General features: G+C 37.8%; 1 long non-coding RNA gene across 1 annotated transcript; it reads right to left on the bottom strand.

Moving 5' to 3' along the window:
• Positions 1–751: 751 nt before the first annotated feature.
• LOC309642034 lies at positions 752–45,016 on the bottom strand. Its single transcript, XR_014252921.1, has 3 exons — positions 41,970–45,016; positions 19,578–19,630; positions 752–5,430 (listed from the first exon to the last, which is right to left on the bottom strand). It is a non-coding gene; the product is annotated as an uncharacterized lncRNA (long non-coding RNA).
• Between the last annotated feature and the right edge of the window lie 27,073 nt (positions 45,017–72,089).

Raw genomic sequence — 72,089 nt, forward strand, 5'->3', positions numbered from 1 at the left:
TGGGAGCTATGTTTAAGTGAGCGTTTTTCACACTTAAAAAAAAAAAAAAATCGCAACCCACAATAAGAACCATATTTAAATAACACACACATTTTGGGAAACAGTACTTACTATTGCTATATGATATACCCTAATATTTTCAGTTCTGTTCCATTTTTTAACAACCCACTAAACGTGCACATATACATTTTATCTCCCCCAACTTAATTTGATTGAAGAATATTTCTTATTTTTCTTGCTGTAAAAGTTAGAGGCTTTGGTCACCAGGTGACTGAATGTTCAAGTTTGCCAGAGCTCCCCGCGCCATCTTGCTCCCACCCCTCTATCAAGATAAAGGAATTTAAATAAAAGGGCAAGACCACAGGGGCTAAGAGGAGAAAATAGCAGCAGCATTCTGAAAGCTGGACAGTAGACGGGCAAACGATAACAGATTTAACTGAAGCCTTTCCCTGGGAAAAGAAAGCCTAAAGGTTTCCGGCTGCAGAATCTCAGAAAGACTCGGGAGATGGAGGTCCCAGCTCCCCCTGAAAGAAGCTGCGTTTACCAAGAGGGCGTGACTTTTCCAGGCGGTAATTTTCTACGCGGGTCGGGGGAGGGGCGTGGAGTGGATCAGACTTTGGATACACGGAGATGTTCAAAGAAGCTCCCTGCCTCGCCCTCCACTTCTGGCTCCCGCGGTCAGTGTCCACGTTGCCTGGGGCTAAGCTCCCTGTGGGCTCGCGGTCAGTGTCCACGTTGCCTGGGGCTAAGCTCCCTGTGGGCTCCGTGGCGCTCCGTCCCTCCTCAGCTTTGCGCCTTCCTCCACGCATTCTGTCTACCGCTTCCTCTGCTGGGCTCCCTCAGCAACCCCCTCCAGCCACTCTCTGTCTCTCAGAAACAGCTAGACAGCCCTGTTAGCTAATGGCTTTTCTTTTTCCGCTTGGTGCTTTAGAAGAAAAGCCTTTGTTATTATTATCAGCTTTTCCTTCAACGAGGGTTTATAAAGGAGATCAGGTAAGATCATGCACTCATACTGAATAGGAACTCGCAGATAAATTTTTGGCTGGTTAATATCTGTGCATCCACATGAATATAGATAATGCAATATAGATAATATGCAAGTTACACAGCACAAGAGTAACCCACTCCCTGACCTGGGACAACGCCAGTGCCAGTGACGCTCCCTGATGCCCCTCCTCAATTGCATCTCCCTCCTTCATCCCAGAGGTAATCGCTCTCCTAGACTGTGTGCTTACTGTGCTTTTGCTTTCTTTTATGGCTTTATCACATCTGTATATCTTATTTTGCTAGTTTTATGAACATTGGATTGCATATAATCTCTTGAGACTATTTTTCATTTACCATTTTGTTTCTAAAATCGTCTCTTTTGATGTGAATACTTGTATTCTTTTATTTTCACTGCCCTGTAGTGTGAATATGCTGCCATTTATTATTCATTTCCCTGATAGTGGGTCATTCCAACTGTTTCTTTTTTGTCTTTTTTCTCTTTTCTTTATGTTTTTATTCATGAACAATGCTTCTATGCATATTTTTCTACATGCTTTCTGATACAGATAAGCAAGAATTTCTCTGGCTTAGGAATGGAATTACCGAGTTGTAAGATATGCCCATGTCCAGCTTTACAAGATAATGCTAAATTGTTTTCCAAAGATCTTTTGCCACTTTACACTTCTAAAAACAATGAGTTCTCATTTTTGCACATTCTTGATAAAAATTTGCATTGTGAGACTTTAAAATTTTTTCCTATTCTCCTGGGAATAAAATGATTTCCCATTGTGGTATTAATTTTTTAACATTACATTCTGCATTGTGTATTGTATAATACAGAAAAGCACACAGAACATAAGAGTACAGATAAATGTTCACAAAATGAACCCGCAGATCAAGAAACAGAGTATTACAAGCACCCCAGTGACCCCCCTCCCTATGTTCCTTTCGACTCACTCTGCCTCTAAAGAACCACTATCCCAACTTCTAACAGCATTGACTAATTTATGTATGTACATCTTTGTGTGTGTCTGGCTGCATGCCTCAGTGTTATGATTTTTGAGATTCGTGCATACTGTGCATATGGTCTTAATTTTGAATTCCAGGCAAGGTCACTGTAACTCTACCCTGTCCTCTCTTTTTGTTTTTGTTCTATGACTCAACACATGTGGGACACAGAGGTGTAGAATTGCTGCCCTAAGCAGCTTAAAGATCTAAGTTCTGTTGTCCTGTCCAGAGGGAAAACACAGAGTGGGAGAGGAGAGATGGATCAAAAGACGTTAGAGGCCAGAAAGACAACAGACCAGAGTAAGAAGGAACAGGGCAAAAAGTCCTAGAATAACTTCTATCAATGGTCAGGGAGCCTCTGAGTCTCCTGGCCATGTTGGTGGTCAGCTTGCTCTAAGTAGACTTTAGTAGACTTATACTCATTCACTATGTGAGGTGCTGAGGATTGAATGGTACACAGACCTTGCCCTCAAGAAACTCAGAATGGGAAAGAGAACTGATACATAGACAAACAAGTAATTGCAATATAGTGATAGGAACTATGCTGGGAAGGGTAGCACCTAGAGGGAATTATGAAAGAGATGACCCTGCTTGAGAGGGAGGGGCTCAGGAAAGAGCCCTTTTGTTTTATCCAACAAAGAGCACTTTGCCTTAGTTTTTAAAGGATAAGCAGGAGTTTGCTAGGTAAACAGCAGTATACATACAGAAGAGTTTCCAGACACAGAAAATAATGTGCAAAGGAATGAGGTCTGAGGAAGCACAGTTTAATTATGGGACCTGAAAGTCTGTCACTAAATACACAGCAGAGTATGTATGTAGGCACTGAATGTTGAAGACTTAGGAAGAATTTTGATCATGAAGCCCCTTGTATGCCATGGTAAGAATTTAGGACTTATCTACTAAACAACTAAAGTATTTTGTATAGGGAAAAACAACATTGGATCAGTGTTTTGGAGGGAGTGAGGAGAACTGATTGGTGAGTAGAAGATTGGCCAGAGGGTAACTCTAGTCCCATTTGTAGAAAATTTCTTGCTTACTCCATTCTTGCTCTGTTCTATTGCCCACCTGCTTCAGACTCTTTACCTGAGTGTCCTTCCCATTGGGTGCTTTCACTTGACAGTAGAAAGTGGCTTCTATGATGTGGGGAATGGAGATGAAGGAAAGAGAATGAATTCAGTTGAAAGCCTCGATGGGAAGGTCAGGCCTAGGATGTAGATTGGACAGCTGAAGAGGCGTGGAGTTCTCAAGGGTGGCAAAGTGGTGAAGAAACTCTTCATTTAAGGATGAGTCAGCACCGTGGGCACTGAGGTCAACTCAGTGGTAGAACTGAGTTGAAGAGGAAATACTGTGAGTTTGGTGCGAGAACCCTTGATGAATGTAAGGGATTGATCAGCAGGAAATTGACAGTGGCATGACAGCAGACATAACCTATAAGCACAGGCTTGAAGGAAGATGGCTTTCTGCAGAAAGGGGGAGAAAAAGGATCTGGAAGTGACACTGGGTGGCTAAGAGAATGACAGCATTGTTCTGAGTCCCATGGCCATGGTGTATGGGAGGATGGCTTGTCTCCATAGAAGGTTCAAGAAGAGTAGTTTCATTGTGGGAAAGCCAGGTCCCATGAAGGGAAAGAGAGAAGAAAAATGGAAGGAGATATTTTTAAAAAACAACTATTTATTCTTTTTCTTCATTATGATGGTTAATTTTGTGTGTCAACTTGGAGAGTGTTTTTGGTTGAGACTAACATTTAAATCGGTTAACTATGAATAAGAAAATTGCCCTCCATAATGGGAGTGGGCCTCATCCAATCAGTTAAAAGCTTGAATAGAACAAAAAGACCAGCCTCCCCAAGCAAGAGTGAATTCTCCAGCAGAAACCTTTGGATGTCCTGAACCACTGGCTCTCCTGGGTCTCCTGCCTGTCAGCCCAGACTACAGATTTTGGACTGGTCAGCCTCCATCATTGCATGAGCCAATTCCTTATAATAAATCTCTATCTACACATCCTATTGGTTCTCCTTCTCTGGGGAACTCTGACTAATACATTTATCTGTCAGATTTTTCCTGTAGAGTATTTCACACAACATCAATCTATGGAGAGATTGGGGATTTAGGAGAGTTTGTTTACAAAGCAGCAAAGGTTCCAGAGGGCAGAAGGCAAAAATTTTAGAGGGAAAACAACTGTGGGTGGTCAATTAAGTCTTTGGAATAAGTGACAATGCATGGAAACTAGGAAGTTTGTGTGATGAGAAGCCCCATGATATCTAACTAAATTACTGATCTTCACACTAGAAATTGCAAACCCCAGGAGAGCTTGGAAAAATTCCAAAGCTGTGTAATAGAGATGCTGCTTGCAGCCTCTTCTGATGCATGTCAGGAAGCAACTCCTGTCTGCCTCTTTAGGTCACTTCCAGAAGCCACGGGGCTGAGACCTACTCTCTCAGCACAGGGACTGTGGTGCATCAGGGTCTAAGTCTTCAAAGACCTTTGACTCCTCCTTTTCTTCTCTAACAGCTAGTTCAGATGTGTTCATCTCTGTGGCATTCTGGAAGAGAAGGTTCTTCTTCACGCTTCCTAAACATAACACTCCAGTGCTGTGCATCCCTGCTTAAATCTCTCAGGGAGAGGAAGCCACCTTGTGGTGTCCATATTTTACAGCCACAGGAGACAACGGTCCCTTTCCTCAGTTGGCCTGCAGCAAGGCTGTGTCTACCATCTCCTCTTCCATCAGAACTCAGCTACCTGGAAAAATGTGGCTCACTGTGACCATCCGCCGGCACACTGGTGATTAGATGACCTGTCTTTAGGATGCCTAAAGGACTCTGCTAACCCCTGATTTTTCCTGCATAGTCTATCACAGTGTCTGAAACTTCCACCATTAGTGATCACTTTTCAGTGACGGCAAGAGAAACTCCTTCTTGATCTCTATTCCCCAAGCCTATAGTATCAGGAGGGGAGCCATGAATTAGGGATGATGTTTGACTACACCTAATTATCTTCTTTTCTCCTTAGGCCCATTCAGAGAAAAGTCAAACTTATTATTTGCCTCAATTGCTCTGTTTTCTTTTTGATAAAAAGTTTAGTAATGCATAGTAATAAAGATGATGTTTTATCTAGGTGTCTCCGGTATTAACAAGTTGTCTATTATTCACATTCTTATAACGATATATTTTATCAATAATACTTCTCAAATATGCAAGTGTATAGTACCATCAGCAATATTATATAAAACCTTCTCTGTACAAGGATAATGCAGTTCATACATTCCAACGGGACTTACTTTTTTTTTTTTTTTTGGGACTTACGTTTTAAGAAGCCTTCTATGAACACCTTCCCATGTGCACATGCCATTGCTCATCTCATCATCATTATCACCTCAGTGCCCTTCCTGTTGCTTTGATGGTGGGCCATCATCTTCAGGGCCAAGAAGTGCAGGTTACTATTAAAATGTAAAAGATGAATAATCAAGTCATTATCAATTACTAAAACCTTAGAAGTAATTAGGTTTATCAAATTTTATCAGGAAGCAGTCAGGAGTTGAGGGACTAGGACCCAAGAATGGTGAGTACACTTTGCTGAGGAATGCAATAAAAGCAGAGCGAAAAGACTGCATGCCTGGAGTTCTTCCAGTGGGGATGGATGCGGCGATGCCTCACAGGAAGGCCTCTCCGGAGCCAGAGCTACATGAACACCCAAGTGTAAGTGGGGTTTCCGTTTGGCTAGCGGGCCACTTGCACTGGAAGAGGTGGAGCTAGACCTGGAGCTGGGAAAAATGAGAGTCATCTTCTTCCCTGTTCTGCCTGGAACCAGAAGCTTCATTAACTTAAATGAAGTCTTGCTGTCTGGGGTAGGGAAGAAGACAGCAAGAAGAGTCAATATAGGCACTATGGTTGAACACAGAAAATATGCACTGTTTTTAAAGGTTTGAGTTGGAGGTTTCTGAGACAGAGTAGAATAGAAATTGAGAAATAAAAATAAAGTGGTAGAAAGGAAGAAGACAGACATAATAATGCTAATGGCTAAGGGTACTGTGAATGGGGGCCCGGGCGGTGTGGGAGAGAGAGAGAGAGAGATTCATCACCACAGGCCTAAAGAGTTCAGATAAAATCCCAGCAGCTCAGAAGCTTCTCAGGTATATACACAAAATGGAAGTCTTAGAAAAGATACATTTATCTGAATGGAAGACCAGAATTGACATGGTGGTCATTTAACTAAATGAAAGCACTGCAGGGTATTTTGTGGTGTATCAGCCCAGCAAGAAAATCAACAGTGATCTATTTGATGTTTTCTTTTCTGACTCATCTAGTTCTCTGATAAGACACCTCTTCATGGAAAACATAATCTCATGGCTAAGAGTGCATCTCAAAAACATTTTCCTAACTTCATATAATTCCTAAGTGAATTTCCCCAATCTATACACATAAAGAATAAGAGGTATGGGAATAAACTACTTTGATCTGCTGCATTTAATGGTGATTCAATTGATTCTACCATCGCTTACTTAGTGGATGTATTTCTTTGGTTTTATGTACCCCCAGCACCATCCCTTTTAGCACTAATAAAAATTTTAGAATAGTTCAGGAAGGTATTCTATTCCTTGTAATTTGGAGCCATGAACACTAATTACAGCTATTATATTGCATATATTATTTTCATGCAATGATACAAATAATTATCTTTTATAGAACATTCCTTTAGGGAAGCTCAAGACTTAGACAGCCAAAGCACTGAATTAGCTGAATTAAACATGCATGCAAAGATCTAACCAAAAGGAGAATCTGGAAGGGTTTATACTAGAAAAGGATTAACCCTCAACCCCACTCCACAAAAAGTGTGGTAAATGTGCCCATCAAAAGTTGGCATAACCAGTTTAATGCAGTCGGGAAATATCTTAGACTTAGCATCATAGAGAATCCATAAACTAGAGGGAAAAATAACTTAGAAAGTTAGAAAGAAGTTGGGAGGTGATCTGGCACAGCTGCCTGGCTTTATGAAGACAAGGTATTAATATTTATACTTGGCAGATGAGGAGACTGAGGTCTGAGCCCACCCAGCTAGTTAATGGCCAAGAATGAATTCAATCCTATGTTCTCATCTTTGGTACGTGCTATCTAGAGTTAATAAAAAATTTTTTAAGTTTATGATATTTTAGAAAAGCAGAGCCAAAACCTCAATATATTAAATGAGAGAGTTCAGAAGGGAGATTCAGGGGAAAAAAATACTTACTCTTATCCAAAGCATAACATAGGAATGTATGGCTATATGACCTAGCATAGGAGGCCTTGGGGAAAGAAAAGTTTTCTTCAATTATGGTGTAGGAAGAGGAGGTAGAAAATATTTTAAAAATCAGCTTTTCATGATCTGTGTTCATCTTTCAAATTTTTCTTCTATATTATTTCACCTAACCACAAATACTTTCACAGAAGCACAATAGAACTCTTCACTAAGAGATCAAATAATTTGGCATTGCTTTTCTCTATTACAACCACATTGCCACTGAAAGTTTCCCTAGGCTGTCGAGAGAAATTATGTTTCCCTCTTTCCATATGGCACAAATATATTTAATTCACATTCTACTATTTATTATATGTTTTAAGATATAATTGATGTTCAATAGGATGAAAGAATTATGAACAAAATGACATTCTCTTTCCTGTTATACTGTGATAGAAAGATCAGATTTCTTATTTGCTTAAAAAATTTTTAATATATTAATCAAAATAGATGGGATAATTTTCTTCTTTGTTTTAGGATGAATTTCATATTTCACTTTTCCTTTGGGAAGCTTGGAAACTGAAATATGCTTTGGAGTAAACTTCGTAAGACTTACTATGGAGAGGACAAATTAAATTAATGTATAAGACTTTTAATAAATTAATTTTTATTGAAATATAGTTGATTCACAATATTATATTAGTGTCAGGTGTACAGCATAGTGATTCAGTATTTTTGCAGATTATACTCCATTATAAGTTACTACAAGATAATGGCTACCATTCCCTGTGCTATACAGTATATCCTTGTTGCTTATCTATTGTATACATAGTAATTTGTATCTGTCAACCACATACCCCTAATTTGTCCCTCCCCACCTCCCTCTCCCCTTTTGTAATCACAAGTTTGTTTTCCATATTTGTGAATCTGTTTCTATTTTACACACACATTCATTTGTATTATTAGATTCCACATATAAGTGATATCATATAATATTGGTCTTTGTCTATTTCACTAAGCATAATATTTTCTAGGTCCATCCACATTGCTGCAAATGGCAGAATTACATGCTTTTTATGATTGAGTAATACTCCATGTTTTACATATACTACATCTTCTTAATACCATCATCTCTTGATGGGCACTTGGGCTCCTTCCATGTCTTGGCTATTGTAAATAGTGCTGCTATGAACATTGGGGTACGTGTATCTTTTTGAATTAGTGTTTTTGTTTTTTCTGAATATACACCCAGGAGTTGAATTACTGGGTCATATGGTAGTTCTATTTTTAGTTTTTTGAGGAACGTTCATACTGTTTTCCATAGTGGCTGCACTAATTTACACTCCCACCAACAGTGTGCAAGTGTTCCCTTTTCTCCACACCTTTCCAACATTTGTTATTTGTGGTCTTTTTGATGACAGCCATTATGACAGGAGTGAGGTTATACCTCATTGTTGTTTTGACTTGCAGATAAAGTACAAATCTTTTATCTTCACAACTAAAAAGGTTTGAACTGACCAAATATTATAAGACTAAGAAGACATGGAATGATCTTCTGGACAAAAAGAATCAAAATTATAGGACTTGAAGCAACTACAAAGATGATCTCCTTTCCCTTACATAGAATTACAACTGAATATGAGGCTTTTTGATTTAAACGCAGGAAAATATATGCTACTCTGAGAAAATTTTCTTGCATTTCTAGTTGGAAATGAAGCACCTAAGCAATTTTTAAGCAGTTGAAGGAAATAAAAAGTGCTCATCAATGGAAATTTTAGTGGACTAATAGAGTATCTCCATGAATAATTTACATATGCTGCCTATTCAAGATATCTTTGAACCAAGATGATGCACTAGGTAAAAATTTTCTTCTCCTCAAATGACTCTAATTATTTTAGATTGAATAAGTCTTGCTTCATGATAGAACATTAAAGAAAACCAGAATCTGATTCTCAACAAAATCTCAGACATCAGTTAATACAGCTTGCATTATTACATTATTTACATTTAAATTCACAAAGCATTTCTTTGAATTTTTATGTCATTTCGTTTCAAGGCATCGCTCTTCTTGATAATCTTATCTTGGTAAGGTACAAAGTGTATCATTTCATCCATTGCGTAGGTACAGAGAGTTTAGGCAATTTGCTATAACTAATTCTAGATTATAATGTTCTCTTCTTCCTAACACATCATGTCTTTCTAATAAGGAGGGTTTTTCAAACTGGGGACATGAAGGTCATAGGTTAATCTAATACACACATATAAATAAAAATATACATTCTGGATCTTTTGGGTGACTACTTTATAACTGAACACTCTGATAAAGTTTCAGGGCTCAAAATTACCTTGGTGTTTTCATTTATGCTGAGAGAAGGTCAAAAGATTTTAAGGCTTGTTGTAGGAAAAAGGCTTGTGATAGTTGAATCAGAGGCAAGCATACAGAGTCATCACAAGGTCAGAACTGCCAGCGCTATTGCGATGTTCAAGTTCCTGCATTATAGGAATCTGTATCACATGCATTTTAGGAGCTGATGTACTGGGCAGCTTATAATTAACAGCAAGTAGGGTAGTAAATAAACGATGAGCAAATATTCTCATTGTGATTTCAGTAACAACTGGATCAAATATCAGTGTAATGCAGATTTTAATAACACAACAAAGCTAATTTAAATTGAACTAAAAGGATTTATATAATTTAATTGAGAATAAATTAAAATCGGCATTTGAGGAATGAAGGTTGGCAGGGTAATATATGTGAAGTGATATTATTCTGAGCTAGCCAACAATGACATTTTTAAAGACAATTTTGTCCATTCTACTTTTGTGAACAAGTATCTCTGTATTGGTATCATGAAGTTAAAATACAAATATGGATCGAATCTAGAAATGGCCAAGACAGACAATCTTTCTGTTATTAACTTCAACATTGTTGATTTGTTTTCAGCAAACTACATTTATTACATTGAATTAATCTTTGAAAGTTGATGCACTGAATGAGTAGAGCTCTTGAGAAGCAAATCAACTATATTTTGTCTTCCATTGTTCCTTAAAGTATATTTGGTGGGGATGAACATTCCCTTCTGTGAGATGATGCATGAGACCAGGGCTAGCCCCATAGCATATTATAGTCCATCCACTCACTCAAAATAATAAAAAACCATCTGGCCACTTTAAAGTGCAAACACAGTCTTAATTTTGTATTTACAGGGGGCTTCCGTGGCTTCTTTTAAGTTCAAGAGGAATTTCTTCTGTTTTGTCAAGAAAGGGCAGTTTCTTTAATAAATGGTGACTACTTTGTGGGAGAGGGAATCTCTCTTCTGCTGGTTCTTTAATACTATTTTGTTTCAGTAGGGTCCTTATCTTTGCCTGCTTTCTTCCTCTCTTCACAAAGCCTACAAGGACCACCACTTGAAGATCCTCCCTTTTCCCTAGGAGTGGAACCTTCCCAAGGGTGCCCTCTGTCATCCTAAACACTTTTAGCCCCTTTCCTTTACCCTCCCCACCTCCCACCCCCACCCCAGTGGCCAGAGCTCTGATCTACCAGACCACACACCAACGCAGGGTAATTCTCCTTGAGGGAAGGACTCTCCCTCTGGGTGTGTCCTCATTGGTGTTACCCATGTTCCAGCATGACTGGAACCCCAAACCTGCTGCAGTGGCTTCTACATTCTGCAATCCCTACAATCTTATTCCAGCTGTGAGCTCTAGGACAAAGGCTGCTCGTCTCTGATGTTGAATTCCTCACTTGGGTGTACAGTACACTGAATAAATCTGTAGTATTTTCTGTCTTCTAACTGGGCAGTAGGTAATGGGTGATTTTGTTTGCTTTCCTTGTTGATCTGTGTGGTTTTTGAAAGTTGTTTAAAACAGATTAAAATTTATGTGACTGCCATTATCCTATGGAAACTCAAAGGCTCCAATTATCTTTGAGAAGAAAAATAACCATAATTTAGAAAGATCAATTGTTAAGAATGTATGCTTTCTCAAATCATTCCCACACCCTTTTATTTAATCTTCAGAGAAAATTAGTCACTTCAACATGAGTAAATCAAAACAGATGGTTTTATGGTTATTTTAAAATGATATTTCCTTCACCCTCTGTTTTACACATACTTTAAAATTTGGATCTAATCTATGAAATGCTGAAAGTAACCTGGTGTTAATTGGTTGTGATACAGTGTTTAATGAATTTGGGGGTCACTCATTTGGAGAAGATCAGAAATAGAATTCATGGAGCTTTCTTAATTACTGACTGCCCTTGCATAAAGAAAAGAGATAGAGACCCTCTTAAAAGCTGCTTTTCTCCTGGTTGTCTGAGAGATGAAATGCTATTACAAACTGCAAAACTTTAAGAGTTCATATGTTTGAATTATTTCAGCATGCATTTTCAGTTCTAGTGTAATCCGAGGCTCAATATATTTTTCTTGGAAAGTGCAATTTTTTTTAAAATAAATTTTTATTTATTTATTTTATTTTTGGTTGCAGTGGGTCTTCATTGCTGTGCGCGGGCTTTCTCTAGTTGCGGTGAGCAGGGCTGCTCTGCATTGCGGTGCGGTGGCTTCTCTTGTTGCAGAGCCCGGGCTCTAGGCACGTGGGCTTCAGTAGTTGTGGCTCGCGGGCTCTAGAGCACAGGCTCAGTAGTTGTGGTGCATGGGCTTAACTGCTCTGAGGCATGTGGGATCTTCCTGGACCAGGGCTCAAACCTGTGTCCCCTGCATTGGCAGGCAGATTTTTAACCACTGCGCCACCAGGGAAGCCCGGAAAGTGCAATTTTAAAGCTATTTCTATAACTAGGCATTATATTTTTTCAAATCTAATTCTATACTCAGTGTATGCTAAAGTTCCATTGACATCAAAGTAATTTAATTTTGAATTTATGCAGGGTCTTTATCAAAATCTATTGTTCATTAAAAAAAAATTACTTGAGTCTAACTGAAATCAAAAGATGCTTCAAAATCCATTTAGCTTTTTAAAAATAACTTAATGTAGCTTTAACCTTAATAATAATTTTCCTATTTAAGATTGGTTTTGTTCAGAGATTATTCTCATAGAGCACGACAATGCCATTATTCTCTAGTGTCTTTTGTAATCATTTGAAACACTAAAAAATATTCAGAAGAGTATCACTATAATCGAATGTTCCATTTATACTGTCTTCTCCTCCAAGAAAATTAGAATTTCCTTATCATAGAAGAAGCTGTTTGATATTCTCTAATAATCACCCAACAGTTCAAATCAATAAAAAGCTATTGACTCAGCACCTTATGTGTAAGGTGCTGCAAAGCATAGGACAAAAGTAACATATGCCTTACTTTAAGATGTTTATAGTTTAAAAGAAGATAATCAAGGATTTAACCAGTTAAAAAACATATGAATATGAATCTTACCATAATAAAGGGAGAACTAATATATTAAGGAAGTACAAAAGAGATACAGATCATCTCTGAAAAGGGAGATGAGGAAAGGATTTAAAGAAAGGTAAGCAGTATAGAATAATGATTAGTAAAGAGCCAGACTTACGATTTAATTTCTGCTACAACACTTACTAGCTGAATAATAGTAATAATCAAACATTTATTAAATGTTCACTACATGGCAGCACTATGCTAAACACTGTACATGTTATCTCTTTTAGTCCTATTATTAATTCTAAAATATTATTATTATAATATCAAATTTACAGATGAGAAAACTGAGGGTTGAAGAAGTTAGGCAACTTGTTCAAGTTCACACAGGAAGTGCCAAGATTTGAAGCCAGAAGCTGGGCTCTTAACTGCTACAATCTACTGCCTCCCTTTTATAAGTGTAGATAAGTTGGCGTCTTTGAGCCCTAATTTCTTTATTTTTAAAGTGGGGATAAGAAGACTAATGTCACTGGTTTGTTAAAGATTGAGTGAAATCGTTTGGAAAACCTCTAGTCCAGTACATGGAGTAATTGCTCAAAAATGGTTGCAAAAAAATTATTGACAGTTTACAAGAGAATAAAATTTGGGATGGAGCTTGAAGAATGAATGAGGTGCAGGTAGGAAGGGAGGTCAGTGAAAAAGTTGGAAGTACACAAGACAAAGAATGAAGAACCAACATGTAACTGGAGCATAGGTATGGTTAGGGATTGATAAATTGATACCTTCCTGAGTAAAGTCTTGTGTCAGTTAGGAATATTAATATTTCAAGTGTTCAAAAAACCATCTCAACCGACTTAAACCAAAATGGAAATTAATGGGTTGAATGGTCCTGGGGGAGATCCTCTGGTGTAGGTTCAGCTTGATCTAGAACTCCAGCACCATCACTGATCTAATTTTCTAGCTCTGCTTTTTCTATGTGTGCTCTATCTGCAGGCAGGCTCTCTTGACTGGAATAAAAAGGCTGCAGCAGTCCTAAGCCTCATATTATCATAGCACCAAGCCTAGTAAAAGAGAGTCCAGCATATGCAGCAAAAGTCCCGAGGTTCCCTTTGATTTGACAAGATTGAGCTTTCTGCTTTACTTTCTTTTGTTTTCCCCAACCCTAATAAGAGCGTCAGAGGAATGGGGTATTCAGAATCCAATTCTATAACTGGAGTGGAGTAAATCTCAGCAAAACAGATGACTAAAAATAGGGGATGGGTGTTCTCTCAAAAGAAAATCAGGTACTTTTACAAGGAATGACGGGGGATGGATAGAAGAACCTTATAGGTCTTTAAGGCAAACTGATATTGCACTTGACAATAGAGAATCGTTGAAGAAGGTTTTAATTTTATTTATTTTTTATTTTTATTTAAACGGAGGAGTGATATGGTTGGAAGCTTTATGAAGAGTGATCTTGTAACAGTGTGAGGCTTTGTTTAATGGGAGAAGCTTGGAGGACTGGAACTAGGAAGCTATTTAAATATGGGTGAGTGGTAACAAGGATGTGACCTAGCATGGTAGTGGGAAGTAAAAGAGAAAAATGTGAAATAGATATTCCAGAAGCAGAGACCACAAAGTTTTACAAGTGATCAGATGCAGTGTACCTGATAATGTGCATGAAATGATTACCGATCATCTGTTGGAGTTAGATTATAAAGATGAGATAGCTAAAGATAAACCTTGGGGAACTAACTAAATTTAGGTTGCAAGACAAAGAAGAGCCAAGAAGGAGGAGCCAGAGGAAAAAGAAGGGAATCAAAAGCCAATCATGTCAAAACCAGGAGCACGGGATCTAGAATCAAACAATCTTGGACTCAAATACTGGCTCTACCACTTACTTATGATCTTGGGAAAATTCATCTCATTTTGGTTCAATTTTCTTAACCACAACTGAGGGAAACAACTCAGGGACTATTTCATATGGGGCTAAGATTAAATGACATCATATATGGAAAGCGCCCAAGGAGGTGCACTGAGTAGTAACTGCTCAAACATATTAGCTATTAAAATAAATACAGGCATATCTTAGAGATATCGTGGGTTCAGTTCCAGACCATCAAGACAAAGTGAATAAGGCAATAAAGCAAGTCGCCTGAAGTTTTTGGTTTTTCAGTGCATATAAAAGTTCTGTTTACACTACACTTTATACTATATAGTGTGCAATAGCATTATGTCTAAAGAAACAATGTACATACCTTAATTAAAAAATACTTTATTGTTAAAAAATGCTATCAACTGAGACTTCAGTGAACTGAAGTAGTAACATCAAAGATCACTGATCGCAATTCACTATAACAAATATAATAATAATAATGAAAAAGTTTGAAATATGAAAATTACAAAAATAGTACAAAGACATGAAATGAGCAAATGCTATTGGAAAAATGGTACCAATAGACTAGCTTGATGCACGGTTGCCACAAACCTTCAATTTGTAAAAAATACAGTATCCTGAAACTCAATAAAGTGAGGCACAATAAAATGAGGTATGACTAAACAGTAGAGATTTTCAGAAAGGGGATGATCCACACTATCAACTGGAAGAAAAAGATGAAAAAAGCCATGTGATGATTTATAGATGTGATTTTCAACAGGACAATTTCTGATAGGCTTAAAGTCATACTGAAGATGATTTAGGGTGTTCTGAAGACTAGAAACTTCTTATTGATGACTATGAGTTGTGAATTAATGTCATTTGCAGCAATAAGATAGAAATTAAGTATGATGAGCTGACATGAATTCATAATAACAGCTTAAGTATCAGAATTTCAGTGATAATTTCAGTAGAAATGAATAACAAAATTGTAATAGCTGTTGATGTGCATTATAAAACTACTTTGGGTTAATATAATTTAATAATAAAATAGAATGAAATAACAATTGACATAGAATCTCTAAGTCAGTGTTTGCAGCATGAAACTTGGACAAAAATTCAGAACTGCTGACTTAGAATATCTGGGGTAGGCCTTGAAATCTGTCTTTTAAAGGCACTCTCCAGATTATATGCACAATAGATTTCGAGACCTACTACTCTAATGCAGTAGCATAGTAGTCCACATAAAGTAACTAAAAAACAAATCTAGTGAGTAAATGATTTCAAAGAACTGCTACCCAGAGGCCGTTTCCTCATTAAAAAGCTGTCATTAAATGCAGAGGATCACCAGCCCCAGAAGCTCCAAGAAGAGCAAAACATTGACATTAGGTCTATATCTTGGATCAGTGTAGGATTGTTATATTTTAATTTATATGAAATATTCTACTCCTACCATGATTATTACTGGCTACCATATTTTGAGCCTTTTTTAAACAAGGCTATTAAACACTTCATATGCATTATATCACTGAATCATCTACACAGTCCTAAAGAACTATCAATGTTTGGTAGTGCAAACAAAGGCTTAGAGAGTTAAAACAGTAATTTTCCTTCCTTGCCCAAGATCTCACAGCTAGTAAGTGGACAAACCCAGAGAGATCTTACTCTGGAGCTTAAGCTATGAACCCCTGTGCCATACTATCTTGCATTCTGTCAGAAACAACAGAGTCAATGTCCAGAAGAGCAACAAGTAAATAAGTCACTAAACACAGAGAATTTCCACATAGGAAGGGACTTTGCAACAGTCTTGAAAAAAATGAACCTTTTGGGGGCTTTGGGTTCCTTTTATTTGGAACTCTCTGGGTTTCCTGGATCTTGATGCCTGTTTCCTTCCCCAGGTAAGGGAAGTTTACAGCCATTATTTCTTCAAATAAGTTTTCTGCCCTTTTCTCAATCTCTTCTCCTTCTAGGACCTCTATAACATGAAAGTTAGTATGCTTGATATTGTCCCATAAGTCCCCTAAGCTACCTGCACTTTAAAAAATTTTTTTTTCTTTTTGTTGCTCGGATTCAGTGAGTTCCACAACCCTGTCTTTGAGTTCACTGATCCTTTCTTCTGCTTCATCTAGTGTAACGTTGAACCTCTCCAGTATATTTTTCATTTCAGTTATTGTATTCTTCAGCTCTGTGACTTCTATTTGGTACTTTCTTGTATTTTCTGTCTCTTGGTTGAAGTTCTTACTGTGTTCATCCATTCTCCTTCTGACTTTGGTGAGCATATTTATGAGCATTACTTTAAACTCCTTATCAGATAAATTTCTTATCTCCATTTCATTAAGGTTTTTAAAAATGAGATTTTATCTTGTTCTTCTGCTTCAAACATATTCCTCTGTTTGCTCATTATGCTTGACTTGTTTATTTCTATGCATTAGATGAAGCAGCCACCTCTCCCAGTCTTGAAAGAGTAGCCTTGTGTAGAAGATGAAACTTATCATTTAACCTTCTCCTAACTCTTGGTTGTGTCTCAAACTTTTATGATTGTCCAAGCCACCTATTTTATTTTTAATAGCTCCCAAGGCCTGTCAGTTTCCCAAAGAAGAAGATCACAATCAGCACCTAGATTCAGGCTGATTGCAAACCAGACCCTCAGGCAGCAGTATTTTTAAAGCATACAAATATATATCAGTCCTGTGGGACTGCAAGTGAAAGCCCTGCTGGCCACCAGAGCCAGGCGATCTGGAGGTGTCCCCTGGATGACAGTCACAAAAACTGGGGCTCTAGATAAGTGTATAAGCTACTTTCTGGGCATACCAGTAAGCAGTATTGAGGCAGAGGGAGAATGCAAAGATAGCGTTCCCCCCAGCCTACGTTCCCTGAGAGCACTTCAATAGGCCTCTAGAAGTGTGTGCGACGTGAAGCCTCCACCTCAGGCTGAAGCTCCAGGACAAGCAAATCAGCTTCTTTTCCAGTGCCCTGGGTGGGGGTGGTAGACTGCTGAGAACTGTCTCTCTGATTGTTACAGTCCCACGAGACCCAGGAACAAAAGTCCTCCTAGCCACCAGAGCCAGGTGATCCAGGTGTGTTCCTTGGGTGGCAGCCACAAAAACCAGGGTACCAGACATAAAAAGCAGGACACCAGACATGGGTAAAAGTTGGCCTGGAGAAAGGGTTCCATTTGTGCTCAAATGACTAGCACGCATAGTCTCTACCTTCAAGGGGCTTAGTCTACTGAGATCCAATCTACATACACAAAGCATTTGTGAGAAATTACATATTATTTTTTTCATAAATACTAAATGAAATTGCAGAGTAAATAAGAGCTGGAGGAACAGAGAATAAGAGTGCTTTGAATGAGATGATTTTAGAAGGTCTTCTCTGAGCACTTTGGCAAAATAATTTTAAAACATTCCTGCCACCCATATGCTCCAGAAGATATCTGGGTTGTGTCAAGGAGAATATATGGTCCCTTTTGAAAGGTTTCATTTGCTGGCAGAACATTGCGCTCTTAAGATTGGAAATTAAGACTGGACAACTGAATTTGCTCCAAAGTGAAGTAATACACTGCTGCATTTTTGTAACTTTGTGACTTGTGAGGTTGCATATATGTCTTTTAGGCCAGTTAATACCTTCTGAGTACTCTCCAAGTTGACATTTTTCCTTAGAATTTTCTCCCTATGAAGACAATCCAGGTCTGTGCATGTTCTGTGGCTAAGTTTAATCAGCTTGCTCTCCAAGTTAGATGAAAATGGTTAAAGATATGATTGTGATTATCTTCTCCTGAGTGCTACATACTCCATTTTATGGCTAATAAACCACCCAGTGGGTCAATTTTCTTGGAATATGATATAATGATTAAGAGTTGTGTCTCAACTCTGACTGTAAAGAGGTTACTTCAACACTCTGAACTTTGAGTTCCTAATAACAATTGGGAAAATAAGAATATCTACCTCTATAAGGTATTGTATAGATGAAATGAAATAGTTCATGGAAAACACTTAGCAAACTTCCTGGCATATAATTAGTGCTTAAAATATTACTATTATCATTGTTAATGGAAGAGTACCAAGCTTCTCACCCTGGGCATTCTTGCTGCTGATCCTTTCTTCATGCTCTTCCTTCTCTGTGGTACATCCTAATTCTTGCTCTTAGTTCACTTAATATTCCAGGCATCCAAAGATTACTCAAGTTGCATTATGAATTTTCTTTCAGCTGCTTTCTCCTTTGTATGATCTCTGCTTGCATTTTCAATATCAAGTGTGGTACTTAAATGTAAGGCCTCTGGAGCTAGACTACCTGAGTTTGAATCTTGTCTTCCCACTTACTGGCTGGATGACCTTGGTTAATTTAATTAACCTCCTTGTGTCTTCTCTGTATAATGGGCATAAAAATAGGAACTATTATTATCTATCTCATAGGGGTGTTGTGGAGATAAATTAAAACAGATGAATTAGAACAATGTCTCATAAGTAATAACTACTAAATGTATACTAACTATAACCATTACTTTACATTTTTATATGAATTTCTTCTTTAATTGGTTCATATACTAAGTCCACATTATCAATTATATTATAAGCTTCTTGAGATCAAGAACCGTTGCTCATGTAACATTTACAGTACCCATCACAGCAATGGGTACACAGTAGATGTTCAATATTTGCTGACTGAGTGAGGTCAAGCAAAGTTATATGTAAATTATTGAGAGAAGAAGAGAAACACCCACATACTGAGCACCACTTACTTGCATCATATACATCTTATCAATTTATCTTCATAGCACCTTTGTGTGTGGAAGCTTTTTCTTCTACGTAAATAGGGTTTGTATGAAAATGAAATAATATTGCATGTAAAGTGCTCATCATAATGCTAGGCATGTAGAAAGTTAAATCGATGGCCTGAGGTCAAACAGCTAGTAAGGAATGCAACCAGGGATTGAAACTATGTCTTTGGGTTTTACTAACTCTATTATGCCAACAACTGCCAAAACATTACTTTGAAAAAAAGGCTTTGAGTTTATGGTGATGAGGTGGGGCTCTTAATAAATCTGTTCCAGAAAAACTGGTTTAATATTCTACTGTTGTAAGATGATCTACAGATAAGGAGCTGGTTATTGGATGAATGATAGGGTCAGAGAAAAAAGCAATGAATTAGGAGCCAGAATCCAGTTCTTACCTTGGATTTGCCTTTTATAACTATTTGTGATTGAACCTTCCTTCAGTTTTCATCTGTAAAAGAGAAGGGTAAATTAGAAGAGAAAGCATCTCTAAGCTCCTTTTAACATCTGACATTCAAAATTATGACCTTAGTGTAGAGAATCTTAAGATGTGGCACTCAATAGTCTAAGAAAAAAATTTCCTTGTTTTGGGCAGTCAGGGTAGAACTTCTTCTTATTTTCAGGAAGAAGCTGAAAAAAAATGCTTTGAACTACATGTTTGAGTGAGATTTTTTTTGTCAGTATGGATTGCTGTTTCTGCCATGCTATCCTTAGTTGCATGGATACAGGAACACTGAAATCATTCCTCATTAATTGTGAGGAGAACATTCACAGACAGTAAGGCTATTTCCTTTGCTTCCAAAAAATGCAGAGCAAACATCATCTTCCAGACCCATTTCAGGGGTTTTCTCAGATAACCATGTTAGGACTTTAGTAATGTCATATAAGGTCAAAGAAATTCACATGTTATTCCAGGAAAAATGAGGTGGGGTCTGTGTAATGCCATATGTCTGAAGATTGAAAATACTGTTTATCAAAGGAATATTTTAATATACATAGATATTTGATACTGGGTATATTTTTTAGATGTTCTAGGTGGGGGAATAATGCTGAGTAGAATAAAATATCCCCAAATGGAGACTAATGATCTTGCATCAAAGGCAAAGAGAGCTACAATAAAGAAAAACATCTTGTTTTTAACTCAAAGGTATATTGAACCTGTGATTTACATTTCTATGGAATCCTTAGAATACCATTTACTAATTGTATTTGTGGGAGTCCATTGTAATAATGAATCATTAAACTCTGAACACAACAGAGAATGAAATTGCCCTGAACTAAATGTGAGATGTGGAAAATCCCTTATTTATTTATTTTTTTGGCCACACCACGCAGCATGTGAGATCTTATTTCCCCGAGAAGAGATTGACTTCTTCTCAAGTCAATCTTGAGAAGTCAGTAAGACTCCACCCAAGCCCCCTTGCAGTGGAAGCATGGAGTCTTAACCACTGGACTGCCAGGGAAGTCCTTAGATTTTATTAATAAATCAAAATTTTGTCTTATTTGTTGCTTGCTATATGTCCTAAAATGTACTGGACTTTTGGGAGCAGCAGAAGAAATATGCATGATTCCTGCACCCAGGAATAGTGTAGTTGAATGCCCTAAACTGTTGGGAATCACAGCAGGATGCTAATTTATAAGACACAGACTAAAACATTTTCAATGATTAGAGATTCAATTTGGGACAAGCTGAAAGGAAAGTTTTCAGGGAAGAGCAGTGATTGGTGCTAGACTTTAAGTGTCATTTCAAGACTTTGCTAAGAAATATACAGTAATAGGAAAATCAATAATATTTTCTCATGTTTACTATTTCCTGATTCCAGGTTTTTGCTCATAATATTCCTTCCCATCTGGAGTATTGCTCCTGCCAATGTAATCAATCACTTCTTTCAAAATCTGGCTCAGAACACACCTCTGCAGGAAATCTATCCTACTAATTCTTTTGTACTTCATCATTTTCAATAATTTTGTCTGACTGTGCTATTTTTCATTTTAATTGTTCTTGTGCCATTGGCTTGGGTGTACTGGTTTTGCCAAAATTAAACTACTAATGAGCAAAAGATATAACATCTTGTTCATTTGATATTATTTTCCTTTTATTATTTCATAACTCATTACAAGTTTTTGTACCAAGAAGATTGCTAGTTTCATGTAATTTATTTTTCTGAACGTTTAGAATGAAGTGGCATTCAGAAAAGCTCTTCTAATTCCTTAGTTTACCCCCTCCCATATTTTTCTCTCTTCCTCCTCACTTTATCATTTTCTATTTTTTAATGAGAGGCAATAGGTACAGGTAAAGAGTATGATCTTTAACATCAGACTGACTAAATGGTATACAATTCCATTTGTATAAAATTTTAGAAAAGACAGAACAGTGGCGACAGAATCAAATCAAAGAATGTGCTCTTGGCCAAGCCCACTCCAGCCCCAGCTGCCCCATCAAGGCACTTTGGCCCAGTGCTCTCTACACACTGCCTCTGGCCTGTACCCACTCCAGCTCCAGACAACCTGCCAAAGCTGCTAGGTGCAAGCAATCTACACAGGGGACACTCTCACATAAGGGCACTCTTTCAAGACTAGGAGAGGTTGCTGTTTCACCTAGTTCATAGAAACAAAAACCAAAGTCAAACAACATGAGGAGACAGAAGAATATGTTCCAAGCAAAAAAACATAATAAAAGCCCAGAAAAACCCTAATGAAATGTAGATAAGTGATTTACCTGATAAAGAGTTCAAAGAAGTGGTCATATGGATGCTCACCCAACTTGGGAGAAGAATGGAGGAACTCAGTGTGAGCTTCAACAGAGACATAGAAAATATAAGAAAGAACCAATCAGAACTGAAGAATGCAATAAATGAAATGACAAATACACCAAAGGAAATCAATAGCAGATTTAGATGATGCAAAAGAATGGAAAAATGATGTGGAAGATAGACTACTAGAAATCACCCAATCAGAACAACAAAGAGAAGAAAGAATTCAAAAAAAAAAAACAACAGAGGAGAGTTTAAGGTACCTCCAAGACAACATCAAGCATACTAACAGTCACATTGTAACGGTCCCAGAAGAAGAGAGAAAAGGGACAGAAAACTTTTTTGAAGAAATAATGGCTGAAAACTTCCTTAACTCAGGGAAGGAAACAGGCACCCAGGTATAGGAAGCATAGAGAGTCCCAGGCAAATGAACCCAAAGACATCCACACCAAGACATATTAAAATCAATATGGCAAAGGTAAAGATAAAGAGAGAATTTTAAAGGCAGTAAGAGAAAAACAACTAATCACATGCAAGGGAAACCTCATAAGACTATCAGATAATTTTTCAGCAGAAAATTATTGGCCAGAAGGGAGTGGCAGGATCTACTTAAAGTGATAAAAGGGAAAAAAAGCTTACAATCTAGAATACTCTATATGGAAGGTTATTTTTCAGAATTGAAGGAGAGATAAAGAGTTTCCCAGACAAGCAATATCTGAGGAGTTTATCACCACTAAACTGACCTTACAAGAAATGATAAAAATTCTCTTTAAGAAGAAAAGAAAAAGCCACAGCTAGGAATAAGAAAATATATGAAAGGAAAATTCTCACTGGTAAAGGCAAATATATAGTAAAAGCAGTGGTTCAGCCAATTAAAAAGTTAGAATGAAGATTAAAAGACAAAATTGGTATAATTAACACATTCCAGTAAGTAGTTATGGGATACACAAAATAAAAAGATGTAAAATATGGCGTCAAAAACAATACGTCTTAATGGGGGGAGCAAAAAATGTAGTGTTTTTTGAATGCTTTTGAACTTAAGCGACTATCAGCTTAAAATAGATGGCTAATATATAGGTTGAAACATATAAACCTCATAGTAACCACAAACCAAAAACTTACAATGGAAACCCAAAAAATAAAGAGAAAGGAATCTAAACATAACATCAAAGGAATCCATCAAACCACAATGGAAGAAACCAAGAGAAGAAGGGAGGAACAGAGAAGAAATATAAAAACAGCCAGAAAACAATTAACAAATGGCAGTAAGTATATACCTATCAGTAATTACTTTAAATGTAAATGGACTAAATACTCCAATCAAAAGATGTAAGGTGATTAAATGGCTAAAAAAACAAGACTCATCTACATGCTGCCTACAAGAGACTTACTTAAGATCTAAAGACACACATAGGCTGAAAGTGTGAGGATGAAAAAGATAATCCATACGTATGTAAAAGTAAGGAAAGCTGGGGTAGCAACTCTCATATCAGACAAAATAGACTTTAAAAGAAAGACTGTAACAAAAGATAAGGAAGGGCATTACATAATGATAAAAGGCTCAATCCAACAAGTGGATATAACATTTATAAACATTTATGTACCCAAAATAGGAGTACCTAAATTTGTAAAGCAATATTAACAGAATTAAATGGAGAAACAGACAATAATACAACAAGAGTAGGAGACTTTAATACCCCATCTACATCAAGGGGTAGTTCATCCAGGTAGAATATCAATAAGGAAACACTGACCTTAAACAACACATTAGACCAGAGGAACTTAGTAGATATATATGGAACATTCCATTCCAAAGCAGGAGAATATACATTCTTTTCCATTACACATGAAATATTCTCCAGTAAAGATCACATGCTAGGCTACAAAACAAGTCTCAATTAAGAAAGTTGAAATCATATCAAGCATCTTTTCTGACCATAAGGGCATGAGACTAGAAATGAACTATAAGAAAAACTCCAAAAAACACAACACGTGGAGGCTAAAAAATATGCTAATAAACAACCATGGGTCACTGAAGAAATCAAAGAGGAAATTAAAAAAATACCTCAAGACTAGTAAAAATGGAAACACAACAATCCAAAAGCTATGGAATGCAGCAAAAGCAGTTTTAAGAGGGAAGTTTATAGCAATAAAAAACTTCCCCAGGAAACAAGAAAAATTTCAAACACTCTAACCGTACACCTAAAGGAACTAGAAAAAGAAGAACAGAAAAAACAGAAAAAATAATAAAAATCAGAGCAGAAATAAATGAAATAGAGACTAAAAAATAATAGAAAGGATCAATGAAACTGAAAGCTGTTTATTAGAAAAGATAAACAAAATTGATAAACATTTAGTCAGATTCTCCAAGGAAAAAGGAGAGAGCACCAAAATATAAACCAGAATTAAAGAGGAGAAAATACAACTGACACCACAAAAATACAAAGGATCATAAGAGAATACTATGAAAAATTATATGCCAATGAATTAGACATCCCGAAGAAATGAATAAATTCCCAGAAACATACAATATTCTAAGACTGAATCATGAAGAAATAGAAAATCTGAATAGACTGATTACTAGTAATGAAATTGAGTCAGCAATAAAAAAAAAAAAAACTCCCCCAAAACAGAAATCCAGGTCCAGATGGCTTCACCTGTGAAATCTACCAAACATTTAAAGAGGTGTTAATGCCTTTCCTTCTCAAATTATTCAAAATATTGAAGAGAAAGGAACACTTCCACACTCATTTTCTGAAACCAGCATTACCCTACTACCAAAACCAAAGACACCACAAAAAAGAAAATTACAGACCAATATCTCTGATAAACATAGATGAAAAATCCTCAACAAAATATTACAAACTGAATTCAACTGTACATTAAAAGCATCACACACCATGATCATTCATGGGGGGATTCATTTGAGGGATGCAAGAATGGTTTAACATCCATAAGTCAAGTCAATCAATGTGATACACCACATTAACAAAACAAAGAATAAAAACCATATATCATCTTAATAGATACAGAAAAAGTGTTTGAAAAAATTCAACATCCATTTATAATAAAAACTGTCAATAAAATGGGTATAGAGGGAATACACTTCAACATAGTAAAAGCCATATATGACAAACCCACAGCTAACATCATACGCAACATGAAAAGCTGAAAGATTTTCCTCTAAGATCAGGAATGAGAAAAGAATGCTCACTTTCACTACTTTTATTCCACATAGTATTAGAAGTCCTAGCCACAGCAATCAGGCAAGAGTAAGAAATAAAAGGCATCCAAATTGGAAAGGAAAAAGTAAAATTGTAATTATTTGCAGATGACATGATACTATATATAGAAAATCCAAAGACTCCATCAAAAAACTATTAGAACTAATACATGAATTCAGTAAAGTTGCAGGATACGAAATTAATATAAAGAAATCTGTTGCATTTCTATACACTAATAACAAACTATCAGAAAGAGAAATGAAGAGAAAAACCCCATTTGCAAAGGCATCCAGAAGAATAAAATACTAAGGAATAAATTTAACCAAGGAGGTGAAAAACCTATACTCTGAAAACTGTAAGATACTGAAGAAAGAAACTGAAGACAGCACAAATAAATGTAAAGATATACCATGTTAATGATATTAGAAGAATCAATATTATTAAAATGTCCATTCTACCCAAGGCAATCCATAGATTCAATGTAATCCCTATCAAAATGCCAATGTTATTTTTCACAGAACTAGAACAAATAATCCTAAAATATATATATAAACACAAAAGACCCTGACTAGCCAAAACAATCTTGAGGAAGAACAAAGCTGAAGGTATCACACTTCAAGACTTGAAACGATGCTACAAAGCTGTAGTAATCAAAATAGTATGGAATTGGCACAAGAACAGACACATAAAACAATGGAACAGAATAGAGAGTCCAGAAATATACCCATGTTCATATGGTCAATTAATCTATAACAAAGTAGGCAAGAATATACTGATACAATACAATGGGGAAAAGACATCCTCTTTTACAGTGTTGCCAAAACAGGATAGCTACACACACACAGAATGATACTGAACCACTTTCTTACAGCATATACAAAAATAAACTCAAAATGGATCAAAGACTTAAACGTAAGACCTGAAACCATAAAACTCCTAAAAGAAAACAGAGGCAGTATGCTCTCCGACATTGGTCTTGGCAGTACTTTTTTTTGATCTGTCTACTCAGGTAAGGGTAACAAAATAAAAAAAAAAAAAAGGGACTGTGTCAAACTAAAAAGCTTTTGGATAGGAAGGAAATCACCAGCAAAATAAAAAGGCAATTTACTGAGCATACATGCAAATGATATATCTGATAAGGGTGTGATATCCAAAATATAAAAAACTTATACAACTCAATATCGAGAAAAACAAACAAACAGCAAAAAGTGGGGAGAGGACCTGAATAGACATTTTTCAGAGAAGACACACAGATAGCCAATAAGCACATGAAAAGGTGCTCAAAATTTCTAATCATCAGGGAAATGTAAGTCAAAACTACCATGAGATACCACCTCATACCTGTCAGAATGGCTATTATCAAAAAGAAAAGAAACAATAAGTGTTGGTGAGGACATGGAGAAAAGGGAACCCTAGTACACTGTTGGTGGGAATGTAAATTGGTGCAGCCACTATGAAAAACAGGATGGAGGTTCCTCAGAAAACTAAAATTAGAACTACCATACAATCCATCAATTCTACTTCTAGGTATTTATCCAAAGAAAATGAACATTAATTTGAAATGGTACATGCACCCCAATGTTCATAGCAGCATTACTTACAATAGCCAAGATATGGAAGCAACCTAATTGTCCACTAATAGATGAATGGATAAAGATGAAGTGATATATATATATATATATATATATATATATATATATACACACATATATATATATGTGTGTATATATATATATATATATATATATATATATATATATATATATATAAACATAAGGTGATATTACTCAGTCATGAAAAAGAATGAAATCTTGCCATTTGTGACAACATGGATGGACCTAGGGGGTATTACGCTAAGTGAAATAAGTCCAACAGAGAAATACAAATACCATATGATTTCACTTATATGTGCAATCTAAAAGACAAAACAAAAAAACAAACATAATAAAATGAAAACAGATTTATGGATACAGAAAACAAACTGGTGGTTTCCAGAGGGGTTGGGGTAAGGGGATGGATGAAATAGGTGAAGGGGATTAAGAGGTACAAACTTCTAGCTGTAAGGTACTTAAGTCATGGGGATGTAACCCACACTTGCAAGTACAGTCAATAATATTGTAATAATTTTGTATAGTGACAAATGTTAACTGGTCTTAACTGTGGTGATATTGATAATGTATAAGAATACCAAATTTCTATGTTATACACTTGAAACTATTTTATGTTAATTACAACTCAATTAAAAAAGAGGGATGTAGGAGGATTAGAGTCACAGAAGGAGAGGTGCTGACATATAGGTATATATAGAGAGAGACAGAGAGAGAGAGAGAGAAGGAGGGAGGGAGACTTGAAGCTGCTATATAACTGGCCCTTGAGAGAGTGGGAGAGAACTGGGCCAGGAGCCAAGAAATGCAGGTGGCCTCCACAAGCTGGAAAAGGCAAGGAAACATAGTTTTCTCTAGAGGCTCCAGAAGGAAGGCGGCTCTGCCAACATCATCATGTAGCCTGTAAGTCCCATCTCTGACTTCTCACTTCCAGAACTGCAAGATAATAAACTTGTGTTTTTAGGCCCTTAAGTGGTAATTTGCTGCAAAAGCAACTGGAAACTAATATAGTAAGAAAATACAGCGTTTTAGGAAATAGTGAGCAGCTCAGTTTGGATATGGTTTGTAGGGGAGTAATGGGAAATAGGGCTGAATCTGTAGGCTGGGGAGTGGGGCAAGCATCTTGGCATATAGTGAACACATAAATATTTGCTAAGTGCATTTTTTTTTACTTATAATTATGGCTTCAGTTGTCTGTTCCTCAAATTCATATATTGAAATTCTAACCCCTAGTACCTCAGAATGTGACCTTACGTGGAAATAGGGTTATGGTGGATGAAAGTAGTTACAATGAGGTTATACTGGAGTGGAATGGGCCCCTAATTCAAGAGTACTGGTGTCCTTATAAAAAAGAGGAAATTGGGACACAGATTCACACACAGGGAGAATACCATGTGAAGATGAAGGCAGAGATTGGGGTAACGCTTCTATAGGCCAAGCACTATGAGTCAGCAAACCACGAGGAACTAGGTCACGGGCATGGATCAGATTCTTTCTCACAGCCCTTAAGAAGAAACCAACCCTGCTGACACCTTGATCTCAGACTTCTAGCCTCCACAGCTGTGAGATAATAAATGTTTGTTGTTTAAGCCACGCCATTTGTGGTACTTTGTTATGGCAGTCATAGGAAACTAACACACATATATTTAGGAAAAAGTGGGGAGACATGGATGGGGTCAAAACTATAACTTAAAAGACTGACGACAGTGGTATGTGGCGTGGTCTGGAAAGTGAGAAAAGTCATAAGAGCTAAAATGGGAATGCAAGAGAAGGAAGAGAATCGAGAGTTAGCAGAGCAGTGCATTTTGGTGATTAAGATGTTCAAAGCTAAAATCATGGCACACAGTGCTTAAGTGGACAACAGGACAAAATATTTGAAATCATGGTTGTACTAGAAAACACAATCTGTGTCAGCAGTTCCCAAGAGTATTACACAGAACACTAGCCCCACAAAATGCTCTGAAAGAAAAGCATTTTTCAGTCAAATAAATTAGGAAAACAATATTTTAGAGTACTAAAGGCTCTAAGAAGTTTTGCAAAAAAGGAAATAAATTCAACTTCCTATAATTCAGCACTTCTCAAACTTATGTGACCATGCAACCCTTTCTTCATAGAACCCCTATTCATATACATGGAACATTCTTGGGACATCTTGCTCTAGCTATGTCTCATTCTCTAAGACCTATACTGTCCAATACAGTATCAGTAGCCACATGTAGCTGAAGAGCTTCTGAAATGTGGCTTGTCTGAACTGAAATACACTGTGAGTGTAATTATGCACTAGATGTCAAAGCCTTAGTATGAAAAAAAGAATGTAAACTATCTCATTAATAATTCTTATACTGATTGCTATGTTAAAATAACAATACTTTGGATAGGCTGGGTTAAATAAAATGTTATTAAAATTAGTTTTACCTACTTATTAAAAAATTTTTAATGTGACTACTGCAAATTTAAACTTATATATATGGCCAAAAGTATATTCCTGTTGGAAAACACTGCTCTTGACTATCCTATTTGCTTAGTATTCTCTCTGATTTCTAGGTTCTCTTTAGAAAAGGACTGTTTTATTCTATTTGCAAACTATGAAGTTGGCTTACCACAGTTTCAGGGATGCTACTACAAGATATGGAACTCATGGACCAAAAAATAAATGAAGTTTACTACTCACAGTAACAGTCACCAGAGTACCAACCTTTTTTTTTTTTTTCTTTTTGCACTAGTTCCCTGAGACCCAGTTCCCTTTGGCAATATGAAGATACTTACATGCCTAAAGGGTGTCATTACAGGAGACGAATTCTGAGTGTAGGAAACCTTAATCTGTAGTAATCTGTTAGCATGCCTGTACTTTGCTCCAGAGGAATGCACTGCCTTTACTATACTGAATGATAAGTATGTCTGCTCTTTGCTCTGGAAGAAGATACTACCTCTCTCCTCTAAGACTAGTAAGCCTGCCCTTTGCTGTGAATGAAGACACTAACTTTATCTTTGTTATACAAACATCCTTGGAAAGATAATCAGGAAAAGGCAAGATGTGCAGAAATATAAGAATTGTCTCCTGGGACTTCCCTGGTGGCTCAGTGGTTAAGAGTCCACCTGTCAATGCAGGGCACATGGATTCAAGCCCTGATCCGGGAAGATCCCACGTCACAGAGCAACTAAGCCTGTGCGCCACAACTACTGAGCCTGCGCTCTAGAGCCCAAGAGCCACAACTACTGAGCTCGCGCGCCTGGAGCCCGTGCTCTGCAACAAGAGAAGCCACCGCAGTGAGAAGCCTGTGCACCACAACAAAGAGTAGCCCCTGTTCGCCGCAACTAGAGAGAGCCCGCGCTCAGCAACAAAGACCCAATGCAGCCAAAAATAAATAAATAAATAGATTTATAAAAAAAAAAAGAATTGTCTCCTAACAGTTGTCTTCTCCAAGTCCTTGTGACTGAGAAAATACGTGGAAATGAGGAACACTCATTGTCTTTCCAACCTGCGCTTAAGAGATTAAAGATGAGGAAAACCCTTAAATGGATATTCAGGAGAGAATCTCATTCTCCAGTGTGTAAGAGAATGTTAGAGTCTAGAAGGGGTTATGCTCTTCCTGCCACATTTTTGCCCTCCTGGATGTTGTCTTGGGAGCTAGATGATCATCTCTACTCAAGCTTCCTGGACTACTGCAATGCATCTATCAGAGCCTGATGAGAGCTCAAGCATGCACAGTATCTGACACTCCTACCATCTGTCTTGGATGATATTTTGGTTGGTGCCTTAATCACATGTCTTAATCACATTTTTCCTGAATAATAATAAAATATAATAATAATAAAGCATTATATATATAAACATGTGTAGTGAAATATATAATAAAGTACAATATTTATAGGACTTATGTGATCAAATTCATAGCATCCACCTTCAAAAATCCTTTCAGTAATGCAGAAGATACAAAGATATATGAAACAAGATGCCTTTCCTCATAGAGTTTACAAACTAGTCGGGAAGCAACCACTAAATCCAGTAATAATACCATTGCATAAAGTACCTTTTGCAATTATCTTCTGCATTTTCAGGATCTTGTTTTGATTATTCCTGATGGTGGAAAAATGTTTCTCCTTTGGCAAATGATTAGATTTCTGTAAACATATCAAAGTCATTCATAGCCAAGTCTTGTAAGTTGAGTACAACAGTAGGGTATTACTACTTTTTATTATCATTATTTTTTTTGGCTGTGTTGGGTCTTCAGTGCTGTGTGTGGGCTCTCTCTAGTTATGGCTAGTGAGGGCTACTCTTCGTTGCAGTGAGCGGGCTTCTCATTGTGGTGGCTTCTCTTGTTGTGGAGCATGGGCTCTAGGCACCCGGGCTTCAGTAGTTGTGGCACGGGGGCTCAGTAGTTGTGGCTCTCAGGCTCTAGAGCGCATGCTCAGTAGTTGTGGCGCATGGGCTTATGTGATCCGCGGCATGTGGGATCTTCCTGGACCAGGCTTGAACCCCTGTCCCCTGCATTGGCAGGCGGATTCTTAACCACTGTGCCACCAGGGAAGCACTATTACTACTTTTCAAAATAAGTAAAATATGATTTTAAGATTCTGTCTTATTGCTTTAAGGGGCTCATAAAGTAGTTTTACAGCAATTTCAAAAGAGGAGTTCCAAAACTATTTTGAGTTAAGGCAGCATTTCTTGAATAATTAAATAGTTACATAAAATGATTTGAAAGTGTATGCTCCTTCTGACTGCATAAATAATAGCAATAGTGTTTTAAAATCGTTCTTTTACTCAACAGCCATGCCCTATTCCTTTGTGAGCATATTAATAACTTTTAATTATGGATCACTTACATTGTGCTAAATACTTTATATGTATTCTTCATCAAAAAATCCTATGTACATGGAGGAAACAGGCACAGAAAGGTGTGGTAACTTATCCAAGACAACTCAGTTACTTTGTAGCAGTTTCAGATTTTGATCAAAGGCATACTTTGTATACATGCTGTTTCATCAAGCCAAAACAAAAGAGACAAAGTTTGAAATATGTGTAATTACATGTCAACTTCTGTGTTTTCATAAACATTTAACCAAAGATTAATACTTATTGTGCTGAAAATTCTTTTATTGACTTTTATACTCTACATCATATATATTGGTTCCATTCAGTGTCAATAGCTCATTTTCATATTCACTGTTTCCCCTGAGTACAAAAAGGATGTGAAAATCTCATGAAAGATGTCAACCTGGTTTTGCCTTTAAGTGGGTTTTCAATCTGTTGTATTTATAGATTCAACATAATAGACTGGGGAGTCAAGATGGCAGTGTGGGAAGATGCGGAGTTAGCATCTCCCTGCAACTAGGGCACCTGCTGGCCGCTGGTGGGGGGCTCTGATGCCCAAAGAGACGGGAGGAACCCCAAAGTGAACCAGTAGGACGCATGGGGACTGAGGGGGGAGGAGAAGTGGAAGCCAGGCAATATTGGCGCCCCTGAGGCTGGGGAGATCAGGAGAGGCAGGTGGGAGGGACTCTGTGGGAAGAGCAGGAGACGCAGGCAGGAGGGACTTTCTGGGAAGGAGAGGAGTGGAGGGCGACCACCCTGGCCACTTGGGCACAGGCAGCCTGCTGAGCTCCCAAGCCAGTACCCTACCCTCCAAAGCCCCCTCCAGGCCGTGTGGGTCCCTGGGGGCATAAAGGGAGGCCAGGGAGATCAGGAGAGGCAGGCAGGAGGGGCCCTCCCAGATCAGAGGAGCAGGAGGGGAGAGGAGGGCATTTGCTCCATCCACTCGAGCCCAGGAAGCCTGCTGGGCTCCCAGGTGAGGTGCCATGCCGTCTGAGAACAGAGGGCGGGCACGCCTGGGCCCCTTCTGTTCCTCGAGCCTAAGGCCCACCCCCAACAGTCCCCAGGGCTTTTCCAGCCCTGTGGGTCCTGAGCATTGGCCCGCCCACTGCCCAAACCTCGCCCTTGCTTAGGCCCCACCCTCCACAGCCAAGGCCTCCCCCTGCCCCCTTTATAATTTTTTCCTTTTCCCTCCTCCTCCTTTTTTACAATTGTGGTACTGATGTATGCTCCGGTTGTTGATTCATCTATATTTTTATTTATATTCTTTCTAACATATCTGTTAGTTTCCTAGTCTAATTTTATTTTTTACTTTGTTATTGTTCTCTTTGTTTTTTTTTGTCACCCCATGCAGCTTGTGGGATCTTGGTTCATGAGGCAGGGGTTGGGCCGAAGCTCCTGCAGTGGGAGCACTGAGTCCAAACCACTGGACTAACAGAGAACCTCAGACCCCAGGGAATATTCATGGGAGTGAGGTCTCACAAAGTTCCTCATCTCAGCACCAAGACCCAGCTCTACCCAATAGCCTACAAACTCCAGTGTTGGAAGCCTCAGGCCAAACAACAAGTAAGACAGGAACACAATCCCACTCATAAAAATAATAATAATAATGAGACAGCAAAAAAATATGTCACAGATGAAGGAGCAAGGTAAAAATCTATAAGACCAAATAAATGAAGAGGAAACAGGCAATCTACCAGAAAAAGAATTCAGAGTAATGATAATAAAGATGATCCAGAACCTTGGAAATAGAATGGAGGCATGGATTGAGAAAATACAAGAAATGTTTAACAAAGATCTAGAAGAACTAAAGAACAAACAAACAGAGATGAACAACACAATAACTGAAATGAAAAATACACTAGAAGGAATCAATAACAGAATAACTGAGGCAGAAGTCAAATAAGTGAGCTGGAAGACAAAATCGTGGAAATAACTGCCGAGGAGCAGAATAAAGAAAAAAGAATGAAAAGAGTTGAAGACAATCTCAGAGACCTCTGGGACAACAATAAATGCACCAACGTTCGAATCATAGGGGTCCCAGAAGAAGAAGAGAAAAAGAAAGGGTCTGAGAAAATATTTGAAGAGATTATAGTCGATAACTTCCCTAATATGAAAAGGAAACAGTCACCCAAGTCCAGGAAGTACAGAGAGTCCCATACAGGATAAACCCTAAGAAAAACACACCAAGACACATACTAATCAAACTGACAAAAATTAAACTCAAAGAAAAAATATTAAAAGCAGCAAGGGAAAAACAAAAAATAATATACAAAGGAATCCCCATAAGGTTATTAGCTGAATTTTCAGCAGAAATTCTGCAGGCCAGAAGGGAGTGGCAGGATATACTTAAAGCGATGAAAGAGAAAAACCTACAACCAAGATTACTCTACCCAGCAAGGATCTCATTCAGATTTGATGGAGAAGTCAAAAGCTTTTCAGACAAGCAAAAGCTAAGAGAATTCAGCACCACCAAAGAAGCTTTACAACAAATGCTAAGGAAACTTCTCTAGGCGGAAAACACAAGAGAAGAAAAAGATCCACAGAAACAAACACAAAACAATTAAGAAAATGGTAACAGGAACATACATATCGATAATTACGTTGCATGTAAATGCATTAAATGCCCCAACCAAAAGACACAGACTGGCTGAATGGATACAAAAACAAGACCCATATATATGCTGTCTACAAGAGACCCACTTCACACCTAGGGACACATACAGACTGAAAGTGAAGGGATGGAAAAAGATACTGCATGCAAATGGAAATCAAAAGAGCTGGAGTAGCAATACTCAATCAGATAAAATAGACTTAAAAATAAAGATTGTTACAAGAGATAAGGAGGGACACTACATAATGATCAAAGGATCAATCCAAGAAGAAGATATGACAATTATAAATGTTTATGCACCCAACATAGGAGCACCTCAATACATAAGGCAAATGCTAACAACTATGAAAGGAGAAATTGACAGTAACACAATAATAGTAGGGGACTTTAACACCCCACTTACACCAATGGACAGATCATCCAAACAGAAAATACATAAGGAAACACAAGCTTTAAATGACACAATAGACCAGATAGATTTAACTGATATTTACAGAACATTCCAACCAAAAGTGGCAGAATACACTTTCTTCTCAAGTGCACATGGAACATTCTCCAGAATAGATCACATCTTGGGTCACAAATCAAGCCTTGGAAAATTTAAGAAAATTGAAATCATATCAAGCATCTTTTCTGACCACAACGATATGAGATTGGAAATCAATTACAGAAAAAAACTAAAAAACACAAATATATGGAGGCTAAACAGTGCACTACTAAATAACCAAGAGATCATTGAAGAAATCAAAGAAGAAATTTTAAAAATACATAGAAACAAATGACAATGAAAACACGATGACCCAAAACCTATGGGACACAGCAAAAGTAATTCTAAGAAGGAAGTTTAAAGTAATACAATCTCACCTCAAGAAACAAGAAAAACCTCGAATAAACAATCTAAGCCTACACTTAAAACAACTAGAGAAAGAAGAACAAAGAAAACCCAAAGTCAGTAAAAGTCAGTAGAAGGAAAGAAATCATAAAGAGCAGAGCAGAAATAAATGAAATAGAAATGAAGAAAACAATAGCAAAGATCAATAAAACTAAAAGCTGGTTCTTTGAGAAGATAAACAAAATCGATAAATCCTTAGCCAGACTCATCAAGAAAAGAAGGAAGAGGACTCAAATCAACAAAATTAGAAATGAAAAAAAAGGAGAAATCACAACTGACACTGCAGAAATACAAAGGATTATAAGAGACTACTACAAACAACTATATGCCAATAAAATGGACAACCATGAAGAAATGGATAAATTTTTGCAAAGGTACAATTTTCCAAGACTGAACCAGACAGAATTAGAAAATATAAACTGACCTATCACAAGTAATGAAATTGAAACTGTAATTACAAATCTTTAAACAAACAATTGTCCAGGACCCGAAGGCTTCAAAGGTGAAGTCTATCAAACATTTAGAGAAGAGCTAACACCAATCCTTCTCAAACTCTTCCAAGAAATTGCAGAGGGAGAAACACCCCCAAATTCATTCTATGAAGCCACCATCACCCTGATATGAAAACCAGAAAAAGATATCACACGCACAAAAAATTATAGACCAATATCATTGATGAATATACATGCAAAAATCCTGAACAAAATACTAGCACATAGAATCCAACAGCACATTAAAAGGATCATACACCATGATCAAGTAGGATTTATCCCAGTGATGCAAAGATTCTTCAATATATGCAAGTCAATCAATGTGATACACTACATTAACAAATTAAAGAATAAAAACCATATGATCATCTCAATTGATGCAGAAAAAGCTTTTGACAAAATTCAACACCCATTTGATAAAAACTCTCCAGAAAATGGGCAGAGGGAACCTAGCTCAACATAATAAAGGCCATATATGACAAACCCACAGCAAGCATCACACTCAATGGTGTTAAAATGAAAGCTTTTCCAGTAAGATCAGGAACAAGACAAGGATGTCCACTATTGCCACTCCTTTTTTTTTTTTAATTTAATTAATTTATTTAATTAATTTATTTTTGGCTGCGTTGGGTCTTCATTACTGTGCGCAGGCTTTCTCTAGTTGCAGCGAGCGGGGCTACTCTTCGTTGAGGTGCGTAGGCACTGGCTTCTCTTATTGCAGAGCATGGGCTCTAGGTGCGCAGGCTTCAGTAGTTGTGGTACGCGGGTTCAGTAGTTATGGCTCGTGGGCTGTAGAGCACAGGCTCTGTACTTGTGGCACACGGGCTTAGTTGCTCCACGGCATGTGGGATCTTCCCGGACCAGGGCTCGAACCCGTGTCCCCTGCATTGGCAGGCAGATTCTTAACCACTGTGCCACCAGGGAAGCCCTTACCACTCTTTTTTTTTTTGCCCTTACCACTCTTATTCAACATAGTTTTGGAAGTCCTAGCCACGGCAATCAGGGAAGAAAAAGAAATAAAAGGAATACAAATTGGAAAAGAAGAAGTAAAACTGTCACTGTTTGCCAATGACATGATACTATCCAGAGAAAATCCTAAAGGTGCCACCAGAAAACTACCAGAAATAATCAATGAATCTAGTAAGGTTGCAGGATACAAAATTAATGCACAGAAATCTCTGGCATTCCTATACACCAACAACAAAAAATCATAAAGAGAAATTAAGGAAGCACTCCCATTTACCATTGCAACAAAAAGAATAAAATACCTAGGAATAAACCTGCCTAAGGAGGCCAAGACTTGTACTCAGAAAACTATAAAACACTGAAGAAAGAAATCAAAGATGCATAAACAGATGGAGAAATATGTCATGTTCTTGGATTGGAAGAATCAATATTGTGAAAATGACTGTGCTACGCAAAGCAATTTACAGAGTCAATGCAATCCCTATCAAACTACCAATGGCATTCTTCACAGAATTAGAACAAAAAATTGCACAATTCATATGGAACCACAAAAGACCCTGAATAGCCAAAGCAATCTTGAGAAAGATAAACGGAGCTGGAGGAATCAGGCTCCCCCACTTCAAACTATACCACAAAGCTACAGCAATCAAGACACTATGGTACTAGCACAAAAACAGAAATATAGATCAATGGTACAGGATAGAAAGCCCAGAGATAAACCCACACACATATGGTCACCTTATTTTTGATAAAGGAGGCAAGAATACAGAATGGAGAAAAGACAGTGTCTTCAATAAGTGGTGCTGGGAAAACTGGACAGCTACACGTAAAAGAATGAAATTAGAACACTACCTAACACCATACACAAAAATAAACCGCAAATGGATTAAAGACTTAAATGTAAGACAAGACACTATAAAACTCTTAGAGGAAAACATAGGAAAAACACTCTTTGACATAAAACACAGCAAGATCTCCTTTAATGCACCTCCTAGAGTAACAGAAATAAAAACAAAAATAAACAAAAGGGACTTAATTAAACTTAAAAGCTTTTGCACAGCAAAGGAAACCATAAACAAGACAAAAAGACAACCCTCAGAATGGGAGAAAATATTTGCAAATGAAACAATGGACAAAGGATTAATCTCCAAAATATACAAACAGCTCATGGAGCTCAATATCAAAAAACCAAACAAGCCAGTTACAAAATGGGTGGAAGACCTAAATAGACATTTCACCAAGGAAGACATACAGATGGCCAAGAGACACATGAAAAGATGCTCAACATCACTAATCATTAGAGAAATGCAAATTAAAACTACAATGAGGTATCACCTCATGCCAGTCAGAATGACCATTATCAAAACATCTACAAACAATAAATGCTGTAAAGGGTTTGGTGAAAAGGGAACCCTTCTGCACTGTTCGTGGGAATGTAAATTGATACAACCACCATGGAGAACAGTATGGAGGTTCCTTAAAAAACTAAAAATAAAACTACCATATGACCCAGCAATCCCACTTCTGGGCATATACCCTGAGAAATCCATAATTCAAAAAGAGTTATGTACCACAATGTTCATTGCAGCTCTATTTACAATAGCCAGACATGGAAGCAACCTAAGTGTCCATCAACAGATGAATGGATAAAGAAGATGTGGCACATACATACAATGGAATATCACTCAGCCATAAAAGGAAACTAAATTGAGTTATTTAGTGAGGTGGATGGACCTAGAGTCTGTCATACAGAGTGAAGTAAGTCAGAAAGAGAAAAAACAAATACCGTATGCTAACGCATATATATGGAATCTAAAAAAAAAAATGGTATTGATGAATCTAGTTGTAGGGCAGGAATAAATAGGTAGACATAGAGAATGGACTTGAGGACTTGGGGTGGGAGGGGAAAGCTGGGGCAAAGTGAGAGTAGCATCAACATATATACACTACTGAATGTAAAACAGTTGGTTGGTGGGAAGCAGCAGCATAGCACAGGGAGATCAGCTCAGTGCTTTGCGATGACCTAGAGGGGTGGGATAGGGAGGGTGGGAGGGAAGCTCAAGAGGGAGGGGATATGGGGACACGTGTATGCATATGGCTGATTCGCTTTGCTGTGCAACAGAAGCTAACACAGTATTGTGAAGCAATTATACTCCAAAAAAGATCTATTAAAAAAATAATAGACAAAGTGAGATATAGAAAAGCCTTTGTATTCTATTAAACCATGTGTTTAAAAACACTGCATACTCCTAAGAAGGAAATAGCCAGCTTCAAAAATCAAAGAGTAAGGTTGGGGCAGGGCACTCACTCAGGGGCAATGGAGTCTGGTCAAACTCTACCCTCAGGGTTTCTACTTCAACAATTGGGTAGCAGACCCTGCCCCGACAGGGCAGTGTTAGCCATGGAGCAAAGAGGATACCTGCCCAAAATCCAGTGCAGGCTCTGGATACCACAACACCAATCATACTTCTTATCAAGGGTATAAGGGGCAGCACACTCTGAGGAAAAACATGGCTGGCATCCACACCAAAACCAGCCCTCACACCAAAAATACTGGACTCACACAGTCTACACAGGGAAGCTCGCACATGAAAACACCTCTTCAAGACCACAGTAGATAACAGTTTCTCTTAAATTCAGAGAGACAGAGAAAGCTAAGTAAAATGAAAAAGCAGAGGAACTACTCCCAATTAAAAGAACAAGAGAAATCCCCTGAAATAATAAATAATGAAACATGCTTCACCAGTCTACTAGATCCTGAGTTCAAAAAGGAGGTAGCTGGATACAAGATACATATACAGAAATCAGTTGCATGTTTTTACACAAAAATGAAATATCAGAAAGAGAAAGAAAAAATAATCCTATTTAAAATCATGTACAAAATACCTAGGAATAAACTTAACCAAGGAGGTGAAAGACCTATATGCTGAAAACTATGAAATATTGATAAAGGAAACTGAAGTTGATTCAAAGAAATGGAAAGATATCCCATGCTCTTGGATTGGAAGAATTGATATTATTAAAATGGCTATACTACCCAAAGCAATCTACAGATTTAATGCAATACCTATCAAAATACCCATGACATTTTTCACAGAACTAGAACAAATGATCCTAAAATTTATACAGAACCACAAAAGACCCAGAATTACCAAAGCAATCCTTAGGAAAAAGAACAAAGCTGGAGGTATAACCCGCCCAGACTTCAGACTATACTACAAAGCTACAGTGATCAAAACAATGTGGTATTGGCACAAAAACAGATGTATAGATCAACGGAACAGAATAGAAAGCCCAGAAATAAACCCATGCACCTACAGTCAATTAATCTATGGCAAAGGAGGCACGAATATACAATGGAGAAAAGACAGTCTCTTCAACAAGTGCTGTTGGGAACCTGGACAGCTACATGTCAATCAATGAAATTAGAACACTCCCTCACACTGTACACAAAAATAAACTCAGAATGGTTTAAAGACATAACTATAAGACATGACACCATAAAACTCCTAGAAGAGAACATAGGCAAAACATCTCAGACATAAATCATAGGAATATCTTCTTAGATCAGTCTCCCAAAAGAAATAAAAGCAAAAAAACCAAATAGGACCTAATCAAACTTAAAAGCTTTTGCATAACAAAGGAAACTATCAAAGTGAAAAGACAACCTACAGAATGCGAGAAAATATTTGTAAATGATGCAACCAACAAGGGGTTAATATCTAAAACATACAAACATTTCATGAACTCAATATCAAAAAAAAAAAAAAGAACCCAATCAAAAAATGGGCAGAATATCTATATAGACATTTCTCCAAAGAAGACATATAGACAGACAACAGGTACATGAAAAGATGCTCAATATCACTAATTATTAGAGAAATGCAAATCAAAACCAATGAGGTATCATCTCATACTGGTCAGAATGGCTATCATCAAAAAGTCTACAAATAATAAATGGTAGAGAGGGTGTGGAGAAAAGGGAACCCTCCTACAATGGCGGGAATGTAATTTGTACAATCACTGTGGAAAACAGTATGGAGGGTCCTTAAACACTAAAAATAAAGCTACCATATGATCCAGCAATTCCACTCTTGGGTATATACCCAGAAAAGATAAAAACTCTAATTCAAAAAGAAACATGCACCCCAATGTTCATAGCAGCACTATTTATGATAGTCAAGACATGAACACAACCCAGATACTCATTAACAAATGATTGTCTTATGAAGATGTGATTTTATATATATATATATATAAATATAAATATATATAATGGAGTATTCCTCAGCCATGAAAAAGAATGAAATTCTATAATACCATTTGCAACAATGTGGATGAACCTAGAGAATACTATGCTTAGTGAAGTAACTCAGACAGAGAAAGACAAATATTATATGATATCATTTATATGTGGAATCTAAAAAATAATACAAATGAATCTATATACAAAACAGAAACCGACTCACAGACATAGAATACAAACTTATGTTTACCAAAGAGGAAAGGGAGAGGGGGAGGGATAAATTAGGAGTATACGATTAAAGATACAAACTATTGATACTATACATAAAATAGATAAGCAACAATGATTTATTATATAGCACAGGGAACTATATTCAATATCTTGTAATAACCTATAATGGAAAATAATCTGAAGAAAACACATATAACTGAATCACTTTGTTGTACACCTGAAACTCACAATATTGTGAATCAACTATACTTCAATTTTAAAAAATGCAAAAAAAAAAAATTAACAAGGAGTAAGTACCAGTCTTCTTCCATAATCTAATAGGCTGCTTTGTGTAGAAACTTCTAGGTATAGGAAAATTGTAACTGAAGTCATTCTTTTAAGTCTTAGAAATGGAATATAAATGTTTGTCCTTAGCTTTGAAGAGCAGTATAAAAATATGTCCCTGAAAATGGCTTAGTAATAAGATTTATTCATTCAGTTATTCATTCATTCATTCACATTTTAAATTCAACAAATAGTTATTTGGGACATTCTATGTGCGTAATACCATACTAGGGGTTGCAGAGGATACAAAGATGTATAAAACAAGATGTCATCCCTCACAGAGTTTACAATCTAGTTGGGAAAATAAAATTTGTGCACAATTAACTAGACTGAATGTAATATATGACCCAAGGAAATTTTTTCCATTTGATACAACCAACTTCACTGAGCACTTGTGTTCCTATGTCTTACTAGGTCCTAAGAATACAAATATGAATACAACACTTGTAATAACAGAAAAAGTCTTGGATTCAAGTTGGTCTTTAAAAGGAATGACTGTGTAGCACTTAGAGCTTGAGGAAGAAGCAAGTTTCTTATCATCAGAGGCGTGATTCATAGGCTGGTGGTGACATTTCGGGAATATAGAGAGAAGGACTTAAAACACAAGCTGATTGGTCACAGTATTTGACCATTACCTTCTTTCCAATCTTGAGACTTTAAAATTTTGTGCTTCTTTCAAAGGTAGACAGGTGTTTCAGAAATTCTCAAGTCATCACGTGTCTGCTCCAGGTTTAGATGCAGTCTTCCTCCTATAGTGGAGTTGAAACATTTCTTTAGAAGTACTAGTGTTTGTTTTTTTTTTAATATAAATTTATTTATTTACTTTTGGCTGCATTGGGTCTTCGTTGCCGCACGTAGGCTTTCTCTAGTTGCAGCGAGCAGGGGCTACTCTTTGTTGCGGTGTGAGGGTTTCTCATTGTGGTGGCTTCTCTCGTTGTGGAGCACAGGCTCTAGGCGCGTGGGCTTCAGTAGTTGTGGCTCATGGGCTCTAGAGCGCAGGCTCAGTAGTTGTAGCACACGGGCTTAGTTGCTCCATGGCATATGGGATCTTCCGGACTAGGGCTCAAACCCGTGTCCCCTGCATTGGCAGGCGGATTCTTAACCACTGCACCACCAGGGAAGTCCCCTAATCAGTGTTTTTAAACATAGCGAGTCCCATCAGCCAGAGGACACTGTTTGTGGTCATTTTCTTCTTTTTTTAAAAGCCTCATTCAAAGAGCATGTTTCTTCACTTAAAAAGCTATGAAGTAATCACAAAGATTGATCCAAAGTCAGTACATAGTATTGATATTTGGCCCTTTTAATAATGGCTTCCCGCAGTCTGTCCAAAAATCAAAACTTTTTTCTGCAAAGTATTTGACTCACTTCAAATAGCATGCAGAGTACTGTATTTGGGGCCAACTAACTGAATTTATCAAAAGTGAAAGGAAAATAGAGATCTATTACAGCAATTGCATGACTAGGTGACGATGCTCATTTTTAAAATATATTTTGAAGTACGGTCCTCTAAGTTGGTCTGCTTTCTTATTTTGGTTTAAAGGCTCAAGAGCAATGAAAATGAAGTATTTCCACATCCAAAATAACAATGTAAATTTCCATTTTGCTTTTTTCCTATAAAATTAGCCATAAATAATTGGATTAAAAAATTTGAGATGTGGAATTTTAATTGTTAAATTTTACTTCTGAGTCTTTCTCCTAAAGCTTCTCTTATAAAATTTTATCTCTGAAAGAAGAAGAATTTTCCAGTGATTCTAGAACTGTCATTGCACAGGTTTCTAATCAGGAGGTTTGTTCTGTCATGAGCCCTTACCAAACATCTACTATAGTAGATGGTGTAAGTTCTGGTGGCAGACAAAGGGATTTCGATGAATTGGAGTTATAGAAATCAAACTGATGTTTGAGTTATTACATAATCGCAGTGTGTGTGGACAGAACACCAGGGCCATCTAAATGGCAAACTAGGGGTGGTTTGGCCCCTTAGAGACAGAAGGTCAGAGTGAGAAACCGTTGGAGAGCATGCTTGCATTTAGAAAGTGGGTTTGAAAGTTTGTTGTTGTTTTAAACTAATTTTCAAAAAAGGCAGCACATAGCCGTGACTAAGAGTGCAGATTTATAACGAGATTAGCGGGGTTCATATCCAAACACTATTGCTTACGAGCTTTTTATTTTCTCTTTAGACAACTTCCTTAATTAACCATTCTGTGCTTCAGGGTCCTCATCTTTAAACTGGAGATGATATTAGGATCTCAGTAGCTGTAAGGATTGAACGAGTGAGTGATACATGTTAAGAGCTTTGACCAGTGCCAGACATAGTAAGCACTCATTAAATTCTCAACCCCACGAAATAGGTGTGACAGTTAATTTTATGTGTCAGTTTAATTGGGCCAAGGGATGCCCAGATAGCTGGTAAAACATTTTTTCTGGGTGTGTCTGTGAGGGTGTTTCTGGAAGAGATTAGCATTTGAATCAGTAGACTGCCCTCACCAACGCTGGTAGACATCATACAATCATTGAGAGCCTAAACAGAATAAAAAGGCAGAGGAAGGGAGAATTTGCTCTTTGCTTGGGACATCCATCTTCTCCTACCTTCATAAATCAGCACTCCTGGTTCTTGGGCCTTCAGACTTGGACTAACACCACTGGCCCCCCGCCCCTGGTCTTCATGTTTGGACTGGAGCTGCACCACTGGCTTCCTGGGCCTCCAGCTTGCAGGCAGCAGATCATGGGACTTAGCTTTCATAATCTCATGAGTCAATTAAATTTCACCATATATCTAGGTATATCCTATTGGTTCTGTTTCTCTAGAGAACTCTGATTGATACTAATATCAAAATCCCTACTTTATAGATGAAGAAGTTAAGGCACAAAACAATTAAGTAATTTGCCCAAGAGTACCACCTGGTAAGTGGCAGAGTTGGGTTTTGATCCCAGGCAGAGTGGCTTGAGATTGCATATGATGATCCCAGTATAAATAAGAAATTTTAGTTAAATTTTAGTGGCACTGTCAAGATCAGGTCTTGGTTGGTTAAAATATTGAATACTACATAAGAAAAATGCCTTTAAAGTATGAGTATTGCTAATAAAAACATTTAAGGCTATTAAGCCTCAGGGGAAAAAGAACAAGTTTCCTACAACTATGTCACTGAACCCTACTTTAATAGATAAAAGGAGAATGTTATCATAAAGGCTGTATTTAGATGAAATTTGAACCAATGGGTAAGGATAAGAGGTTTATTGTACAGCTCACTCACTTAGGAATATTAATCTAATAAAATTGAATAAATTCCTTCCATTATTTTTCTTGGCCTACAGGGCAGTCAGTAAAAGCTAAAGTATGATAGAGTCACGTTAGGTCAGATTCAACTCAGAGTAGGGGTCTTGAGGAAGTGGTCTGAATTTTTTACAAATCTTTTTGGCTTCTCTGGCCTGGCTGGAGTCATGTTTATACTGAACTATCTACAAGTTGCAGTTTGAAGTGTTTGCTTCCTGAAGCCACCAGCTTTCTGAGCACCTGCACATTACACGGGAAAAGTGGGCAATTGCCATGCTGACACTGCAGTACAGCCCTGTGATTTAAGAGCACAGATGGTGGAGTCAGAACAAGGGGGTTTATAGTCCAGGGCTGCCACTTCCTTGCTACATGACATTCGACAAGTTACTTATCGGCTCTGCACTTTGTTTTCTTTATTTTTTTTTTTAATTTTTTTTTTTAAAACATCTTTATTGAAGTATAATTGCCTTACAATGGTGTGTTAGCTTCTGCTTTATAACAAAGTGAATCAGTTATACATATACAATATGTTCCCATTTCTCTTCCCTCTTGCATCTCCCTCCCTCCCACCCTCCCCATCCCACCCCTCTAGGTGGTCACAAAGCACCGAGCTGATCTCCCTGTGCTATGCGGCTGCTTCCCACTAGTTATCTATTTTACATTTGGTAGTGTATATATGTCCATGACACTCTCTTACCCTGTCACACATCTCACCCCAAGCCCTCCCCATATCCTCAAGTCCATTCTCTAGTAGGTCTGTGTCTTTATTCCCGTCTTGCCACTAGGTTCTTCATGGCCTTTTTTTTTTTTTTCCTTAGATTCCGTATATATGTGTTAGCATACTGTATTTATTTTTCTCTTTCTGACTTACTTCACTCTGTATGACAGACTCTAACTCCATCCACCTCATTACAAATACCTCCATTTCATTTCTTTTTATGGCTGAGTAATATTCCATTGTATATATGTGCCGCATCTTCTTTATCCATTCATCTGTCGATGGACATTTAGGTTGCTTCCATGTCCTGGCTACTTTGTTTTCTTCATGTACAAAAGGGAGATAGTAATGAAACCCACTTCATAGAGTTATTGTGAGGATTAAGTGAGTTAATATGAGTAAATCTTAGGTGGATGACCAACACATAGAAAGAATAATGGAAAGGTTAGCTCTTCTTAATGTTATTTGTGGTGGCTCACAGAGTCGCCTTGTTAACTTGGCTGATGTGTCCACTGGTGATGGATGTGTACACATCTATGCTTTAGTCACAATGTAGTAACAGAGTGAAACCTTGTTTAAGAATCAGGAAGCTAATCAGACCTTTAAATTAACATAACTTAAAAAACACGTTGATTTTATAAGGAAATAGTAAATTAAAATAGCACCATATGCTTTGTGACCACCTAGAGGGGTGGGATAGGGAGGGTGGGAGGGAGATGCAAGAGGGAGGAGATATGGGGATATATGTATATGTACAGCTGATTCACTTTGTTATAAAGCAGAAGCGAACACAACACTGTAAAGCAATGATACTCCAATAAAGATGTTAAAAAAAAAATAGCACCATGATGTTTTAAGAACTGAGTAAAGAGAGAACAGTGTTTAAACAAAATACCAGAAAACTCCCAATCTCAAATTTTTAGGATATCAGTTCAAGTTCAGTTCCATTTCTAATAGGTTTTAAATCTATCACATGAGGCACTCATCACTGATAAATTCTGCCAATACTCCTCATGTGTCTTAGGTTAGTCCCGTAACATTTCTGAACCTCAATATTCTCATTTATAAAACCAAAGTGCTCTTTGCCCTGTTTGATTCACTGGACAGTTGGGAGGGGGGTGAGATTCTATACCTAAAAGAAGCCCACTATCATAAAATATCAAACTGTTATAAGTTGGGCAAAATACTGTGTTACTGTAAGAATGATTCCTAGGCGTCACAATATCCTCAGGTTTAGAAAAGCAAATTAATCTAGTCTCCTAAAATCACAAGGACAGAAAAATAGACTAAAATTTTATAAAGATTCTTACCAAGTGTTGAAATGAAAAGATGTGCTGATTATACGAGATATGTAAATTCCTGCAATATTTCAGCCAGAGAGGATATTGCCACTCCCAAATCAGTAAGGCCATCACTCCACTAAAGAGGGGATGCAGAAGGCTGCTGAGGACATGATTTTATCCTGGGAATTCCAGGCTTCTGAGCAGACCAGGAAAGAGATGAGTTCTGGCCAGGAAGGCTTTTAGGGACTCTCATACCATATCAGAAGGGTAGCCCCCTTCTCTGCCTGTGTGTCCTGAATTCTTCTTCTCAGGTGCTGGACCCTAGAGAGGTAGAAGAAATCAGGCTGCAATTGCTGCTTCTATCTTTGCATTCACCATGTAAGAGAGCACATTGACCCAGCAATTCTTCTTGTAAGAACTGGTCCTACAGAAATACTTACACTGGTATGCATTAATATATGTTTACCATGCGACACTGCTTGTGACACTGATAGCTAAAAATTGGAAACAATCTAAATGCCCACCAATCCGGAGTTTGTTAAATAAATTATGGTACATACAATCTATGGAATATTTACTCCATGTATGCAAAGCATTAAAAAATGAAGTAGATTTCCATGTAAGGACGTGGAATGGTGTTCACAACGTACTAAGCAAAAACAGAGAGCTACGCTACAGTGCATTCAGTATGATACCACTTTTGGAAAGAAATATAAAGCTCTTTTGCCCTCTCCTTATCCATATGTAAACGTGTATACATATATGTAAAAGCTCAGAAAAAATGTTTGTGAGAATGTACAACATATGTTAATAGTGGTTTCTTTTGGAAGGAGGACATGGGAGAGAGGACAATTTTTTACTTTATGCATTTCTGGATTGTTTGAATTTTTTATAGTGGGTGTTACTTTTCAATTAGGAAGACAGTCAATTAGGAAGACACTTTAAATACACACACAACCACACACATAAACTAAAGTCCAGGTAAATGTTGTAACCTGTCTCTTTAGCACCTTCTTATTCCCTCCTCCCCATTATCCTTACCTTGCCTAATTAATTCAAGTGCCACTCTGGACTATGTGCAGAGCTTCAGGGTCTAAATATCAAACCAGGAGGGTCCTCAGACTGTGTGGGTGACCACGCCCACTCCCTCCTTCTGGGACAGATTTTATTAGTAGCAGTCTGTGTTAATGGTCTTTGTGGTCCACGCCAAGCTGCTACCAACTCATCTTGTATTTATTACTTTAGGGCTCCATTCAGAATCCCTTGCACCTGCTGAGATTCTGCTTTTAATTTTCCATTGTTATAAGTGTTTTTCCTCAAATTTAAAAGTTTGTTGTTGGGTTGGACTTTATATTTTTTAACCAAAAAAGCAATGTTTGTATATTTTTCCCTAAAATGTTCTTTGTATCAATAGTAACATGTTCTCTTGGTTCAGATGATCAACTACATTGATCTATAAGTCCTGTTAAATTCATTGAGCATCTGTTGAAACTGGAACAACTATTCTATTTACTGGACCGTTGCCAACATTGGATAGCCATGTGGCAACTGAACGTACCAGATTGAAAGCTTCCCTACCAAATATACTTACAGGTTGCCTTTATCATTTTCCATTTTAATGCATGTTTAAAAATTTTCTGATGATAAATGAATGCCTTTTGGGGTCTAGAATCAAAAAGATTTCCTGACATTTAAATAAATACTAGCACACACTCACTCCTGATGTTTGTAAGGAGTACATGTTTAGAATGATATAATTCCCAAGCACTATGACAGCAAACAATTTCCCCTGTAAGATGCAATACGGCTCACTAAATTTTTTAATAATTCCTTCAAATCTCTAATAATTTTATAAATACGATACTAAAGTTATATTTGAACTTCTTTATTTATGGAGGTTTTTATTTGTGTTTGTTTTTGATTGTTGTGCATTTTAGAATCAAACCTTTTTTCTTTTCTTTTCTTTTTTTTTTTTTTTTTTAATCATTTACTGAAAGTCCCCATGTACAAGAAGACAAGTAGAAACAATGAAACCAACTTGAGATGTGGATACTCTGCAGACAGCTATGCCCATTCACTAGTGCAGAGACTCATTCTCCCCTTGATGCCACTTTGTAATCTTAGCAAGATCACAACCTATCATGGGAATCAGTCACTTATAAATGGTTAAACAATGAAGGTTAAATTTGTGCATGCTAAGTACCATATTATATCACTTATATGTGGAATCTAAAATATGACACAAATGAACTTATCTATGAAACAGAAACAGATTCACACACATAGAGAACAGACTTGTGGTTGCCAAGGGGGAGGGGGCACAGGGGAGGGAGTTTGGGACTAGCAGATGCAAAGTATTACATATAGAATGGATAAACAAGAAGGTCCTACTGTAGAGCACAGGGAACTATATTCAATATCCTATGATAAATCATAATGGAAAAGAATATGAAAAAGAATGTATAAATATGTATAACTGAATCACTTTGCTATACAGCAGAAATTAACACATTGTAAACCAACTATACTTTAATAAAATAAATTTTAAAAATTTGTGCATGCTTAAGTCCACTATATTTAAAGTGAATTAGCCAACACTAATAATCCCTTCTCTTTGTTGCTACTTGTCACTTTGTAGAAGAAAAGTGAGCCACCATTAAACAGTACTACCCTTCAGTCTCCAAGTTACCCTTCCAAACCTTTACATGTAGCTTAGTGGAAAAGGGTACAAATGGGACAATATATTTTCTTTGCTTCAGGATTCATGTTTCTGTTGGAAAGAGCACTGGACTTAGAGTCTGAATATCTGCCATTTCTAAGCTACGATCTTGACCAAGTCACTTAATCTCCTTGATCTACAGTTTCCACATTGCCACATGACATGTTAGGGCAGCAAAGATCTATAAAACTCCTAAGCTTCAGATCCAAATGTCTACCTGCCTATTAGACAATTCCAACTGGGCATCCTTTGCATATCCATTAAATATCTCAAAGATTACATGTCAAAACAGAACTCTTAATTTTTCCCATCATATTCGTCCCTATCTTTGTCTTCACCTATTTCAGTTAAGGGTTTCACCATGTTTCCAGTTTTTCAGGAAAAAAACCTAGGGGTCAGACGTCAGCAAGATGGCATAGAGGAGACCCTAGCCTCCATCCCCCAATGAAGATCAACAATTAGACAGCTATCCACAAACAAGAATAGCTCTAGGAGAGCTCCAGAGTGCAACTTAAGAAAATTCAGCAACACAGCAGAGGAGAAAATCTGAGAGTAACTGTACAAAGAAGGAAGAACGGTTTCATTTTGATTACTTCTTCAAATGGGCAGATATCTATGCACAGCTACAAGGATCACAAAATCAGGGAAACATGACTCCACCAAAGAAATACAGTAAACTTCCAATAACTGACGCCCCAAAAATGGAGATCCAGAAATTGCCTGACAAATAGCTCAAAATAATTGTTCTCAATATGATCAGAGAGCTACAAGAGAACACAGATACACAATGTAATGACAACCTATGCGATGGGAAAAATATCTGCAAACCAAATATCTGATACGGGGTTAATATCCAAAATATATAAAGAACTCATGCAACTCAATAGCAAAAAAACCAAATTACCAACTAAAAAACAGAAAAAGGACCTAAACAGACGTTTTTCCAAAGAAGACATATGAATGGCCAACGGGTACATGAAAAGGTGCTCAACATCACTAATCATAAGGGACTGCAAGTCAAATGCACAGTGAGACATCACCTCATGCCTGTTAGAGTGGCTGTCGTCAAAAAGCCAAGAGAGCAAATGCTGGCAAGAAGCCACCATGTGACCCTCTAAGGAACAATGACATGGTCCAGCAATGCCACTTCTGGGAATACACCCAAAGGAAACAAGACCACTGTGCTGAAGAGATATCTGCACCCCCATGTCTACCGCAGTATTATTCACAACAGCCGAGACATGAAAGTAACCTGTATCCATCATGGATGAATAAAGAAGATGTAATATACATATATTATTCAGCTACAAAAAAAAGAAGGAAATCCTGCCATTTGTGACAACAGACAACATGGATGAACTTGGAGGGCATCATGCTAAGTAAAATAAGTCAGACAGAGAAAGACAAACACTATATGATGTCACTTAAATATGAAATCTAAAAGCTTCAAACTCATAGATACAGAAAGTAGAATGGTGATTATCAGGAGTTGAGGGGTAGGAGAAATAGGGAAATGTTGGTCAAAGGGTACAAACTTTCAGCTGTAAGATGAATAAGTTCTGGGAATCTAGTATATGGTGTGGAGACTAGAGTTAACAATACTGTATTATATACTTGAAAGTTACTATTAGAGTGGAGCTTTAATATTCTCTCCATAACAACAAAAACAAAAATGGTAACTATGTGAGGTGAAGGATATGTTAACTAACCTTATTTTGGTCATATTTTTATATTCACAAAATATACTTGTATCAAATCATCACATTGTACACCTTAAACGTACACAATGCTATATGTCAATTATATCTCAATAAAGCTGGAAAAAAAATCCCTAGGTGTCATATCCAAACCCACCTGTTAATCTTATTAGCTTAACCTCCAAAATACATGTGATCAGTTTTCATTATCTCTACTTCTCATCACCTCCAGTGCGATCACTGTTTTATTAGCCTCCTCTTTATTTCATTGGTGAGGGAGGGAATTCCATCCTAGGGTTATGGGGATGGCCAAACACAGCCAGCACTGGACAGATGAAAGTGACAGCAGTTTATTAGTCACGTATACTTACAGCCCAGGGGACACCACACACTATGCAGGGCCAAACAGAAGTTATACTTGGGAACAGAGTGAACAAGCAGAGGCTGAAAGAGACAGGCTTTGCAGTAGCAAGACGATGGGGTGTGCCCCAGTTCCTGCAGGAGGATGTGATTGTCTTGTTTCAATAATCCTGAGTGCTGCTGAAGAACCAAAATTTGCTACTCAGGGATGAGCAAGAATTGCACCCAGTCTGCTTGGTAAGGAGGGTTGTCTGGCTAGGGGACCTTATCTATGGGGCAGAGGGGGAGGGGAACTTGTGGTTAGGCAATTTGATGCCTTTCTGATTTTAGCAGATGTCAAAGCAACACATAATATTAATATTAGTTCTTTTACCACAGTCACCCTAGTCCAAGGCACTATAATCTCTTCCTGGAATTACTGTAGCATTCTACTTACTTAAAATTGCTTTCTTACAATGTTTCTACAACCTATTCTCCCAACAGCAGTTAGAACCATCTTCTACAAAAGATAATCCGATTATAACTCTCCCTACTTAACATCCCTCTATGACTTCCTGTGACATTTAGAATAAAACCGAAACGTCCTATGAAGGTCCACAAGTTTCAGATGATCTGGTTCCCACTTCCCTTTTCAGTCTCAAATACCGAACTCTTGGGCTCCCTCCCACTATCCTCACTTGAGCATAAATTCTGTCCTTTGAAAACACCAAGTTCACCGTAATCTTAGGGCATTTGTACCTGTGGTTATTTCTACTTGGAAAGCTCTTCCCAAAATCTGTGTTTAAATTCCTCCTCTTTATCACCCAGGTCTTTGTCAAATGTCGTTTTCTGAGAGAACTTACCTTGTGACTCAGCAAACACACCTTCCCTGTCACTCTCTGGCCCCGTACCTTGCTTCATTTTTTTCATAGCACCTATTGCCACTTAAACTATCTTAAGTATTTATGAATTGATTTATTTTTAAGTTTTCCAAGGGTGAGGATTTTGTTTTGTTCACCATTGTACCCCTAATGCCTATAAAAGTGCCTGGCACATAGTAGATGCTTAATAAATATTTACTGAACAAAAGAATACAACTTATGTGTCTTTAAATCTCTGTTTAAACACTTCAGTCTGATACTGTCCTGCAGCCTAGCATGATCTTAGGAACTCAAGGTTTCTAGGAATTTCAGCCTAAGAAAATAACCTTTTCTATTATTCTCCAAATATCTATCCTCATACCCTGAAGCTGAATCTATCAGTGGCTTCCTGAGGGCTAAAAAAGGATTTACTTTGATGAATCTCACTGTTGGTTCTTTCAATATGAGAACAGTCCAGTCCTGGCATCACACTTGCTTTTATGTCGTAGGAACCCTGACTATCCCTGCTGGCTTGCTAATGCTCCTCACGGACTGTGATGTGAGAAGCACCAACCAAAAGGAAAGTTGCTTCTCAATATCTTCTCCCCTTTTTTGTATCCAAATATAAAACTAACCACATTATTCTCCACTGAAATATAACTTTGCTGGCTTTCTTAATTATCTGTAGTATCCCACCCTCAGAGAGCTTGAATCAGCCTAAATTTATGAAGAGACCAGGCAGGATTCAGAATTTTGCTTCACCAAAGGTATGACCAAAGACTTGAGAGAAGGAAAAAAAAAAAAAAAAGAGAGAGATGATTTGTCACAGAACTGAATTTGCCTTGGGAAAAAAAAATTGATTTCCCCTAAGAAGTTGAGAGCTCTTCAATAAGCCTTAGGTCCACTGCTGACAAACTGGCTTTCCAATATTGTTTTCTTATGAAAACACATTCTAAATGGTATACCCCCTCCCACTAGCCATGGTGACTTAACAAATAAGGAAAGAATTATTTTCAACTTTCAAATTCTCCTTTGTTAAACAATAAAGGATGAGAGGTGAAAGTAAAGTTGAAATCCAATCTTTTTCCAAAGGCTGTATGTCTTTATTTTCACATTCTTACTTTTTCTTGCCTGAAGCAATAGTATTTTATGACCATTTAATTTCAAAAGTAAAGAGAAATGGACCAGAGACATTCTTATCAGTATTAGGACACAATGTCTACATCTCTTTTATGACAATATCCACTTAGTATTTACCTAACACTTCCCTCTCAATCATCTTCAATTATTATACAAATTGAGCTGGTGCCCAGTCAAGCATAAATACAAATTTATGGGTGAAAAATTAAAGCAGAGATTATAAAAATGGCCAGTTACAAATATAGGCAAAAACTGATCTAAGGGAGCAAAATAATTGGACGACTTTTGTGTCTGTAGTATTGTTGCTGAAGAGAGACAATTTTGGCTCAATACTTGACATATTTAGAATTCAACCTGTAGCTAAGTCAGTTTCATAGTGATTAAAATAGATGAATACTTTAGCGTTGACTCAGTTCACCCCGAACTAAAACAAACAACGAATGAAACAAATAACCAGCTTGATGTCTGGCTATATTGGTTATCTGCTGCTGCCATAAGAAATAACCACAAACGTAGCTGTTTAATACAACACACACACTTATTACCTCTCAGGTCGGTAAGTCAGAAGTCCAGGTGGGTCTGATTGATTCCTCCACTCTGGGTCACGGAAGGTGAAATCAAGATGTTGGTTAGCCTGGGCCCTTATCTGGAGTCTTTGGGGGAGAATTCACTTCCCAGCTCACTCAGGTTGGTGGTGGAATTCAGTTCCTTGAGGTTGTAGGGCTAAGGTCCCCATTTCTTTCCTGGTTGTCAGCTGGGAGCCTCTTTTACCTTAGGGCTGCCTGTGCCCTTTATCACGCTGCTCACCCCACGAGGCTTTCAGTCTCTCTGCCTTCCCTTCTGCCTCACGCCTTCACTCACCAGCTGGAAAAAATATTCTGTTTTCAGCAGCTCATGTAATTAGATTGGGCCCACCTGGATAATCCAGAATAATCTCTCTCTCGTTAGGCCTGTAAACTTGATTATAGCTGCAAAGTCCCTTTTGCCATATTCCAGGGTTTTATATGGACATCTTTGTGGGACCATTTTGCATACCACACTGGTTTATAAAGCTCCACCTAATATGGATTATAAATGTAAATTATAAAACTCTTGTTTTGGTACATTACAGTCCCAGTAACCCTCCTTCTCCTTCATGAATATGCTATGTCTATTTTTCTCCTCCGTTTTTGCACATTCTGTGCCTTTTGCTGGGAATGCTGTGCCCCAGATCCTCCTAAAGCTGATTCTTTTTCTTCATTCAGGTCTAAGTGTAAATGTCATCTCCTCTGAGGTGGTCTTCTTTGCAAGTTGTCTCTGTCCCTCAGTCACTCTGTCCCATTACATGATTTTTATTTATAAGTTATCTTTATCATTTGTTTGTCTACCTGTTTATTGTCTGCCTCAATCCATATTATTTAAGCTTCCTGAGGCCAGGGGCTGTAGTTGTCTAGCTTATTACTGCTTCTCCTATGTCAAGATCAATGCCTAGAACATGGGAAGATCTCAATATTTGTTGCCTATCCTGAGTTTTAGTTCTTCCTTTGAATAAATAAAATGATTTTGTGCCACTTTATCTTTTAGTTAAAGCCAATACATTATTTTAATGAAAGGTATTATAATAAATATATTTCACTTGCTGTGAAAATAGGTACATGTCTAAGCCTAAAACAAAGCCAGATTGCAAGCAAATTGGGCAGCTGACGTTCTGTAAGGCTTAAAGTTGGGCTTCTCCACCCTGGCTTCACATTAAAATCACCTGGGAAACATTAAAAAGAAATTGACTCTCAGTCCTCACACCAGACCAATTAAGGCAGAATCTCTGGAAATGCGGCTCTGGTATATTTAAAAATCTTCCCAGTGTCCTCCTGTAATGACCAGCAGCTGTTGCAGGAGCTCCAGAGCCTGAAAGCAGAGCTGAAGCTGGGGAAGTGGGTGCAGGGCCCACCCAGAATGCCCCAGAGCAAGGGGCCCACAAGCAGAGTCAAGAAATTCCACGGAAAGCAGAGTTAGTGGTACTGGACTTAGTCTCCTACAACAATGTATTAGTTTGCTGGGGCTGCCACCATAAATTGCCACAAACTGGGTGGTTTAAACAACAGAAATTGTCTCACAGTCTGGAGGCTAGACGTCCAAGGTCAAGGTGTTGTCAGGGTTGGTTCCTTCTGAGGGCTGTGAGACGAAGATCTATTCTAGGCCTCTCTCTTAGTTTCTCGTACTCGGCTGGCAATCTGGCATGCCTTCGCTTATAGATCTCTGCCTTTATCTTCACATGGTATTCTCCTGTGTGCTTGTCTGTCTCCAACTTTCTCTTCTTTATAAGGACTAGTCATATTGAATAAGGGGCCCACCCTACTTCAGTGTGACCTCTTAACTAATTACATCTGCCACAACTTTATTTCCAAATAATGTCACGTTCTGTGGTGCTGGGGGTCAGGTCCTCAACATATGAATTTGAGGAGGGGTACTGTTGGGCTGCACCCTGCAGGCCTGCAAGCCTTTTACTTGCCCAGCCTCAAGACTGAAGAAAGAGCCCTGGGTCAGTGACAGACATCGATGGTTAACAGATGGGATATCTTACATATCTGAAGCTAAAGGGTCCCGGAGCAACACCCTACTGTAGACATCAGATGGCAGGCAGGACAAGGCAGCAGCTGTCTTCGCTGTTGACGGGGGTGGGTGGCTGGGGGGTGGATAGGGAGACATCAGTTATAGGGAGAATTGACTATTGACGTCAGATTGGCTCATCGGTTACCAGGGAAACCAGCAGAGTGGCACAACTCTCTTAGCTCCTCCAGCCAAGTACCTTCAAGAGGCAGAGGTCTTCCCTTTGTTAAACTATCAAAGGGGAGCCATTCTGATCTCAAGATTAGAACAGGAGCTTCCCTGGTGGCGCAGTGGTTAACAATCCGCCTGCCAATGCAGGGGACACGGGTTCGAGCCCTGGTCTGGGAAGATCCCACATGCCGCAGAGCAACTGGGCCCGTGAGCCACAACTACTGAGCCTGCGCGCCTGGAGCCTGTGCTCCGCAACAAGAGAGGCCGCGACAGTGAGAGGCCCGCGCACCGCGATGAAGAGTGGCACCCACTCGCCGCAACTAGAGAAAGCCCATGCACAGAAATGAAGACCCAACACAGCCAAAAATAAATAAATAAATAAATTAAAAAATAATAATAATAAAGATTAGAACAGTCGCTAGCTGCGGGTAGGGGATAGGGCAAGTACGTCGGTATTTACTCATGTGCGTAGGGTGTAGGTGAAACAGGGGCTGGTGGAGCAGGGGCTGTACAGAGAGCTATGCTGGGTGGCCTGACCATACAGGGACACACGGTTCCACCTATAATTCACAAACACAAAACTAGACAAGACACATGCCATGACTGTGTCCAGTCCTGGTCCTGGACTGAGGTCCTTGAGAGAGTGGAAGCACACACAGTGTGGCCTGCCTCTCAGGTAGGGACACTCTCCAGAGCTAGGAAGGTGGAGTGGAGCCCAGGCTGAGCACTGTGGTCACCTTGAGCTAAGGAGGCAGGAATGGGCGGCTGAGGCAGCTGGAATTTACAAGATAGAGTACTAGAGAGGGAGGACGTGGGGCAGGCTGGGAGGTGGGGGCAGAAGTCCACCTGGAGGTTCCCCGCAGGTGCTGGTCCAAGGGCACAGGGCAAAACTCCATGAGGTACTGGAGGGTGGCCATTGCAGAGCTGAAAGCCAAAAGCTGAATTTGACCAATGGTGCTCTTGTAGACTGCATTTTAATTGATAACACTAGGGTTTTTGTACAAAATAGTAATGATATGGATGTTATACCTTAATCTGTGAGGAATGTTCTTACATTTATTTTTGGGTCTAAATTAAGGATTAGTGGAGTTTTTTTTTTTTTTTTAATGAAAGAAGATAAATTGTCCCAGGATCCTGTATTAAGATAAATCTAAGGGTATTTCAAGTGATCTATCAATGGAATTAGATGAGAATATTTGGGTCTTTAGTTTCATCACCACTTAGGTTCCAGTGAATTTTGTGAATTTTTGCATCATCTGTTCCTAGAAGTTATTCTTCCCTGGCTCTGTGTCATCTGTCATAAGAGAGATACAAGAGAGAGCCCAGTGCTGGGGACATATGGCTGCCAGCTTGGCTACTGTGTTGAGAACAGATGGAGCACCTCTGACATTCTATTAAGACCCCAGAAAGTTCACACCTGAAGAGTAAGGGCCATCCCCTAGGATTAAAGACAAAAAGTAAAATATGTACTAACAAGTAAATAAATAAAACCAAGCCTGCTCAAAAGGATTGACTTAACAGATTAATACACACCACTGGAATTCCCTGGCAGTTCAGTGGTTAGGACTCCGTGTTTCCACTGCTGGGGTCTGGCGTTCAATCCCTGGTTGGGGAACTAAGATCCCACAAGCCGCATGGCATGGGCAAAAAAAAAAAAAAAAGAAAAAAAAGATGTTTAAAAAAATACACAACACCAATTGAAGGAAGACAACCAATCCAGATTCTCTACAATGTATTATACGCAACATCCAGTGTATTATAAAAAAATGACTGGACATGCAAATAAGTAGGAAAATGTGACCCATAATCAAGAGAAAAGAGTCAACAAGCCTTGACTCCTACACTACACTACACAAAAATCAATTCAAGATGCAAATGTAAAAGTTAAAATTATAAAACACCTAGAAGAAAAGGTAGGGGAGTATCTTCATGACCTTGGAGGTAGACAAGGATTTCTAAGAGAGGATACAAGAGGCACGAACCATAAAAGGGAAAAAGTGTTAAACTGGACCTCATCAAAGTTAAAACCTCCCACACATCAAAAGACACCATTTAGGAAAAGAAACTGCAAGCTACGGATTGGAAGTATATATTTTCATTTCCTATAACCAACATATACACTTATGACCGGGATGTATGAAGAACTTCTATAAATCAATGAGAATAAGACAAATATCTTCAATTTTTTTTTAAACAAGGCAAAGATGTCTTTCATACAAGAATTTATACGATGGCCAACAGGCACATGAAAAGGTAAATCAAAAACACTAGGACCATTGCACATGTATTAGAAATGGCTAACATTTAAAAATAGACTGGAAGAAACAAATGGTTGGTGAGGATGCAAAGCAAATGTAACCCTCATGCATTGTAGATAGTAAAATTGTACAACCACTGAAAAACTGGCAGTGTCTTACACAGTTAAACATCTCCATTCCTAGGTATTTTCCTAAGACAAATGGAAACTTAAAATTCTATCAATAAGGAGAATAGATAAACAAATCATGGAACATTTATACAATGGCATAATAGAAAACTAAAGAGTGAACTACTGTTCTACTCAACAGCATGGATGAAATTCAAAAGCATTGTATTGAGTGAAAGAATTCAGACATAAAGATTACATTCTCTATGATACTATTTATGGGAAGTTTAAGAATGGTCAAAATTATATGGTGATAGTAATCAGAATGGTAATTGCTTCTGGGGAAGGAGACTGAGGCACGAGGGAATGGAAAGAGGCACAAGAAATTAGTGTGACGAACATGTATTGGAGTGTTGGTTTTACAAATGTAACCTGTCAAAAGTCATCAAGTTGTACATTTTAGATGTGAATTTCACAGTATATAATTGACTTTAATAAAAATGTTTCATAATTGAAAAATTAGAAAGAGAAAAGAGAGGCCACTATGGCAAAAAATTGTACCCGTCTTTCACTTTGACCAGCTCTACTGGCAGACAGCTTAGTTTGCCAGATGTGATTGGGTTCCAGGTGGAACACTGCAGGGTTCTCAGCAGTTTGTTGTAGGCTTTGGGAGCCATGACTACCCAGTGGAACTCTGGGGTGGACTTCAGTGCCACAGAGGGGGTGAGAACCACGATGGAGCTTGGTTTTTGGCTATTCCTAGGGAAGTCACGAGAAGTGGTAGCAGAGCTGCTGCCAGATGACACGAGACCAGGCCTTGTCCACAATAGCCTCCAATGGGAGTCAGTGGTGTGTGTATCCGTCATTGGCTTTTTGGTGGGTCTCTTATATTTGTTCAGACTTATACATTAGGTTAGAAGCTTATTTTATGTGCAAGGCTGGCTGCACAAACACTGGCTGCACTGATTCAGGTGAAGCATCAATTTTTTGACATGCTTAGTTCTGTTCAAGAGGAACATTTAAATACTGAGTCGTATTTAGAAGATACCTGCCTAGGAAAAGAGTCATCAAAAACACAGAGCCTGGTGGACACATATGGAAAGCTGAAGAGAACCGACTCAATCCCAAAGGAGGAAATGACTTCTCTAGTAAAAGAAATAAAGAAAGAAAAGTCCAGACCCTCAAGACAGAAGGAGAGGATGGATGAAATTATAAGAACGATCCAGTCACCAGAAAATGACTTAAGAGACATCACAGTACAAGAAGACTTTTCAGACACTGCAGTGACTGGAAGCCTGCATCCTTACTGTCCCTCACTAAGGGTCTGAAAGCAGAGCTCTTCACTTCCCTCCACTCAGACACCGTGTGCCACCAGGTTTGGTTCTCTACCTCCCCCCTCCAAAATGAGGTCCGTCATTGTCTGTGCTTCTGGGAAGCACTTAAGAACCTTCCTTCACAGGCTGGAGTTCATTTTGTCCACCTTCACATTCTGAAATCAGATGTGAGTTCCTTTAAGGCTGATTCAAACTTCAAATGAACCAACTCTGGAATGCCAGAAATACATCAAGAAACTTGGGACACTTTAGAATTGTCTCTTTTCAAAAGGAATCTTGTTCATTATTTTAAGAATGGATGATACTTATGAGACTCAAACTTGTGCTCAAAATAAAACTTGATGGAACTTAGTTCTCAGAATAGTGTTTTGTAACGATTATTTTCATATAAATTTTATAAGTGAATTAGTTCTATTATATTTTTATATCCTATACATATTATATTTATTTAATATATACAGTTTATAGCAGAAGGAGATATTTTAAGTGCAAAGGCAATTTTGGTTTGCCCAGACCTATATTTACTATAGTTATAAATCAATGAAAAGTAAAGTTCTTCTTTTCTTAATAAATAGTGCTTAGTTAAAAAGTTTGTTTTTTTAAATGAATATACCACATATCATAATTGTGGGGTGTAGCTAAAGTGCTATAGAGGGAAATTTATAGCATTTAATGTTTCTATTCAATAAGAATAGATGTTTATTTATATAAGAATAAAGCCTAAAAAGGAAAAAATGAAGAAAAGCCATTTATAGTGCTTTACAGAAGTTTGTAGCAATCCCAGTTCCTAGGCTACTCCCCAGACGAGTTAAATCAGAATCTCAAAGGGTGAGACTAGACACCAGTATTTTATAAAGCTGTCCAGGGGATCCTCATGTGTGGTGAAAATTAAGGATCACTGATTTTAATGGTATGCAGAGCATTATATATAATTTCATTGTAGACCCATATAAAATCTATCTTTACAGCTACTTTATCTTAATTATATAATGGAATACTCTTAACTACAAAAGAATAGTCCCATATAAACAGAAGAAAAAAAAATTGTCAACAAAAGAATACTTTCGTATAAATTGATAATGAGATGGTGTGATATAGTAGAAAGATTACATTTTTAATCAGGAGATTTATTTATGGATTTATAATTAATAAATTAGTCAAGATTAAAATTTTTTTCTCATTTGATATGGTGTGGTTTCTTATTTTGTCTTCAGTTTCCTTATTTCTAAAATGATTGACAGAACTAAAATGTTTCCAGTGATTCCCAAGATCCTTTATGGCTATAAAATTCTTTGGTTTTAGAATAAGTAGAAAATTTTGGAGATAAAGGGATTAAGATGGAATTTTGACCTATTAAGAACTACACTTTGTAATTAACCTTAAATGCAAAGAATGATGACACATCTCCTACAGACACATCTTTATATATTTTTCATCTCCCTTTCTAACTCCCTGTCACCTTCTTTTCTGGCTGGAATTTCATTTCTTCCTGATGTTATTATACTCATTGACCCAAACCTTTGTTCTGAATAAGTTACCTACTATCTGAGTATGAGCAATCACCTTTTTATAATATTTATCAATACTAGTATGGTGTCCGCCAAACTGAAAATTTCCCAACTTCAGTTCTTCAGATCATGAACATAAATTATTTTCTTATTTCATCAATTAAACAAAGTACAAATTTATATACAGATATACAGAGAGTAAGCTATTGCTATAATATATAATATATAATCAGTAAGCTATTTCTACAATAATGCTGTTAAACTACTCCATAACGCAGAGGCAAAGCCCAACACAATTATTTCTTGCCCTCAGTTATATGGTGGGTTAGGGCTTACCTGGGGTTCAGCTGATAGAGGCTGGGATTGGCTGGGCTTGGTTTTAGTCTATGGCTTGGGTCCAAGTCTGCTCCATATTCTCTCATCCCCTATGGTCTAGCAGTTATCTGAGACAAAAGGCAGAAATGCAAGAGAGTTGAATGAAAACACACAATGCCTCTTAAGCTCTTAGCTCAGAACTTACACCTCATTACTTCTGCCTACATTTCATTGGCAAAAGTCCATGGCCAAGCTCCATATCAATGGGGACTGAGAGTATAATTTACCACACTGAAGGAGGAGTAAATATTTATTGTACAATAGTCCATACTATCATATCTATCAATCTACACATAAAATGAAGGATACCCCAATTCTACATGATTTCTCTTTGCAATTTTTGTTTTCTTAGGATGGTTCATCTGCAGAAAATCCTCTTCACATATCTGCAAATCTGCTTCAACAAATATTAACATCCTCCTAGCTTTAAGATGAGCAAAGCATTAGCAATGTGATTGGCCAGAAGTTGAGGGCAAAGCCAATAAAAGTTTTACAGTTAAAAATTTTCGACCTAATTTTTAAAAAACTATGATTTTTGTCTCTAAAAATCATAATCCTGGTGGAAAGAGTTGCTGATTTCTAGCAAAGCACTTAACATCAAAGCAAATGTGGCAATTCAAAAAGAGTAATTTAGGGGCTTCCCTGGTGGCGCAGTGGTTGAGAGTCTGCCTGCCGGTGCAGGGGACACGGGTTCGAGCCCTGGTCTGGGAGGATCCCACATGCCGCGGAGCGGCTGGGCCCGTGAGCCACAACTACTGAGCCTGCGCATCTGGAGCCTGTGCTCCGCAACGAGAGGCCTCGATGGTGAGAGGCCTGCGCACCGCGATGAAGAGTGGCCCCCGCTCGCTGCAACTGGAGAAAGCCCTTGCACAGAAACGGAGACCCAACACAGCCAAAAATAAAAATAAAATATATTTAAAAAAAAAAAAAAAAAAAAGAGTAATTTAGGTTTTCTTTCAGATGGCCTCTGAATCAGAACTTCTCCCCAGAAGGCAAAAAAAGTTTCTCTCATTAGACTGATTTTTATTCACAGAGAAATAGGGAAGAGAGGACATATAGGGATTGGTTGGATACTGGTGTCCCACAGCCTCAGTAATTATTATACTTGTGAAGTAAAACAAAAAATTTACAGAAAAAGGACTGCCTTGAAGGCTGGTAGACAAATTATCTCTGTCGACTGAAAGCAAAATAAGATTGACACTTAACTACTTAACTGTCAGACACAGAAATGGTTTAAAAATCGAAACAAAAACATCCTGACTTCATGGTATTAAAACCCCTTGACCCTGTCTTAAAGTTCTTCCCCGTAAATTCAGACCTGAGCTAGAGTTCTGGTTTATCATAATGGGGTCTTTCTCAGCAGAATGATATCTACCACATGATGGGGTTCAGAATTCGTCTTGCTGCCATAAACTCACTTCTTGTATGTCGGGATGATCTCCACGTTCTCGAGGTTTCCAGATCCTGGAATTCTCTCTTCTTTCTCCACTTCTCTGGAGCAACCAGTTTAGCCCACGCTGTCCAGCTGGATTTCTTTGTTGTTGACTTCCCGCCAGTAACCCGGCTCTCTTTTTGATAGCCTGTTGTGCTTCATCTCTTGTCAGTTCTTCATTTGGAGCTTGCGGCTTGATCTCCATGCAACCCTGGGTGTAAGAACTAGTCTTCTGTCCAGCTCTCAGCTGCTAGGCTGTACCAGCCAACGTGAACACCTATCCACTACACCACTTACCTTACCAAATACCTGACATGTGTCACCCCGTGGCCTACAGGTGTTAGCTTCTGTACCAAGGTTAACTCCCCTACGGCTACCATACTGATTCCAGCTTTCTTCTTCCTCCCCCATCAAGCTACCCGCACAATGAGGGCTGCAAGCTCCTACAAGCAAAGTATTTGAGAAGTTGGGTCCTCAGCTAAATTTGTGTAGAAACGATGACTAGACAAATAAAGTAAGCCAGGCGCTGTGCTGCCTCCAATGAAGAAACTAGACATCAGCTGTATTTCTAAGTTATCTTAGTTTTTCTTCTGAGGAAATGAGAGTTATCTTAGGATTTGCATATGAAAGGTGGTTATTTACAAAACAACTCTCAATAGTAGAACCTTGCATCTTTATATTTGAATCAATAACTTTTTAATATAAGATTGAAGTACATGATTAGTTTTATACTGATCTTTGAAATGTTCACTTCCCATAAATGTGCCAGTACTTATATTGATTGTTATTATTGTCTTTTCATTAACTGAAATAATTTAAGATATCTTGGATATAAGCATGGACTGGGCAATGTTAATAAAGCCATAGCCAACCATGTCAATTGGTGCTCTGCAAAGTTCAAATTTCTCTTTCTAGATGAATGTAACAAAAGTCTGAAGTTCTTGTGCCAGGCGAACATATAACAAAGGGATATCTTTGAAAATGTAAAAACAAAACAACAAAAACCCCAAACAAAAAAAGGCAAAAATATATATATATATGAGAGGGTTTACAAATTTCCATGGCTGTAGGAGGCTGTAGCTCACCACATCTGTCAGGAGCTAAGAATTGGCCAGATTGAAGCCATGCATAAAGCACCACTACCTAACTCAATTGATGGGGCCTTTGCAAATAGAGTTTTCTAATTATCTCAGGAGTCTACTAGAATTTGGACCTTGCTTTTTGGTGCCTTCCACGAACCTGTAATTTTGGGGCCTAGCACAACCATGTGGCTAAAATCTGTCTGATAATTGCTCACTCCAATACGTCATTGTCCCTATATCCCTATATCAAGTATAGCAACAAACTTTCAGAACCGCAGCCATGGAGAGGTTCCTGCCTCCAGGGCAAGGACTTGGAAAGGCAGGTGAGAAAAGACTGTGCTATAATCTCAATTTTGTCTGCTTTATGCCTTTAAATAGACTTCTGTTTTTAAAAGGATTAGCTCACATAAATGCTTGTTTAATTGGCCTCATAGAGGTTAGGAAGGACTTGGGAGTCCCTGAGAGCTCTGAGAGTGCTAAATCTTTACCAAGAAATCCAATCTAGCCTGGAGCATCTCTGGAGCAAGTTTCCCCAGGATCCCAAGGCAATTTAGTCATGACCTAGTCTTATTTATTATTCTATACCCTTCTTCCCAATATGAATAAGGTTTATGGATCTCTTCTCTCTCAGGGGGCAGAATATACTAAAAAGTTATTACCTCTGCTTTTAATCTTGTAACATGGAAAACCCATAGATGCCTCAAATCCCATAAAGCTATAAGAACATTAAATTTTTATAAGAATTATTATGACTTTTCCTGACCCTGTGTTACAGCCTCATAAGTATTATCTCCAGTCTCAAAAAAAAAAAAAAATCCTAACAAAAACATACCACCACCACCACCAACAAAACCCCTGAGAGGCAGGTATTATTCCTATTTTACTAGATGAAGGAAAAGAGAATCGAGAAAGTCTAAGTGAGTTGCCTAATGTCACAAAGCTAAGAACAGAATTTGAACATAGGTTCTCCTATACCCAAAGAATGTGGTCTCCCCCGGATTGTAGAAATGCATGTTAGGAGTGACTATTAATCATCTCAGTGGAGTTTCCTTGGTAACATTAATAAGGTAACATTAAAACTCATCTGATTACTCATTTCAGAGTAACAATTACAGATCGATTATCACTCCAAGGGTGTTTAATAAATTGGATTTTCTATGTAATTGAAAAGTTGGCATTGTCTATGTTTCATGACATTATATATCCTGGAAGGGAGCTTTATCAGTCATTTGTCTAAATTGGAAGAAAGACTAGCTCTTTTGTCTAAGAAGCAATTACAATGGCCCTGCTTATAAACTCCCCTAAGCAATTCTCATAGAACAAATACAATTATTCCCCTTTTGGACTACCAGATGTATACAATTTTGGAAACTACAGTACATTTTAGGCTCTGATACATTATTGCTATAGGCCAAGAAGATACACTTTTGGGCTTTTTAGAGAGACTATATTAATAAAAGAAAATGTTACATCTAGTCTGACTTTCCTAGGGAGCACAGTAATTCCTGAAATATTAAATAAAAAGTACACATGCGGGAGGAATTAAGTGCACTACACATCATCAGCAACAAATGCTTGGGATTCCATATTTAGTTGACCAAGTGCCAATTATTGAGTGTCTCTAGATAAATTGGCAATTTTCTTAATATTGTTAAAAAAAAAACAACCAAAAAAATATATACATGAATGCACATGAAGTAACCGTTAAGAAAAACAGCAATGTGTGATTGTTACATTTTTAGACTTAATGTTTGAACTGATCCCAATAAAGGTGATACAACTTATTCCAGTTCACATGATTGTTAAATAAAAGAGCTAAAGAAGGGACAGTTATTTTGTAAGTAGTTCTTGGTGCAGCAAATGTCAGAATCCCAATTGTCTGATCTGGGGGATATTAACTAAAATTCAATGATAAAAAATAGAGGCAAAAGCAATATCTGAATGAGAATTTTGTCAATATTCCAAAGAAAAGGAATTTTAAAAGGTCACTTGTTACTGGTTAATGTTATGTTAATGAATGACACTAGGAAAGAAGCCAGCAAGTCAATTGTTAACATATCCTTTCCCACGAGATACTATGGCTAACTTGATCAAGACCAGTCTCTCCAGTTATGGCAAAATATAATTAAATAAAGAAGGGCTCCCTTCCCTGCTGTGAGTCTTTTATTGGAATCAAAGACAGATTCCCAGAGCTCTCTCAATCTTAACTCTGGCTATCTTCATTCAATCCCATCATATCACTCCTGTAAAACAAGCGTTTCCTGAAATTTCACCTCAGAGCTGGGACAGCAAAGTCTGTTTGTTTGCACTGTGGTACCTTCCGTAAGAAAAGTACCATATTCTGGGTACAGAGTATTTAACTCTATTGGGAAAACTGGATAGCAGAGAAACCTGGAGTTTAAATAATCTTACTGGAACAAGGCAGGCATTCTTAGCAAGGGATTTTAAAGGCAGTCAAGTGCTGCAGACAAAACAGTATGCTGTTAAAGATATTTTTCAAAAAAAGCTAAAACTGGACTCTCAAGCAAATGTAAAATGAGGACATGTAAAAAAATTATTTATATCATTAATTAAACGAGAGAACCAGAAAAGATGTTGGTTCAAAGGAGAATCCAAAGAACAGACACATTTATGATCAGGAATATTGAAATGAACTTGCAAATGGATCCCAACCTTTCCACACATGGGAGCGTTGTCTCTCTACTGGACAGAAGCCATTTGCATGTTCATAGACAAGAATCATTTGCATTGTCATCAGATCTGGACAAGTTCATTTTAACTTCTACAGATTGGTAAAATATCCATGTCAAAGACAAAGGTAGATATCCTTATGGTTCAGGTAATTGCTCAAAGCTCCAGCATTCCACTGCAAGGACATCCAGTCATCAGAGAGGGAAGGTACGCAGTGGTGTGCCGGTAAATACTCAAAAATCAGCTCTCCAAAGAGCCCTCAAAAATCCAAACCTCAATTTGCAGCAGCTGTCAATACCCATAGTGTAAATGCTCCCCCTATGCTGGTTCCAAGCTACCAGTGTGTCATCACTGAAGGTGAGTGGGGAAAAGGGGTGCAGCAGTGCTGTTATATAGCATTTTCTCTGTGCAGATACAATAGACATATATAAGCTCAAGAACATGATGACAGCAAAATGTAGTAAAATAATTGGAAAGTGATAGGGTTTGAGTATTTATTACCTCTGCTTATTTAGTTTGCTTACTGGTATGCAGTTCTATGAGTTTTAACACTTGTGTAGATTTGTGGAACTACAATCAGTCAATAGAATAGTTTTTTAAAAAACCCTCCTTCCTGCTGCCTCCTTACCGTCATATCCCTGCAAATTCCTAGCCCGTGGCAACCACTGATCTGTTGTCTATTACTATAGTTTTTCATTTTCCAAAATGTCAACTAAATAGGACCCTACAGGACATAATCGTCACAGACTGGCTCCTTTTTCTCAGCATAGCACCTTTCAGAATCAGCCAAGTTCTTGCATGTATCCATAGTTCCTTTTTATTGCTGAGTAGTATTTCATCGTTTGGATGTACCAGTTGGTTTGTCCATTCACCTGTTGAAGGATATTTGGATTGTGTTCCATTTTTAGCTTAGATGATGAACAGAACTGCTGTAAATGTTCATATATAGGTTTGTGTGCGAAATATGAGTTTTCATTTCTCTTAGGTAAACACGCAGGAGTTGGATTGCTGGGATGGGGTAAATATATATATATTTTTTACTATTAAGCAGTTTTTAACTATTAAAAAGATAGCTTCTATGAACATCCATGTACAAGTCTTCATATGGACACATTCCTTTCTTTCTCTTGGGAAACAGCTAGGAGTGGAATAGCTGAGTTATGTGTTTTGTGTATGTTTAACTTTTTAAGAAATTGCCAAACTGTTTTCCAAAGTCATTGTGCCATTTCACATTCCAAACACCGCCACTCCTCATCACTACCAATCCCTGGCATGGTCAATATTTCAAATTGTAGACATTCTAATAGGTGTGTAGTGGTACCTCGTTATGGCTTTGATTTGTGTTTTCCTAATGATTACTGATAATAAACATCCTTTAGTGCCTTATTTGCCATACGTATATCTTTTTGGTGACGTGTCTGTGTGTCTGTTCAAATCTTTTGGCAGTGTTTCATTGGTTTGTTTTCTTATTCTGAAATAAGATAATGATTTGCAAATATTTTCTTCCAGTGGGTTGCGCTTTTTGTTCTTTTAAGAGTGTCTTTCAAAGAGCAGGCATTCTTAATTATGATTGTCTAATTTACTGTTTATTTTATGGACTGTGCTTTTGTTACTGTACCTATGAAATCTTTGCCTAAATCAAGGCAAGCCAGTAAATGACTTCTGAGTGTTAAAATTGCTAGGAGACAATTCTCCATAGGCCTCTCACATTTCAGCACCGCTTGGGAGCAGGGGCACTAAAGTGCCCTATTGTTCTGGACTAGGATGTTTGTATAGAAAATCATCTCGGAAGATAGAGATAGTGCCTCCCCCGGGAGCAAATGAGAGGTTTGTTAACTGACAATGTTTTTCTCTGGCACATAGGTTGGGTATGTTTACTTATAGCCAATTATAATAGATTAGTGTTCCCTAAGTTCAGAGTTCCATAGGTGTGATGCAAACCTAATTCATGCCCATGGCCCTCTCTGAAACATTCCTGTAGGACTTGAGAAACAAAGTAAATTGATGCTACCATGAAGTTTATGATACTTGCTCTGCAATGAGTATTTTTTTAAATTAATTAATTAATTTATTTTTGGCTGCGTTGGGTCTTCGTTGCTGCGCGTGGGCTTTCTCTAGTTGCGGCCAGCGGGGGCTACTCTTTGTTGTGGTGTGCGGGCTTCTCATTGTGGTGGCTTCTATTGTTGCGGAGCACGGGCTCTAGGCACGCAGGCTTCAGTAGTTGTGGCACGTGGGCTTCAGTAGTTGTGGCGCACAGGCTTAGTTGCTCCGCGGCATGTGGGACCTTCCTGGACCAGGGCTCGAATCTGTGTCCCCTGCATTGGCAGGCGGATTCTTAACTGCTGTGCCACCAGGGAAGCTCTGCAATGAGTATTAAAGTCTTGTCTCTGATGGAAGAGTCTCATGTCTTGTGCCAGCACCCATGAAACTGTGGCAGGCTAACTTGTTAACTTACAAGAAGACTAAAATCTCATAACTTTCACAATTGTTGATAAAACCAACCTTACATTTCTGGGATAAATCCCATGTGGTCATGATGGATTATCTTTTTTATATAGTGTTGGATCCAATTTGCCATATTCATTTTTCCTTTTTTTTTTTGGCTGTGCCACATGGCTTGCAGGATCTAAGTTCTCCAAACAGGAATCTAACCCAGGCCCCTGGCAGTGAAAGTCCAGAATCCTAACCACTGGACTGCAATCCTAACCACTGGAATTCCCAATTTGCCAAAATTTTTAAAAAGAACTTTTGCAACTGTGTTTATGAAGATATTGATTTGTAGTTCCTTTTCTTATCATATCTTTTGTCTGATTTTGAAATCAGGGTTATGCTGACCTCATAGAATAATTCGGGCAGAATTTCCTCCTCCTCAAATTACCATAAGACTTTGCGTAGAATTGCTACTATTTATTCCTTTAATGTTTGGTAGAATTCACCAGTGAAGCCATCTGGGCCTAGGATTTTATTCATGGAGAGGTTTTAACTACAAAGGCAATTTTTAAAATAGATAAAGGGATATTTAGATTATCCATTTCTCCTTGAAAGAACTTTGGTAGTTTGTGTCTGTCAAGAAATTTGTCCATTTTATCTAAGTTATTGAATTCATTGTCATAAAGTTGTTATATATCCCCTTGTTATTCTTTAAGTACCTGTAGAATCAGTATTGATGTTACCGCTCTCATTCCTGATTAATAATTATTTGTACGCTCTCTTTTATTCCTGGTTATTCTGGCTAGAGGTCCTTCAATTTTATTTTTGTCTAATGTATTAATTATCTAATGCTGAATAACAAATTACCACACAGTTAGTGGCTTAAAACAATACACATTATTACCTCACAGTTTCTCTAGGTGAGGAATCTTGGCATGGCTTAGCTGGACCCTCTTCAAGGCTGCATTCAGACTGTTGGCCAAGGCTGGGTTCTTATCTGTAGGCTTGACTTGGGAAGGGTCCACTTGCAAGCTCATTCAGGTTGTTGGCAGAATTCATTTCCTTGCAGTTGTAAGACTAAGGGGACTCCTGCTGGCTGGTCACCTCAGCTCCTACATGGTGACCTCAGCTTCTTGCCACATGGGCCTCCTAACACGACCGCCTACCTCTTCAAAGGCAGCAACGGAAAAAGAGAGCAAGTCTGCTAGCAAGATGCAGTCTCATAAAAGGTAACAGAATCATGAGAGTCACAGCCTACCATCTTCGTCATGTAATAATCACAGGAATGACATTCCTTCACACTTGCCATATTCTATTGATTAGAAGCAGTAACAGGTCCAAGTCACACTCAAGGCGAGGGGTCACAGAAGGCATGAATACCAGCAGGCAGGGATCATGGGGCCCCCTTAAAATCTGTCCACCACATTTTAAAAGAAGTTCTGGTTTCATTTAATTTCTGTATTGTTTTCCTGTTTTCTATTTTTTTGATTTCCACCCTGCATTTTATTCTTTCTTTTCTTCTGTTTGAACTTTGTATTTTATTTGCTCTTATTTTTCTAGTTTCCTAGGGTGGAAGCAGATGTCACTGATTTAAGATCTTTATTCCTTTCTTTATAGCCCTTTACTGCTATCAATTTCCTTCTATGTAATTTTTTGTGGCATCTCACTGTTTTATTTGTTGCATTTTATTTTCATCACTTCAAAATACTTTCTAATTTCTCTTTCTGATACTTCGTTGTTAGTGTATAGAAATACAACACATTTCTGTATATTAATTTGGTATCCTGCCTGAATACATTTATTAGTTCTAATAATTTTTGGTAGTATGCCATCATCAACAGTGACTAGGATTAGGACTTCCAATACTATATTGAATAAAAGTGGCAATAATGGGTCTTAGAGGAAAAGCTTTCACCTTTTCACTGCCGAGAATAATGTTGGCTATAGGTTTGTCATATGTGGCCTTGATTATGTTGATGAATGTTCCTTCAATACCCACTTTGTTGAGAATTTCTATCATAATGGATGTTGAATTTTGTCAGAAGTTTTTTCTGCATCTATTGAGATGATCATATAATTTTTATTCTTCAATTTGTTAATATGGTATATCACATTAATTTATTTGCATATATTGACAAATTTTAACAACAAGAAAAAAAATTCAAAAAAAAAAAAGACCAACATATGCTACTAAACAACAACTGAATCACCAAAAAAAGATGCAAAGTCACCCGTGCATCTCTGGGATAAATCCCACTTGATTTAATATATTGTTGAATTTGCTTTGCTAAAATCTTGGTGAGGATATTTGTATCTATGTTCATCAGTGATATTGGCATGTAATTTTCTCTTTTTGTGGCATCTTTGTCTGGTTTTGGTATCAGGGTGACGCTGGCCTTGGAGTATCAGTTTGGAAGCATTGCTTTCTGTTCAATTATTTTGGAATAGTTTGGAAGTGCTAACTCGTCTTCAAATGTTTGGCAGAATTCACCTGTGAAGCTGCTTGGTACTGGCATTTTGTTTGTTGGGAGTGTTCTTATTAGTGATTCAATTTCATTACTGGTAATTGGTCTCTTCATGTTTTCCATTTCTTCCTGATTCAGTCTTGGGAGATTGCATGTTTCTAGGAGTTTATCCATTTCTTTTGGGTTGTACATTTTATTGGTGTATAATTGTTCATAGAAATCTCTTACGATCCTTTCTATTTTTGTGGTGTGTGTTGTGACTTCTCTTTCATTGTTTATTTTATTTATT

This window comes from Balaenoptera physalus, assembly GCF_965194825.1.
Source record: "Balaenoptera physalus genome assembly, chromosome: 13".
Lineage (NCBI taxonomy): Eukaryota > Metazoa > Chordata > Mammalia > Artiodactyla > Balaenopteridae > Balaenoptera > Balaenoptera physalus.